The 71,706-nt window shown below is 37.3% G+C and overlaps 7 protein-coding genes across 12 annotated transcripts in view; 1 reads left to right on the top strand and 6 right to left on the bottom strand.

The window, feature by feature from the left end:
* LOC147292961 (Tetratricopeptide repeat (TPR)-like superfamily protein) overlaps positions 1–3,765 on the bottom strand; it is a 9,543-nt gene extending 5,778 nt beyond the window's left edge. For all 5 annotated transcript variants that reach the window (XR_015120365.1, XR_015120366.1, XR_015120367.1 and 2 more), the window contains exon 1: positions 763–3,765. Coding sequence is in view for 1 of the 5 variants with exons in the window: in XM_086232070.1 (XP_086088196.1) it covers positions 763–3,765 (3,003 nt within the window). In the remaining 4 variants the exon portion in view is untranslated. The remainder of the gene's footprint in view (positions 1–762) is intronic.
* Positions 3,766–13,149: 9,384 nt separating this feature from the next.
* Positions 13,150–18,230, bottom strand: LOC147292960 (biotin synthase, mitochondrial-like). Its single transcript, XM_086232883.1, has 6 exons — positions 17,895–18,230; positions 16,914–17,093; positions 15,639–15,745; positions 14,868–15,073; positions 14,207–14,346; positions 13,150–13,588 (listed from the first exon to the last, which is right to left on the bottom strand). The coding sequence occupies exons 1-6, from the start codon at positions 18,096–18,098 to the stop codon at positions 13,280–13,282; spliced, it is 1,146 nt and encodes a 381-aa protein (XP_086089009.1). The 5' UTR covers positions 18,099–18,230; the 3' UTR covers positions 13,150–13,279.
* An 8,390-nt stretch (positions 18,231–26,620) lies between these two features.
* On the bottom strand, positions 26,621–28,320 carry LOC147292959 (uncharacterized). The gene is made up of 2 exons (XM_086230979.1): positions 28,239–28,320; positions 26,621–27,672 (listed from the first exon to the last, which is right to left on the bottom strand). Exons 1-2 carry the CDS (start codon positions 28,318–28,320, stop codon positions 26,621–26,623), a joined length of 1,134 nt encoding a protein of 377 aa, XP_086087105.1.
* A 104-nt stretch (positions 28,321–28,424) lies between these two features.
* LOC147292958 (uncharacterized) lies at positions 28,425–30,041 on the bottom strand. Of its 2 annotated transcripts, none has more exons than XM_086234364.1 (3): positions 29,987–30,041; positions 28,659–29,389; positions 28,425–28,537 (listed from the first exon to the last, which is right to left on the bottom strand). In XM_086234364.1, the coding sequence occupies exons 2-3, from the start codon at positions 29,383–29,385 to the stop codon at positions 28,458–28,460; spliced, it is 807 nt and encodes a 268-aa protein (XP_086090490.1). In that variant the 5' UTR covers positions 29,386–29,389; positions 29,987–30,041; the 3' UTR covers positions 28,425–28,457. The 2 variants fall into 2 exon arrangements, with proteins under 2 accessions (XP_086090490.1, XP_086090492.1); XM_086234366.1 differs by having other exon boundaries at positions 28,453–28,569.
* Positions 30,042–32,087: 2,046 nt separating this feature from the next.
* LOC147292957 (uncharacterized) lies at positions 32,088–37,635 on the bottom strand. Its single transcript, XM_086230978.1, has 6 exons — positions 37,415–37,635; positions 37,209–37,371; positions 36,534–36,619; positions 33,875–33,930; positions 33,312–33,640; positions 32,088–32,532 (listed from the first exon to the last, which is right to left on the bottom strand). Exons 1-5 carry the CDS (start codon positions 37,515–37,517, stop codon positions 33,383–33,385), a joined length of 666 nt encoding a protein of 221 aa, XP_086087104.1. The 5' UTR covers positions 37,518–37,635; the 3' UTR covers positions 32,088–32,532; positions 33,312–33,382.
* A 14,595-nt stretch (positions 37,636–52,230) lies between these two features.
* LOC147292956 (uncharacterized) lies at positions 52,231–55,906 on the bottom strand (the record flags this gene model as incomplete). Its single annotated transcript, XM_086230977.1, has 4 exons — positions 53,613–55,906; positions 53,130–53,441; positions 52,927–53,029; positions 52,231–52,842 (listed from the first exon to the last, which is right to left on the bottom strand). Coding segments are annotated over exons 1-4 (3,273 nt in total), but the record flags the coding sequence as incomplete, so codon positions are not given.
* A 4,091-nt stretch (positions 55,907–59,997) lies between these two features.
* LOC147292955 (uncharacterized) lies at positions 59,998–62,804 on the top strand. The gene is made up of 2 exons (XM_086230976.1): positions 59,998–61,144; positions 61,705–62,804. Exons 1-2 carry the CDS (start codon positions 59,998–60,000, stop codon positions 62,754–62,756), a joined length of 2,199 nt encoding a protein of 732 aa, XP_086087102.1. The 3' UTR covers positions 62,757–62,804.
* The last annotated feature ends 8,902 nt before the right edge of the window (positions 62,805–71,706 follow it).

The raw sequence follows: 71,706 nt of genomic DNA, 5'->3' as shown, positions 1-71,706 counted from the left end.
CTTCAAATACTTGGAAGTTTGCATAAAACAAGGATAGGTTACGCTGCTAAATGAAAATAGTCTTTGAAATTTTGGTTTCATAGTTATAAATCAAAAAATGAAATTAGAATAAATAAAACATATTATCTGAGTCATTAAATAGAAAATTTGGGAGAAGAAAAAATAGTCATTAATATGTCAAAAAAAATGAATGACTTAAAGGTCCTTGCGTACGCAAAGATGCATGACCTCATAAAATTTTACATTCACATAAAGACAAGCATAGACATTTAAGTGCACTTTCAATATAAAATGTTCATGTGCTCACACAAAACACTAACATGTCACAGAAAATTCAATATTTTTACAACAAATATTAAAACTTTTAACTCAAAAGAAGTCTATGAAAGAAACAGTTCAAAACTTTTATCTATTAAAATTTTTTCAAGTAGAATTTAAAAGTTCTTTCATGCAAGATCTTTAGTTTCAGCACTAGATAAAGGTTTGTTTGGTTCAGTTTTGATGTGAAGGGCTTAGGGAAATAAAGGTTAAGGCAGAATAGGTTAGGAATAATGTGTTTCTTCATTTTCTAGGGCATATGCTGCAATCACATTCACACCTAAAGAATAGAAAGTAGATTCCCACAACAGACAAAAGGATTTGACAAGCATTGGGTGTTTGATAAATTAACATAATAAGAAACAGAGAAATTATGATGTAAGAAATAGTCAATAAGCATAATATACTAGAATATGGAAGAGAAGGGGAGTTAAAGAGACAAACCATCTGGCATATACTATCTGACAGTTGAAGAGCTTCATCCCACCTATTAATTTTAATAAGCCCTTTAATAAGATGAAAAATCGTAATCAGCTCTGGAAAACCACCCTGCCTTATCATGTCCGCAAACAGCTCCAATGCCCTATCAACCTTATTTGCATGTGATAGGCTCTCAATTAGTGAAGTATACATATTCTTGTTCACATATGTAAAAGGTGAAGATGATGAAATCTCTTCATGAAGCTCCAGGGCCACTTCCAGTCTTCCAGCCTTTACAAAATTATCAACCAAAACTCTGTATATGTGAATAATGGGGGCAGAATCACACTTACTCATCTCATCTAAAAGCCCAAGAGAGATTACGAACTCTCGGTTGTAACCTTCAATAACTTTATGGTAGCCTGCCATATGCTTTGGCCAATATGTTTGTTTCATTTCATCCAAAAGTTTATGAGCGTCATCCAAAAGGCCAGATGAACAGCAATGGTTTATCAAAACCCTGTAGGTGACAAAATTTGGAGCACAACCCTTGGAGCTCATTTCTTTAAAGAGCTCAAGACATTTGTCGATTTTACCTGCCTTCCCAAAGCCATCTATCATTGCAGTATAAGTCACCACATTTGGATAACACCCCTTTTCTTCCATCATCAGCATAAGCTTATAGGCTTCATCTGTCTTTCCAACTTTACAAAGGCCATCGATCATCTCTGTGTAGATAACAACATTTGGTGCACAAGAGTTTTCTAACATTTTCGACAAGACCTTTAAAACGAGATCCAGTCTTTTATCCTTAAACAACCTATCAATCAAAGAGCTGTAAGTATACACATTTGGACTATACCCATTCTCTGACATCTTAGCGAACACTTCTTGTGCATCATCTAGCATCCCAGACTTGCAAAATCCATCTATAAGAGCATCATACACAATATGGGTAGGTTCACAACCTTGTACCAACATAGCATCCAACAAGTCACGGGCCTCTTTAACCTTGTGGGCTTTGCATAAACCATCCACCAATGCTCCATAAGTATAAACATTAGGTTCTTCCAAACTCTGATCACCAATTCTAAAATACATATCAACATCGGGGATTTCCACATTACCTCTCATCCTTGCATAAATTAGGCAAGCCTTTTCAACTTCTCCAGCTTTACAATGGCCATCAATCAAAGCAGTATAAGTAACAACATTAGGAATGCAACCTTCAGTCAACATCATCTCAAAGAGTTGATTTGCATCAGACACCTTCCTTGCTTTAAGGTATGCATGTATAAGAGCAGTATAAGTCACCACGTTTGGGGTACAACCATTTCCTACCATTTCATTAAACCAGCTCCGTGCCTGTTCAATAAGGCCAGCTTTAGAAAAACTATCAATTAAAATTGTATAGGTATACACATCAGGAACAATACCATTTGTTTTCATTTCTTGAAACAACAAAAATGCTTGTTCTACCTTGGAGGCATTACACAAAAAGCCAATAACTTTAGAGTATGTACTAGTGTCAGGAACAAAACCCTTGCTCATCATTTCATGGATAACCTTATAGGCTTTTTCAAATTTTCCGGCACCACAAAGACACTGTGCAAAATTGCTCACATTAATCTTATTTAATACAACCCCTGCACTAAGCATCTCACCATAAGCTTTTTCAGCCAAATCTAACATATCTGAGCTAGGCAATTTCTCGTTTCCACATATACTACCAATCAAGATATTGTAAACCACATAGCCTGGTTGGCACCCACATCTTACCATTTTCTTAAGCAACTTATAAGCATAAGCGTAATCTCCTGACCTGCAATAAGCATGAACAAGAGAATTAAATATCTTAGGGCTCGGATAGCAACCTTCTGTGATCATCATACTAAGAATTCTCTTGCACCTACCAAGCTGCCTTTTTCTCAAACAACCACAAAGCAAAATCCTATAGGTCACAACGTTTGGAATGCAAGAATTACAGCGCATTCTGTTCAAGAAATCCATAGCTTCCTCAAAAAGTGAAGCTTCACACAACCCAGAAATCATCTTCGTATAAAGAACAGTATCGTGTTCAAACTCTTCCTTCTCAATCAATGTGAGCGCTTCCTTCCACCTCCCAGCTTTACAAAGGGCATGAACGAAACAACCTAGTGTATACTCATCCATCTTAAACCCCAAATCCAACATCTCCCCATGAACCAAGTGTGCTGTGTCCAACCTATCAGCTTTCAAAAACACTTGAACCAAAGCATTGTAAGTTACTTGAGATGGCTTGTACCCAAAATCCTTAAGCCTCCCTAGCTCTTCCAAAGCTACATTCCACAACCCATTTCGGCAACACTTCCTAATCAATACATTAAGCAACTTCCCTAGCACCGCGCTATCATCACCCTTAATTTCTCGCAGAAAATGTTCAGGTACTCTTTCATTATTACCACGCTCCAATAACTCTAGCAATGCATTGTACACAGGACCAGTATGACTATACCCAATTTGTCTACCTGCCCACATGAAAAACTTCACACCCAATTCAGGAATTGGTATAAGATTCAACACCTCGACCACCAGAGTTTCATTCAGTTTATCCCTGAACTGCCTAAGAAATTTCTGGGACTCGTCACCAAACGCACCATTATATTTCCTAATCGCATTCGAAATCAAAACGGCATCTTTCGAACACTTGTCGGACTCAAATTTCGGACCAGTACTGGAATCCAACACCGAATCCCTCAAAAAGGCGAACTCTTCTGCCGATATAGATTCAGGCCCCGAATTCTCCGGCATAAACAAGTCGTGGGGATCGACCAGACCATCGAGATTGTACGGCGAAGTAGTGCAGAGGAATCTGGGGAAGATGGGGTGGAGACTTTGGCAGCAAAGATTAAGATTTTCGCCGGAGAATTTGAAGGGAGAAGAGAAGGTTTGTGATGACTTTCTGGAGAGAGAAGGGTTTGATCTAAGAGAGGACCATGTTAGAGAGGAAATTGAGTGCAAGAGGAGAGTTTTCAACCGTCTGCACATTTTGAGTAATGTGAGGTTCAAGAAATATGAGTGGTTATTTCAGGGTTTATGGTGAGGTTTTATTTTCAGCAAAAGAAAAAAAAGGACAAAAATATATATTTTTTTTTAGAACTGCTATTTGCACACTTTTTTTTTTCTTTTTGCACACACTTTTTCTTACATACCTCCTACCATCTTTTAAAATTTAAAATTTCTCTTTTACACACCCCTCCCATCACCAAAATGCCTCAACTTCATTAATCTCACCAAAATTTCTCACTACACTCTCACCTAATCCAAACACTACACACCCTACCCCAAATGTGAATTTTTTAATTAAAAAAAAAACAAAGAACAAAAAAAAAAAATGTTGAAACCAGCCACCCACCCGCAAGCCTATGCCATCCCAGCCCCTCCCCCTCCCCCTCCCTCTCCCTCACCCTGACAACCTCCCTCCCTTCCCCTCCCTCACCGACCACCTCCCTCCCACTCTCCTTCCCTCACCCGACCACCTCCCTCTCTCTCTCTCCTCCCCGCAGCACCGACCCTCGTATTTCTCTCTCCTCCTCGCAGCACCACCTCCTCCCCGCAACACCAACTTAAAAAAATAATAATAATTGCAGGTTCGGCAGACCAGTGCCGAACCTGGCTATTTCGTTCAACAGGTACTCGCCGAACAATCCTCTTCTATTCGATGGATGTTTGCCGAATGAAATAGTCGAGTTCGGCACTGGTTCGCTGAACCTGTAACTTTAAAAAAAAAATATTGGTGCTGCAGGGAGAAGAGAGAGAGATGAGGGTTGGTGTTGCGGCTTGCGGGGAGGTCGACAAGCTGGGAGGATGTTGCTGCGGGGAGGGTGGTGCTGCGAGGACGTCGGCGAGCTGGGAAGGTGGTGCTGCGAGGAGGTCGGCAAGTTGGGAGGGTGGTGCTGCGGACGGCAAGCAGGGAAGATGGTGTTGCGCTGAGAGGGTGGTGTTGCGAAGAGGTCGGCGAGTTGGGAGGAGAAAGGAGCCGGAAAGGGGAGACAAGGCAAGTTGGGAGGGGAGGGAGGAGAGAGATGAGGTGTGTTGGAGGAGGGGCTTTAGGGTATTTTTACAATGGGACAAATGTGTAAAATCACTAATTAAGTGATTAGGGGTGTGCAAAAAGAAAAAAAGGGTGTGCAAATAGCAGCCCTCTTTTTTTTTTTGTGCTGTTATTTGCACACCTCTCTAAAAAAAAATGGGTTAATTACATATATATACCTCAACTATACATCACTTATCAACTGGATACCTCTGGTTCAAAAACTTTCATTCGGGTACCTCAACTTCAATATTTCGTCAACTTAGTACCTCCGTTAGTCTGACCGTTAAATGCCTACGTGGCGCTGACGCGGCACACGCGGACCCACCACTAAACGTTGATTTGTCTTTTAGAAATAGCCACATGTACAAAAATTAATAAAAAAATAAAAAACCCATTAAAATGATATTAAATAGACAAAAAAAAAAAAAAAAAAACCAGCCCCCTGCCCGACTTCACCTCCCTACCCAGTCCCCTCTCTCCCTCCCCCTTCCTCCCCTACCCATCCCCGCCACTCCCGCCACCCCACCCCACCTCACCTCACCCAGTCCTTCCCCCCCCCCAGCACTTGACCACCAAACCAGCGCTGGCGACCCACCTCCCTCCCCCCAACACCCGACCACCAAACCAGCGTCGACGACCCACCCCATCTCACCCATCCCCTCCCTTCTTCCCCGTGCTCCGACCCACCTCATCCCACCTATCCCCTCATTCCCTCCCCCCACTCCAACCCACCCCTCCTACCCATCGTTCCGACCCAGCCCCTCCCTCCCCCCCGTTCCGACCCACCCAGCTCCTCCCTCCCTCCCTTTCTCCCCCCGCTCCAACCCGTCCCCTCCCTCCCTCCTCCCACCCACCCACCCACCCACCCACCTATCCTCGCCCAATCGCACCTCCCACCCACCCAACCCAGTCCTTCCTCCTCCACCCATCCCCGCCACTAGGTTATGATTTGATTTTTGACAAAATAAAGCAGTAGTTGTTTGAGATTTGATTTTTGGATTATGATTGACGATTTTGGTTTGTTTTTGTTGGTTTTTGTTTTGAATTAGATTAATTGCTTACTGGGTTTTGGTTGTTGTGGCTGGAGAGCTGGAGGTGAGAGAGAGACGAGAGATATAAGGTTGAGGAGGGACTAGGTTGGGGTAGGTTGGGGACGGGGCTTGGTGTGAGGTGGACGGGGTGGTGGTGGGGAAGGAAGCCGAGCTCGCGGAGCAGCTAGCCGTCGTCGTCGAGGCAGGAAACCGAGCTCGCGGAGCAGCTGGAGTGAGAGGAAAAAGAGTGACAAAGAGAAAGAGAGAATGAGAGATAGAGAGATGCGGCCGGGAGAAGGTTGCCGACGCGGAGGAGGGGGTTGCTGGCCAGTGGCCGGAGAGGGGGAAGGAGGTGGGTGGGTTGGGTTAGCGATGCGACGGAGGGGGAGGGATGAGAGTTTCTATTTGCCTTTTTTTTCAAAATTCAATAATTTTTTTCTATTTTATATCATTTTTATTATTATTTTTATTATTTTTTGTCCATGTGGCTTTTTTAAAGACAAGTCAACGTTTAGTGGTGGGTCCGCGTGTGCCACGTCAGCGCCATGTAGGCATTTAACAGTCAGACTAACGGAGGTACTAAGTTGACGAAATATTGAAGTTGAGGTACCCGAATGAAAGTTTTTAAACCAGAGATACCCAGTTGATAAGTGATGTATAGTTGAGATATATATATGTAATTAACCCAATAATAACCAAAGTGAAAGGACACATACACCCCCTCTCTCTCTCATTTCCTCTCTCCCTTTATGTCTTTCTCTGCAAACACACCCCCCTCCTCCTTCCTCCCTCTTCCTCCCCCTCCTTCCCATTTCCCTGCGCCCTCCCAACCCACCAACTCAGCCCGACCCACCCCTCCTCATTCCTACCCCTCCTTCCCCTTCCCTTTCCCCTTCCCCTTCCCCTGCACCCTCCAAGACCCACCAACTTAGCCAGCCCGACCCACCCCTTCTCCTTCCTCCCCCTTCCTCCCCCTTCTTCCCCTTCCCCTACACCCTCCCAGACCAACCAACCCAGCCAGCCCGACCCACCCCTCCTTCCCTTCCCCTGCACCCTTTGTTGTAAATTTTATTTGTTTATTTTTTACTCGCAAGTATACGAGCCTTGTAGTAAGGGTCATATAATTATCGAGGTCGCACCCCTAGGAATGTTGCAAAAGAGACACACTAATTTAGAATTTTTAGTTAATTTATCTCTAACCTAGCTTAAAATTGGTTGGTGATTATTTGATGAAAGCTACAATAAAAAAGAAAATAAATGCACGAACTAAAGTGCAAAAATAAATACAAAAGAGAAAGGTGTAAGAATTTAGATAATGGTAAAAACCAAGGTCTTGGATTCACACCACTATGTGACAACCTAGAGCATTTATCTAACAATTTCCCAAATGAGAGCACCAAAGAATCAACTAGATGCTCTCTCCAAATATTTTAAAATTTTAAGCACAAAAATTACATCTTTAGGTATATTATTGTCTAGCTTAGGGATGTACAACTTCTAAGCATTCAATGTGAAACCAAACCTAAGACAAACTACAAGGAATCAAAGGGGGTTGCTTATAAAAACTATAAAATAGCATATTGTAGGAGTATGCTCTAACTACTCAATATACATGGCATAATGGGTGAAAGAAACCATTTTTTCACTTTAATGACAAATAATATTTATTAAATCTAAGTTAAGCACATAGAGGGAAAATGTTAAATAAATAACTAATAGGTCATCTCATGGTAGTGTTTCCTCCTTAATCTTGATGAGGAGGTTAGAAACTCACTATGGTGAGTTTCATCCCCATGAAATAAAATGAAAGAAATAAAATAAGGAATTACTAAACTAAAAAGAGCAAAAGAATAAAATAACTAAGGACATAAATTAAAGGGCAAATTACACAAAAGTACCTCAACTAACCACCCTATATCACTTGAGTACCCCAATTAAAAAAAGTTGCTCGTAGGTACCTCAATTACTGATTTTGCACTCCCAGGTACCTCCGTCAACTTTTCCGTCAGGCCTGCCGTTAATTGCCTACGTGGCACACTAGAAACATGCCACGTGGACAAAAAAAATTTTAAAAATAAAAAATGTTTTAAAAAATAAACTAATTATTTAAAAAAACTAAAAAAAATTAAAAACTAAAACAAAAAACAAAAAAAAAAATGGAGTTGCAGGAGCCTCCCTCCGCCTCCCACCTCTCCCTCCGAGACCCACCCAACCCAGCCATCCCCCCCTCCGACCCCAGCTACCATGCCGCCGATCCACCCACCACACCGCCGACCCACTCAACCACTCACCCCCTCTCTCCTCTCTCTGCCTCACTCTCTCTCTCTCCTCGCCCCTCTCTCTCTTAAGAAATCAGCATGGAAAAAGAACAAAATTAGAAGATGATTGTTCAAACATTATAAATTCAAAGTCTGAACATAAAATTCGTATGAGCCAATCTTTTATCTCGGTGTGGTGGGTGGATCGGCGGCATGGTAGCTGGGGTCGGAGGGGGGGATGGCTGGGTTGGGTGGGTCTCGGAGGGAGAGGTGGGAGGCGGAGGGAGGCTCCTGCAACTCCTTTTTTTTTTTGTTTTTTTAAATAATTAGTTTATTTTTTAAAACATTTTTTATTTTTAAAATTTTTTTTGTCCACGTGGCATGTTTCTAGTGTGCCACTTTGGCAATTAACGGCAGGCCTGACGGAAAAGTTGACGGAGGTACTTGAGAGTGCAAAATCAGTAATTGAGGTACCTACGAGCAACTTTTTTTAATTGAGGTACTCAAGTGATATAGGGTGGTTAGTTGAGGTATTTTTGTGTAATTTGCCCTAAATTAAATAAAAGCATAAGATAAAAATGTGCTACATTAAATTAAATAAAAGATATAAAAGATACTAAAAACTCTCATAAATCCCAGGTTGGAGATTCTCTAACTAACCTACCAATATGTAGCTAACTAAGAAAAAAAAAACAGAGAATGAAAAATAGAGCAAACTGAAGCTTCATTAAATAGAGGTGGCCTTTAGCAAAATAAGGCAACAAAGGGGGTAGGTGTTGTGAAATTAGAGGCAAGAGGAGAGAGATGAAGGCACAGAAAGCATGGCTGGAACCAACCTGTGTTGCTGGACACGTGGCGCGTGGAGAGAGGCTGCTGCAAAGAAAAGGACGGGCCGGCTTGGCTAGCTTGCTAGCTCACATGGGTAGAAGAAAAAGAAATAGAGAAGCAAATGAGGAGCGGCTCGGCTTGGCGACTGGGAGTGCGGCTTGACTCACATGAATCTCTGCAATAGAAACTTGCTACTCTTGGCATGCTAATTACCTTTAATTAAACAATTAAATCTCTAAAAATAAAGCTAGGCATGCTTAATTAATAAATAAATCCTATTTAATTAATCAAAGCATGCATCCTAAAATTAAAGCCTAAAAATAATAAATAAAACATAAATATTAAAATACTTACCCGGTTGTAGACCTCCAAAACTAGATTTCACTCCTAGGGACTCATTCTTGCACTCCTAAAACTATTAGGCTATGAGAATTTTCTTCCCCTTTGGTATATCTTTTCTTAGAGAGACTCCCAAAAAACCAAGAAGTGAGTAATTCTAACTTCACTTGGTGGTGCAAGTGAAAATGAAGAACAAAGGTCTCTATTTATAGGCACTAGAGGGTTGAAAGAAGTTCTAAATCTCCAATGTGGGACAAATTGCACTGAAAATGCACAAAAGAAGGCTAAACCACAAATTGAGTTGAGAAAACCTGGCCGGTTGACTCGTTTATAGAGAGGAAACGGATCCGAGTGGATCCGTATAGAAACATGCAGGTCGTCCTTGACCCTGATGAACAGTGACTGGTTTTTAAGGAACCAACGGTTGAGATCAACTCACTTTAATGATCTCCAGCGGCTGAGATTAAAACACGGGATCGGATCCGGTGTGATGCACTTACGCGGCTCCTCGTGAGCTCGGCTGCCAACGCTTGTGTGGTGTCGCGTCACCGCTCAGTCAACTGCGCTGGGCCAGTCGCAACGCGCCACGTGGCGTGCTGTCAGCCAGTCATCATCTCTTTTAATTTCTTTTTTCCTATTTTCCAAACTTCGTAAATTCACCAAAATAGATCGGGACTCCAAGTAATTCCCCAAAAATTCCTATGGACTCGTAGTGATTAATCCTAATTTTCTGTAACCTCAAGACAATGAATTATTCTCCAGAAAAATTATGAAAAATTCAACTCCAATAAATTTAATTCTCAAAAATTAATTCTAACTTGATAATTATTAAAATCACACTCAAAGGTACTAGAGCTCAACTTCAAACCTCTAATGGTACAAGTTAGTTATCCAAAAGATAAAGGAAACTTCATTTCCTTTAAGAAACCTAAGTTTCTAAGTACAAAAGAAATTTGAAAACATGTGTCAAGACACGATATTATTGAAAAATTCAGGGTGTTACATTGGCGACCTTGCCGGCCTCTTTTTTCGTACAGCCAGGGTGCTGGGTGAGTGAGAGAGAAAGTGAGAGGGAAGAGAAAAAGAGAGAGGGAAAAGCTAGAGAGAGAAAGGGAGGGAGGAGAGAGAAGGAAAGAGAGAGAGAGTGGGGTGAGTGTGTTTTAGAAGAGGGATATTTTGATTATGAAAGGAGTGTGCAAAAAGAAATTCCAAATTTTAGAACAGGGTAGGGGGTGTGTTAGCAGAGAAATAGAGAAAAAGGTGTACAAAAAAAAAAAAAAAGTAAGTGTGCAAATTAGCAGCACTTTTTTTTTGTTGGGACTTGGGAGAGAAATACCCTAGACTAGCTACTAGTTGGTAAAATATAGGCTTTTTTTACAAAAATATCATCCAGACTACGAGGCCGAGTTATTTACATTTACACCCTTTTAGAGTTATCGTTTTTTCATATACACCCCTTAGGGTTTCAAAAATTACACATACATCTTTTGAGGTTTCAAAACTATTGCATATAACCCCCTACAAGAGAAAACAATAAATAAACAAATAAGATATATTCGTATTGAGGTTAGACATTACACCTTGAGTAATCTTATTAGGTCATTCCACCTCTTAGTATACCTTTTTTGCATACTTTCTCATCATTTTTCGTCTCACTATAGAGGGTTATGTGCAACAGTTTTGAGGCCGAGTTACAAAAATACCATCCAGATTATGAGGCCGAGCTATTTACACTTACACTCCCTTAGATTTATCGTCTTTTCATATACACTCCCCTGGGGTTTCAAAAATTACACATACACCCTCTGAGGTTTCAAAACTATTGCATATAATCCCCTGCAAGAGAAAACAATAAGTAAACAAAGAAGAGATATATTCGTATTGAGGTTGGACCTTACACCTTGAGTAATCTTATTAGGCCATTCCACCCCTTAGTATACCTTTTTGCATATTTTCTCATCATTTTTCGTCTCATTGTAGAGGGTTATATGCAACAGTTTTGAAACCTTAGGGGGTGTATGTATAATTTTTGAAACTTCAGGGGGTGTATGTGAAAAGACGATAAACATCATGGGATGTAAGTGTAAATAACCTCTTTGAGGCCTGTACGCAAACACCATCCAAACTAAAAACTTTTCTCATTTACTTTCACGTGACAATGTACCATCTGTCGTTACATTCCATCCATTCACCCGTTAAAATTAGGGGCATTTTCGTCGATTCATATCATAGAATATTTAATAAATATATAAAATGTAATGTTTAATAAAATAAGAAAATAATTTTTTTTGGAAAAAAGACATTAAAATTTAAGAAAATACCAGATGCCCCCACCCACCCAACCGTCGCCCCAACCACCCCACTCTATCCACCCAGACGTTGGCCTTTCCCCCCTCTCTCTCTTTAGCTCTCCCCCACTCCTTCCCTATCTCTCTTTCCCTCTCCCATTTTTCCCATTAACTCTGCCCAGATTAGAGTGGCTAACTTTGAGGCTGACGAGGTCTTTGTCTTGCTTGGCGAGGTCGACACAGTCCTGCTTTGAAGACTCTGACTCTTGGGAGGATTTGATGACCCGATCCGCGAGTAGGATTGGGAGCGAGAATGGGCTTACAGTTGGTGCAAAAAGAATAAGAGAGGGAAGGAAAGAGGGAGAGAGGGAGAGGGAGAGGGAGAGGGAGAGGAATGGAAGGGAGGGGAGGGCCGATGGTTGGGTACTTGTTTGTATTTTTTATTTTTGGTATTTTTAAGTTTTCTTTTTAATTAGATTTACATAAAAAAGTTATTTAAGATTCTTTAAAATTTTACTAATGAATAAAATTGGAAGTTTGAGAAAAAAATTTCGATTTAACAGAAAATTAAATAGTAGTGCCACATTAGCTCCATTTTGAAAAGATTGGATGACAAATCGGAATTTTTTTTAATTTGGATGGTGTTTGCACTCGGGCCTCATAATTTGGATGGTATTTCTACAATAAAGCCTAAAATATATGATATCAATGTTTTTTTTTTTTTTTTTACAGTTCGGTTGAAAATAAGGTTGATAATCCAGTCCACGCGCTACATTGCGCTTCCAGCCCAACCCACTTTAATGAAACACTCGCAACACGAAACCCACCAAGCTCGGCTGTGTTTAAGTGCTCGTCAATTGCTACTGTCTAACAATGACAATAATTGTCATTGTGTAATAGTAGTTATTTGAAACTTCATAAAAATAATACTTATAGATAAACCTTAAGTATTTTTGTACACAAACATGTCCAAAACTAATTAAACCAACATAAAATATAAAAGTCAAGTTTATGGAGTCACATCTACCTGCGTTATAATGTAGAAATGACTGTTACTAGTGGCAATCTGCCTAGAAGACGGTTGGAACAAACATTGGATTGGACTGATGCACTCAGCTAATCTTAAGGATAGGCTCTAATGCAGATGAATAGTAAATAAGCATGAATATGAGCTTCGACGTAGTGTGGACACAGTGTCAACACACGAAATTGAGATGTACTACAGGCAATTGATGATATGTCTACACAATGTTGACGCCCGCATTCATGCTTATTTGATGTGCTACAGCCAATTGATGATGTGTCTACACTATGTCAACGCCCGCATTCATGCTTATTTACTAATCTAAGTCAATACTAACTTATACAAGAACTTATCAGAGCTACAAGTATATTGTATCCATTTGATTCTGATCTCAATGGTTGCTTTTATTTATTCATTTTTACTTTACTCCATGAAGTCTTAATGGGTATCAGGGTATCACAATTCTAAAAGAGACTGCGAACTGCAGGTATGAACCAGTGTTTGATTACGTCATGGAGTTCTCTGATGTGGCTTGTAGAGTATAGAGTTACCATCTCATACATCCACAGGATTAATTTTTATTATTATTATTTTTTAACTGAATTTGTTTGAGCGCCCTTCTTGCAGCTCAAAAGAGCTAAAATTAAAGCTAAAAAAGGTAGGAAATTACAGACCAACATTCACTTTGTATAGCAATTTCAGCCTGAAACGGAAACAGCATCCTCACAAGCCTCAGCCTCATATGCCTTTGCTGGTTCATCTTGCAAGCTGGGAGGTTTTGGAGTCAGACCAAGCACCTTGAACATGAGTTGATCAGCATCAAAATCATTGTTAGGAGTAGTCAACAGCTTCTCACCGGTGAATATTGAATTTGCCCCGGCAAGAAAGCACAACGCCTGCTCAGCCATTGAGAACCGAACTCTGCCAGCTGATAATCTGACCATTGCTTTTGGCATGACAATACGTGCAGTACCAATCATTCGTATCATCTCCCATATTTCAACTGGCTGAACAAAGATGTAGCAACATGAATTTTGTTAAGCTGCAGAAGTCTTGGAACATCGATAGAATTTTGTGAATGCAATTTTCATAATGATTGGTGGCTCTAGAAGTTTGGAATAAAGTGAAATTTTTGAAGCATCAAGGGACATAATTGCCATTGTTAAAGTGATGATCTAATGTGAACCTAACACTTTTTATCAATAATGTCAAGTACTGCTCAATATCAATAAAATCCATAACAGAGTGAAGTACAATTTAAAACTTCATATTGACTTTCTTCTTCTTTTGGTCAGAGGGATACTTGCACAATTCCATTGATTTTTTTCTTTTTTTGTTCTTTTTGAACAGCTATCTCCAAACTAATTATCCTTATAGTGTTCGCTATATAGGCTGTAGTTTTCGAAGGCCACTTTTCCGATTTCTGTCTCTTAGTCTTGCCTCTTTTGATTGCCTAGTTAATTATGATTTCAATATCTCAACTGGACGGGAAAAAACAAAAAAAAAGTAGCTATTCTACTATATAACATCTCAACTCTACTCAACAGAGCTCCATATTATAGCAAGTGCAATTATTTTTACAACCTATGCTTTCAAAGTTTAGAGTTGAACAAATGTAGACTAACCTTTTGATCTTGAAGAGGTGTGCCTTTCACTGAAACCAGCGCATTAATGGGAACGCTTTCTGGGTGAGTTGGGAGTGTTGCTAATGTATGCAACAAACCAACTCGATCCTCCTCTGCTTCTCCAAGCCCTATTATTCCTCCTATTAAAAAATAATAATAATAAGTCATCTATAATTTGTATGCTCGTTTATAGGATATATTTGTAAACGACGATGTTAAACATTTAACATATAGAAACATAAAATTGGCTCGAGAACACTTTTGACGGCCACACAAAAACTAATCTGCAGCATGTAAGGGAAACAATCCAAGCATCTGATTCCACTATTTGGATTGTTCATTAGCAACTAATTAACAAATAATTTAAGATATTAAGGATAAACAACACTTCTGGGAGCATAGCATGCATAAGTATGTAGTATGTAACCATATATGACGATAGAGTATAGACTAATTCTTTCCACTTTTGTTAACCTACTGGTCATTCTGCTCCAACTCAACAAGAATAAACCAGCATGAATGTCTCCCAGTTTACTCATTAAAAATGTGTTTTTACACTATTAGAGAAGAAGAAAGAATCTACCACATGAATCAGGCTAGATTACTATTGACTTGCTACAACAGATGCACATGATCATATTCAAAAGTAAAATCAGATTACCTGAACAGACATTAATTCCCGCATCCCGGACAAACTTAATGGTTTCCAAGCGCTCATCATAGGTCCTCGTGGTGATGATGTTCGAGTAGTATTCCCTTGAGGTGTCAAGATTGTGATTATAAGCTGTCAGGCCTGCTTCTTTGAGTTTTAAAGCTTGTTGCTTTTCTAGCATGCCTAAGGTGCAGCATACCTCCATTCCCATACCCCTAGAACGTGAGACATCAACATAAGTTAACCATTGTATGAAACAAAAATATGTCACAGTCAGATAATAATGTAAGATAGTCTGATCAGCAATACTCAGATGGGGCCCCCTTGGCACCAAACCACCAGAAAAATTAAAATAATAGAAGTTATCTCCACATAACCATCCTACACTTATATCATATTATTACTCTCACATGACTTTCAACTCAATGTAATGCACTTTATTTCCCTCTTCTGAAATATGTAGATGCAGTCCTGGACCGTGATATACAATTATGGAGCTTATATCACATTGCCGTAAGGACTGCAATGCATTTGACCTTCCAGCTGTTTCATTTGACAACTACAAAGTAAGAAATGCACTCATTTCATCCAAGTTTAGGTAGAAGAGAGATGAACAAACCTATGTCTCTTTCTTGGCTTCTTGATTACTTTGACTAATCAATAGATTAATTATAATCTAATGACCTTGAGATCTAATACAGAAAAAAAAAAATGATCCAAAGTCTTGTGCGTTTAATGAAATTCATGTTCTGTATTGAATAAAAAGCCTCTCCTTATTACCTTATAACTGTTACATATTCAAGGATCTGATTAAAGTTTGTCTTTCTTCCTACTGTATCCCTCCATGCAGCACCCATGCAAAAACGTGTGCTACCAGCCTCTTTTGCCTGCCAAATAATGAAATATGTTCAAAAGATTAGGACATTATTGACTTCAAAGTGTGAATGTAATTGATTCATTTGCAGGAATCATAGATAGTGCTGTTCAATTAATTTTCACAGATGTAAATTAAATAAGAGCTTGGACAACTTGAGCCAATTTTACGATATAAAATCAGTAAGGCCCAATCTTGTTTCTCTCTATAAAATGTTTGCTGCTAACAACATAGTCCTCATACAGCAGAAGTCAAGCAATTGAAATTACATGAGAGGTATCATCGTGATTTATATTTAGACCAATAAATTAAAAAGCGAGAAAATCCACTATCAAGAGTTCAAATTTATAGTAAACCACACGATAACAAGGGTGGTGTGTGAAGTGGTCATCAAAGGTATTATGAACATGCTCTGGTGCATGCAGCATAGTTGATTATTTCAAAGAGACATACAAGTTCCAAGCAGAAAACCTCTCATATAACAAGCATTATAGTTGTAGGGACATAATCTCTGTGATGCAAAGATCAGTTAATCATGTGAAATAATCAATCATCTATGAATACAAAAATATATTTAAAAGAAAGACCAAGAGATTCATGATTCAACAATAAGAAAAAAATTTGCAGTGGCATAACAAAGAGAGAATCATCACTAGAATGGGTTATTGAAACCATTTAGATCCAACCAGAGAGGGTAAACAAAACTCTCTTGTTGATTGCAACCCAAATGCAGAACTGAACTTGAATGTCTAAAATATCTCTCGTAATACGAGTTACACCAAGATTCTCTTATGAAAATGCTCTCTCACTTGATGAGGGAGGAGGAGCCAATCCATCTTTTGGCTCACTCTCTTGGCTTCCGAGGGTAGGCTGTTAGTTATCAAGGGCTATGTTATTAACAACACTCTAGAACTCACAATGAAAATTTAGTTTTATTGCACATAAAGAACCAATGTACATAACACAAAATCTAGGACCCTTGAGCACTTGCCTATATTTAACAAAGAAACATTAAGGCTAGTTATTGTAGGTTAAACAAATGCAATCTTGCAATCTTCTAGTAATGCATTTAGAACATGCATTCCCATTCAAGCATGAAAAGAGTTGTAATTTCTTATGGATACTTAATAATAATCTTAGCTCTTTAATGCATTGCAAGGTTACAAGATAAAGAAATTGACCTTTTTTGCTGCCTGTAAAACATCCTCTTTTGTCATAAGCTTCTGTGCCTTTAGTCCTGTGTCATACCTGGAGGATTGAGGACAATATGAACAATCCTCACTACACCCACCAGTCTTGATAGAGAGGAGAGTACACTGCTGCACTTCCCTAAAGTTATGAGCTTGTCTGTGAACCTGAGCCTGAAAAAGCATTGGTGATATAATGAAAGAAAAAAAGAAAACAAGACAGAATCTGAAGAAATAAAAAAAAGAATTGCTTACAATATAAATATAATTTAAAACCACTCCACACGTTGAACAGTGTAACACTGCTTCCATACGAAGGAGAGGAACTTCTCAGATTTAACAGTAATATTGCAAGCATATCAAGGACAAGAGTTTCAAAGTAAACTAGAGCAAAGGTTATGGTGACTGAAAACTTGACATGCTCACAAAGGCTAATTGAAACACAGGCTAAAGGCATTACCAAATTCGTTGAAAATTAGAGTAAGCAAAACCTATGATTTAAAACAAAAAAATTTCACAAGAGAGCAAATAATTATGTACCCATAAACTAACTCCGCATTATGAAAATGAAAAATGCATACAAGACAAAAAAAAAAAAAGCATTATCCAATCAAACAATAAATTCCACTATACCAGAAATAGTATGTGACCCAATTTGGCCACCAAGAAACTTATACCGTTTGGTCTAATCAGCTCGGTTAGACCCTGTTTATACAAATGCAAGTCTAAGTTGAGCTGAACTAGTCATATAACACTGCAAAAAGTGTACAACTTGAAATTTATTTATTTATGTTTTTTTTACTTTTCTTTCAAATTTGTTGATGACTTTCAGTTTTCTAAGCAACAAAACGTAAAAGAAAAAGCAATGGAACATCATCATGAGCATCATTTTCCGGGCAACCAAACAGTGCATAGCAAGAGTTATCCAAATGAAAGAAAAAGTAAGAAAAAAGAGAGAAAGAGGGGGGCACTGACTCCATGGAAAAGGAGATCGAGAACAGGAGAGGCATAGACTTGCTTGATCTCGTCACGGGTCCAGTCATATCGAGGACCTTCTCTGATAGTTCTCTCAGCTTGAATTGCAGCTGCAGATGATAAAGAGCTATAAAATGAAGAATGCAATACAACCACCGACGACCGCCTTGGCTTCCCACGCAAGACCGACCTAATGGGAAACATCTCTTCACTGTTTTCCCGGCAAAATCCAAAACCAAGCTTTTTCCGGGAAAATACAGAGAGAGAGAGAGAGAGAGAGAGAGAGGCTGGGCGGACAAAGAGGGACAGAGCAAGAGAGCAAGAGTGCAAGAGTGAAATGCCAACAAACTAACAAATAAAAAAAATAAAAAAGACAAAACTCAACTAATATATTAGGTATCAATAATGCTAGTTTTTTCACATTTGTATTCACTTGATGTTTTATTACTTTACTGGAAGAGTATTTCCTTTCTCTTTTTTAGGTTTTTTTTTTTAATTTTTAGTGTCCAATATATAAATACCATGTAAGATGGTATGAAATTATGGTATAAAAATGTAGTAAGTGTAGCATTACTGATTAGGTATTTAGGTGTGACTTAAAAAAAAAAAAACACTGAGAAAAAATAAATCAAAACTCAACAACCCATGCTAATATATTTTGTCATTTTGTGTGATAGCTGCAACAAAATATAAAATATAGTATACCTCACCCAAAAAACAAACTATCTATTATGTCATTATGTGTGATTTTATTTAAACCTTTTCTTAACTTAAACTTAATTTTATCCTTTAAACAACTTTTTATTTTTTATTTTTCAAAACATCTTCCTTCCTTTTTTTAGCCATTGACTCCAAAAGAAATTCTCTATTAATTCTTTTTTCGTTGAAATTTTTTCTGTATCAAACACAATATCATATAGGGGCTCAGGTGAAAATTGGATTATAGGTTATTCTGCATTGCTAGGAGTCTTTTACTTAGGGTTGGCTAGGAGTCTCGGACTTGGAAGGGTGGAGGTGGAGTCTAATTTTGGCCATGGCCTTTTGACCCTTTCCATATATACTCTTATTTCCAACTACAAGAAGATGTTAAGTTATGATTCAAATATTTCTTTGTGTCATATATATAGAGAGCAAAATTTACCAGCTGATTCTTGCTAGTCTTAGGGCCTGTTTGGCACTGCTTCTTAGAAGCACTTTTATTTAGTAGCGTTTTTATCAGAAGTGCTTATGTTAAGAAGCACAAATAAATTTTTTTTAAACTTCTAAGTTGTTCATGCAAAAGCACTTGAAAGTGCTTCTTGAGAAGGCACCTGACAGATGCTTCTCAAAAAATCTCTTAAAACCGCTTTTATAACTCAGAAGCACTTATATTTATTTTTGTCAAACGGTATTAAAAGCGCTTTTACTAATTTGAAAATGCTTTTGATAATTTTAAAAACAGTGTCAAACGGGTAATAGTTTCAATTTTAGTTTGTTGCTTCATGTTTTTAGTTCGCCCCCTCTTGCTGTTAGTAACGTTTTGTTTGAGGATCTAATTTGCCTTTCTAAGTCTACATCAATGCTAGTGTAATTGTTTGTTGGTTTTGGGCTTAATGCCGGTCAAGTTATTAAGTGTTTTGAAATTTAAGGTTAAGCGTTTTAAGTTGAGAATTTAGTATATAAAAAGATAATTAAACAAAATAGTAAAACGATATAGCTTTGGATATAATTAAACACTATAAATATCAACAGGAAAAATTTGTTCTATTTTTTTAGAAAACACGACGAAAAATTTTAGAGGGTGTAGATTCTTGTCCCCCACCCCTCTTACTCCCCCCTCTTCCTATCCCTCTTCTCTCATTTCTCTCAGACCACTTTTCCTTCTTCCTCTCATACCTTATGCCAAATCTAGCCATCATGATTTAAAAATATAAAAAAAAAATTTGAAAGTTTAAAGAAAATTGAAAAAAAAAATGATAATGAAATGAAAATTAATTAGGTTCGTTGATTTTAAGTACCAAATTTCAATGTTTTTTCATTTTAACTATAAAAAAATTTGTGTCATTTAACTTTAGATACTTAATTTCAGTTTAGGTACTAACTTTAAAAAATATGGTTCTTCCGAGCTGTGACTGTCTAATCATCACAACTTTTTGATTAATTTGTTGTTTTTTTAATATTTGCAAGGCTTAAACTTTAATGTTTAGAGATTATAGGATTTCATCCCTAAGCTTAAATAAAAAACATTAAATTTTTATAAATTTTAAACAGTCACAACTATATAATTAACCGATTTGTGACCTAATAAAAAATGTCTTGCTTTAGGTTAGTACCTAACCTAAAAAAAAATTAGTCCGTAATTTATACCACCCAATTATAGCAAAAAATTTGTTGCCGCACCCAGCCATTACCCAACAAACCAGCCGCACCCTAAACACAGCCTACCAATAGTTTAGGCTTCATAATTACTAGAATTTACATCTATGCCATTAACCAAGCCCACAGCCCACAGCCCACAGAAACCGCAACCAATCCCATAGAAACTGCAACCAAGCCCACAAATTGCCAGAAGCCCACAAACAAACCGCACCCAAGCAAGTCCACAGGACAGCTGGAAGCCCAACCCCCCCCCCCCCAGCAGCCCAACCCACATCACGAAAATATCCCACGATCTCTCACGAAAACAGTTTCAGACCCTCTCTCCCACGAACAGTTTCAGAACCCATTTCAATTTTCCCCACTCCCTCCTCCAAGATTTCTCCTTCCATTAGAAAAAATTTTGGAACCGACTCCCTCCCCCCACGAAAACAGTTTCAAAACCCATCCCCCTTCAACTTTCCCACTCCCCCCTCCAAGATTTCTCATTCCATCACTGAAAGAGTTTCAGACCCACTGCCCCCCACGAAAACAGTTTCAGAACCCATCCCCCTTCAACCTTCCCCACTTCTCCCCACCACAATTTCTCATTCCATTGCGAAATCATTTTCAGAATCCACTCCCTCTGAACTTCCCCCAACTCCCCCCCCCCACGATTTCTGATTCCATCACGAAAGCAGTTTCAGAACCCACTCCCCCCTCCGAAAACAGTTTCAGAACCCACTCACTCTTCAACTTCCGCCACTCACCCCCCACGATTTCTCATTCCGAAATCTACTCCTTCTCCTACAAACCAACACATATATTAGCTGAAGAAACCAAAATCGACAACAAACATAAAGAATTTTTGCATAAAAGGTAAGTGTACATAATTTTCTTCTCGGTATTCTGGGACATAAAAATTTGTGGGTATTATGGGTAAGTGTACTAATGTAACTATATTTGAATAGAATTTGTGTTTCTTATGCAAATTTGTAGGGTTCTAAAACTGTGACTACTTTCAGCAAGGTCACTAGTATATTCTAATAACTGTGACTACTTTCAAAATTGCAGGGTTTAAAAAATGGCAAAGGGGAAGCAAGAAACAAAACAAAACAAAGCACCGAAACATAAGGTAAAACGACAAAAAACAATTGCAACTCAATTTCTAAATAAGAACAGTTTCACTTAGTGTAGGAGGAAATAGTTTCACTTGGTGTAGGAGGAAACAGTTTCACTAAGTTGCATAATGTAATATGGTTTCGTGATTTGACTGATGTAGTTTCACCTAGTTTATGCAAGTTGCACAAATTTATGTAACTATAACCAAGTCTAGGAGGAAACAGTTTCACTTAATGTAGGAGAAAACAGTTTCACTTAGTGTAGGAGAAAACAATTTCACTTAGTGTAGGAGGAAACAGTTTCACTTAGTGTAGGAGGAAACAGTTTCACTAAGTTGCATAATGTAATATGGTTTCATCATTTGACTGAGCTAATTTCAAGCAGATAATTGTTCTTGATATAAATTCACTTGCTATAAATTCACTATAATTATCCATTTACACATAAACAGTTTCACCATAATTATCCATTTGCACATGTTTACTTTACTTTACTATAAATGCAATGTAACTGAATATGGGACTAGGAAATGTACCTGGACATGTTTCTTATGTTTGAGTATACCTTGACATGTTTCAATTCATAGCATATCCTAATAAGTGTAACTGTTTAAACATTTATAGAGTCAGAAAAAATCACCAGCGAAGGACGCTAAAAGGAATCCAGGTATACAATATCGATCTAACCTGGTGAGCTTTTTGAATATCCTCCAAAGCATCAAGCCTAGTCTACAGCAGAAGCATCTGGACAAGTTAAAACAGACTCCTTTTTGGACTTTTTTCGATGCCTGCAACAGAGGATTAATAACAAAGAAAGAGCACAGGAAATCAGACCAGCAGATCCACCAAATCCTCAGCTTGTATGACACAAGAACACACAAATTCAAAATTGGGGGAAGATTTGAAGCAATTGAAGTTGAAGATGTTGCAAAGATGTTTGGGTTGCCAAGTCATGGAAAGGAAGTACAAATCGACAACTATGGCTGCACAAGATGTGATTCAAGTTTTGTAAAGAGATATTTCAGTGAAGACATAAGAGTGACCAAAAAAGAAGCTGAAAATGCACTTACAAAAGCCCTTCAAGCAGACAGAACGGATGATGTGGTGAGGCTGATTGTTATCTTGATGTTAACTATCATCTTCTTTGCAAATTCGGGGTACACACTTGCATGGAATTTAGTCTCCCCGATAGAAAACATCAAGAAAATGAAATCGTTTGCATGGGCAAGAGCCATAAGAGATTTCTTGAGAAATAATTTGAGGAATAGTCCACAGGGCAGTTCTGTCAGTGGATGTGTTATAATGATTTTGGTACGTAATTACATTTTTCTGTTTTTTATTAACATTATTTTACAATATGTTGATATGATTGTAACTATATCTTTATTTATTGTATCTTCACAGTATTGGTTTTGTGAGAAAACTAGAGTTATAAAACCAATAGAAGGAAGAGAAAACATGAGTCCAACAATTGTAAAGTGGGACTTGTTGAAATTGATTGCAGCTTTGAGAAAGACAAAACTTGCAGATATAAAGGTAAAAATTTCTATTCTAATTAAGCTGTAATTGTATTATTAATATACTGAAACTGTTTTCTCAATGATACTAACACTAATGTAAATGTGCAGTTTGCAGAAGAAGATGTTGACAGTAGTAATGAGGATGATGATGATGATGATTTTGAAGAAGACATGTCATTAGTACAAATGGTAAGTGAAAAAAACATTATCTATACTGAATCTGAAATTATTGTATTGTAACTATTATTGCAATACCTTATATTGCAACTATGCAGATGGCAAGAAAGAACTTAAGGATCAGGCGAAGAAATACAAACCAAGAGGGTCCGTACTGGATGAGGCTGTAGAGAAAGATGAGGGAAAAAGCGATGGTGAGAAAGGAAGTGACGATGAGGAAGAACAGCAGGGTGGACACACTGAAACTGAATCTGACGAGGAGGATGAGGGAAAAAGCAATGATGAGTAAGGAAGTGAGGATGAGGAAGAAGAGCAAGGTGGAAATACTGAAACTGTACAAGAGGAAAAGAAAGATGAGGATGAACCTGTAGAAGAAGAAGATGAAAATGAAGAAGAAGGGAATGAGTCTGACAGCAGTGCAACTGAAACTGAATCTGATGCTGCAACTGAAAATGAAGATGTCGAAGGTGGAGACCAGACAGGCGGCAATGATGTTTTTCGAGACATTGTTGGCTCATTGGAAGATCATTATCTGAGAGAAATGGAAGAAAATTATAGGCAAATTAAAGTTCCACATGGAGTCGAATATCAAAGAATATCGACTCAAGAAATGCTGGCAGAAGAAATGACTGAGAATGAGGAGCTTACACGAGAAAGGAATGATCTAAAACATCAATTCAACATGCTGAAAGAGGAAGCTGACAAACTTCGTGAACAGTTACAGGAAAAAAATAGAGAAAATGAAGAACTGAAGCACATGTTGCAAATTGAAAACCAACAAAATTCTGAAGTTGAATTTCAGATGCAAATGTTGCATGCTACAAATGCATCTCTAAATGAACATGTAAATGGATTGAATGAACAAGTGAAGGGAATGAGTAATGACCTTTTGGCAATAGCGACTGAGAACTGCAGCCTAGAGCTTCAGATCAAGAACCTAGAAGACATCCAAAGTGAAATAATCCACATCAAGAACAAACTCATCAAAGACGTAGAGTTCTTGAAGGAAAAGAATACTCCTGAAACTCCCTGCCAGGCATTAAAGATATCAAATAAGCATTTCATCCAAAACCTGTCAACAATATTACGGATGAAACAAAGAAAGAGGAAGAAGTTGGAGTACCCTGAATTCGATTATGACTGTGGAAAGAAAAAGACAAGGACCACCATCAAAACTGCCGAAGTTGCAATGCCAATTTCACAAGTGGGTCCTGATGATGTTGAGGAACTCGACAACACTCAAACCACTGAAACTGTTGAAACCACTGCAACTGTTGATTCAGCAGTAGTAGATCAAAAGAGGAGAAAAATCCCATGGGGCAGATGTGCAGTGTACAAGATGATGGAACCTGAATTGAAAGCACAAATCATATATTACTGGAAAGAAGCTGAATTTGAGTAAGTCAAATAAACTCCATCTTTTTACATATGAAGTTTCAGTGCAATACTAGACTGAAACTGAATCTTCACACTGCAATTGAATTTGTACTGTAACTGAAATTGTTTTCTTTATCAAACAGTGAATTCTTTTGGTGTGGTAAACCTGGATGGACAGTATCACGCGAGGATGTGGACCAGTTGATCAAAGAGCATGATGTGGCAAATACTGTAAGATAAAAGCATGAAAGTAACACATGCTCAATTTCATTCTTCTATACTTCTTCTACCTTAAAATACTAATTTCTAACATTGAAATTCATCACAAAACATAGGTTGTCGACTCATATAATCACATATTGCAAGAAGAGCTACAAGAAAGTGGTACATTCATTTTCAGTACTTATGCCTGGGTATGAACTGAAACTGCATTATTTATTTCTACTATTAATTCTAAATGTGTATATGTATGCTTTATCAAATTCAAATCTATTTTTCTTGAGAACATCAGAGATTTTTGGAAGAGAAAAACGACAATGGCATCGTTGGATTCCTTTTGAAAGAATTGTTGCAACGCTTGCCAAAATATGACAAATTCCTGTTTCCTATGCTATCTACAAAAAAGAGCCACTTCACACTACTTATGCTTGACTTGAAGAATAGAAAGTGGACGCATTTCAATTCCCTCAAATCAAGTAATGTGAACGGAAGTGATGTATGCTTTGAAAATGCAAAGTATTTGGTAAGAAACAAACAAAATGTATATTAACATTAAATTACACTAACATATGATTCATTCGATCAGTTACACTGACATATGTTGTCTTAAACATGCAGAAAGATTACGTGGATCAATTCCTCACAGAATCCAAAAAGAATGCTGCACAAGATTTAGCTAAAGGGACAAGGAGGCAGAATCTAGTGAAACAAATAGGTCCAATTTCCCTAAACCAGGCAAATCAACAGAAACTAGATGACTTATATCAAGTGCAACTGAATGAGGATGAGAAAGTAACATTGACTTGGCTGTTGGAACACAACATTGAAATGCCAATTGAAGATGACAACAACTGTCCCCAGCAAAAATCGGGAACGTAAGTATTATTACATATTTTAAAAAGTGCAAATATATATTTCAGAATAAAGGAATGACTGTAACTGTAAGTTTGACTGTAATTGTAACTTGTCTATTGCAGAAATGATTGTGGATTCCTAGTCATGTACTACACAGAGCAAATTCAAAGGGAAGCTCCATTTAAGAACCCTTTCACAAAGACAGATGTGCAGAAATTCAAAATACAAGTCCTGAAGAAGTTCATGGATCATCCACTTAGCTGGTTGAACATATTGGGCAAAAAAGTTAAGAGACCAGAAGCCAACAACAAGTTTGATCATATCATGGCGAAATTCAAACATTGATAAAATGTCGAGACTTTTATATTTATAACTTGTATATAAGTAGTTGGTTTATTTCTGTAATTTTTGGCTAAATTCAAACATTGATCTAATTTCTTTAATTTATAACTTGTATATAAATAATTCTTTTATTTCTGTAATTTTTGTAATGTCTAAACAATTTCACTTAAAAAAAAAAAAAAACTTCTTGGTCATTAAGTTAGTGTAACTGTTAAACAATAACTAAAATTGGACACTAAAAGTAACTGAAACTGTATTTAAATGTTGTCAACTTTGCTTGTAGGACCAAAAAAACTCGCAATAACACCAACGCACTTGTCAACTTTTACAAAACAGTTTCTCTTGAAAAACAATTTCACTTGCAAAACAGTTTCACTTACAAAACAGTTTTACTTAAAAAACAGTTTCAGTTGCCATGTTCAAAGAAAGAGGCGTACGTCTTTTCAGTTTCAAGAGAATGAACAATCTCATTGTTAATAAGCTATCAACTGGAATATAATAATTGTATCATAAGTCAGATAATAACATTCAACTGCAATCATAAACCAAAATCCCTAATAATACAAAATATTCAACTGAAACTATATCAAAACAGTTTCACCTTCGAAAATAATACTAAAAACAAGAAAACCAAACAGATTCCATTTGAAAATTCCAAAATCCAAGAATACAAGACTACATATCAAAATTTCGAGAATCATCAATCTAATTCAATGTAATAATTCCAAGAAATCCTTAAATTCAATTTCATAAACTGAACCTAACTACAAAAACAAAGAAATCAATTCCTCAAAGGAGCAGTACATGTTTTCTTATTGTGGCCATCAACTTTACCACATCTACCACATTTAATAGATCTTGAACTGGCTCCAATAGACTTATACCTCGTTGATCTTGGTCTTCCAGGAGGCCTCTTTGTAAAAGGAGGAATAACAAAATCAGAAGCATTATAAGCAGATATCTCAATATCAGGAATGGGAAGAATTGCAGCTGCATAGGAATTCCTATAGTAACCAGATTTAAATTCGTCTTCAATGTAATCATAGACATTTTTACCCTCTCTTTGAATTGCTACAAGAGCATGAGCACAAGGGAACCCTTCAATTTTCCATCTACGACAAGTACAAAAGTTGGAGTTCAAATCAACTAAAACAGAATATGGACCGAACACCTCATAAACAGAATCATATGATCGGGCAATCTTCCAATTCCTACCCACTTCCATATACTTCCTCAACATCTCATCCATTTTAGGACAAAGAACATTATGCCAACTACTAGCCTCAGTCCTTCTTTTGTCCATAGTTTCCATTATTTGAACTCTAATACCATCAACCATTTCAAATATGGGCAATGAACGAAACTTTAGGATCCAAAAATTAAAAGACTCAGATAAGCCATTTGCCATAACCTCATACCGATTACCTTTAAAAAAAGCACACGCCCAATGTTCAAACGGAATGCTCTCTAAGAATTTCTTAGCATTGTCATGCTCTTCTTTTTCCAAATCAGCCAAATGTTTGTAAAAAATCTCAACCGTTGGCGCATATGCACATTTCATGAATAAATTCAGAACACGTTCTCTCAAATATTTACCAACTACTTTCACAGGAAACTTATTTTTCAAATTTCCTACCAAATGAAAATAACAATATGCATGAGGTGAGGAAGGAAAAATACGGTTAACACCTTCTAACAAGCCAGGATTACGATCTGAAATGAATGTAACTGTACGACCTTGGGGTGCCAAAACTTGATACAAATTTTCAAAAAACCAAGTCCAATTGTCTTCAGACTCAGAATCCACAATAGCATAAGCAAGATGAAATATACCTACAGAAAAATAAATAAAACAAACAAAGAAAAAGCCGAAGTGTAACTAATAAAGCAAAAGAATAAAATATGATAATTTACGAACTGTAACTGAATTTGACTAAGATAAATTACTGGACTAAAGATAAATTTTACTAAGTCAAATAAACTCAATCTTTCTATTTTTTAACTTTCACTGCCATATTAGACTGAAACTGAATTTCCACAGAATTGGTACACTGAAACTGAACTACCAAAAAATTCGTACACTGAACTGAATTAATCTCTTTAGAGCCATATATAATTAAGTCAATTAAAAGTTTCAATATTACAAATACCTGGTTTGTCGGCATTTATGTTAGGGTTTAGCTACGGGATTTTGGGCTCCGCCCAAAATCCCGTAGCTAAACCCTAACATAATGCCTCCACCAAGCCCATTCTATACCCTAGGAGGAGATTGGATCAAAAATAGGGATTTACCCTTAAAAATCGAGGAAGGAAGCAACGGCAAATAAAAAAAAAAAAAAGAGTTGAAAGGTAAATGAACGAAATCAATAAACAACTGCAACTAAAAAAAGAAGACGTACCTTTATCACCATCCCTTCCATTTGCAGCAAGCAAATGACCCAAATACTTCCCTTTCAAAAAAGTTCCATCAACATGAACCATGGGAAGACACCATCTATATCCTTGAATACATGCATAATATGAAATGAAAAATCTCAAAAACCGACCACTTGACTCATCCAACTGTAAAACACAATGTGTGCCTGGATTTGAAATCTTCACAGCTTCAACGTACCAAGCTAACTTTTGAAAAGAGGCCTCCTCATCACCATGAACAAGAAGCTTTGCCATCTCTTTACCTTTCCATGCATTTTGATAACTGATATCCAAACCATAGTTCAGTTTCAGTTCCTGCACAATGTCAATAGGTCTCAAAGATGGCTTCAAACGAAGCTCATCTTTCACAATTGATGATACAATTCGTGAACTCATCATCTTACCTTTAGTCTCACGAACAACTCCACGGCATGTATGCTGATTATTCATAGTACGAATATAGCAAAATCCATTTGCTCTACATAACACTGCATACACACGCCATTTACAACCATGTGAATTCTTCTCAAAACATTCAGCTATAATCCGATCTTTGTCATTCTTCGCATATACAAATTTGAATCCCATCTGAACAGCATATTTCACCAATTTCAAACGAAATTCAGCTACACCGCCCTCAAATTTTTGTCCAACATGATCAATATAACCTTCCCACTCTTTCGATAGATAACTTTTAGTTTCAGCAGTTCCAAAATCACCTAAATACTGATTCGGATCAATCAAACTCTCAAAGTCTTCAGAAGATGAACAACTTGCACCTTTCTTTCTTGTATAAGAGACTTCACTAGCACTTGTATCTTTAGATGATGTACTAGGAGCACTACAAGCAACATACTCAACAAGAACACCATCGTGATTCACAAGTATATCAACATATGAAAGTTTAAACAACGGCAAAGAAGCTAACATCAAGTGAACATCCATATCACATTCCAATTTGCAACTTTCAAGATCCGGTAAAGAGTAAGATAACCTAAATTGCCCTGCCTTCAAATGATTGAATCTCTTTATTACTTCACTACAAATCCATTCATAGGTAACACCGGAAAACAATGACAAAAGAACTGACTTACTGTCACAAGTAACTCTTGAAATCACACCAACATCCATTAAGCTGCATGATAAGAAAACATAAAACAAAAAAGTAAGTAAACACTGACTAACAAAATAAAATCAATTGAAACTGTTAAAACAGAACAACATAATCAGTATTGCAATTCAATTTCTTAATAAGTTTAGGAAATATCAGTTTCAATTTGTGACTTAAAATAAAACAAACAAAGAAAAAACACAAGTGTAACTGAAACTGAATTTCCACAGAATTGCTACACTGAAATTGAATTTCAATATAATTGCTACAGTGAAACTGAATTTCAACAAAATTCCTACAGTGAAACTGAATTGCAACAGAATTGGTACATTGAAACTGAATTTCAACATAATTCCTACAGTGAAACTGAATTTCAACATAATTGGTACACTGAAACTGAATTATTCTCTTTAAGGTTTTGAAACAGAATTGGTACTCCCAGAAATTGTTACTAAATCACTCAAACAAATTGTAACTAAATCACACACAGAAATTGTAAATCAATTGAAATTTATCCTAAATTCAACATAATCAACACACAAATTTATCCTAAATTCAACATAATCAACACACAAATTTAAAATCACTTAGTCAATTGAAACTCAATTTTCAAGAACTCACAGTAATCAAATTTGGTCTACTAAGCTCCGATGAAAACCTCCCGATCACAATCCGAAGAATCCGATAACAAGCTCGCGTAGGTTCAATTACTCCAAAATCCGATAAAGACCTCGCCCGAGAACAGAAAACACCCCGACGAATCCGATCCCAAGCTCACGAATATTCAAATCCTCACGAAGAGAATCGCATTTGAAGATGAAGAACTCACGATGAAGATTCAAGCTCACGATGATGAAGATTCAAGCTCACGATGAACATCGCAAGCGCGAGAACAGGGCTAACTAAAAAAACGGTACGGTCATTAAACCTGTTGATGTAGGAAAACAAAACAGGGGTAAAACTGGAATATTAAAAAAATATGGGTCAAACTATTAGTTGACTAGGGGGTTTTGGGAGAGATTAAATGTCCAATAGGGGGTTGGGAAATAGTTTTATTAAGGGTGGAGGTTTATAAATAACCATGTTCAAACTTGGGGGTTTTAATTAGTTTACATAAAAAAATTAGTATATTACTACTTTATTGAAAAACTATTGATATTTAGTATTTAATCTTAATTTTCTAAAATTAATTTCCAACCCTTGGTGGCAATAAGAAAGGAATGCACCTCACGCGCTTGAGAACTTGTGGCCTAAAGGAGTTTTTGTAAAACTAGCAAATCTTTACTTCATCGTTAAAAATAGAAATTTTTCTAAAACTTTTTAAAAGTAGAAAAAAATAAATTAGGGTTCATATGTAGGTTCTATGTACCCCATTTTTTTGCCCTTCTTGAAAAATGTGTTATTTTTTAAAAGAGGGATTAAACTTTTGTTAGTTTTATAGAAATTCATAATAGACTCTTGTTACAATCCTTTCTTGGCTATTTCTCTCTTCTTTTTTCCTTTTAAAATCTTAAGCATGGTGGGAAAATAGAAGCTCACTCACTTGGAAGTTAAATTTGTCAAGAAGGTAAGAGTTAAGATGAACCCATATTTTTTGTATGAAGGAACCAAATAGAATACAATGAATGGTTAGCAATGCCCTATATTGACAAAGTTATTTTATAACCATCATATCCTAGGTTTTATAAAAATTTTAAAACATATTTTCTGCTAGGCAATATTTTACCAACAATTCTTTCTTGGAGTTAAATTATTCTGTAAAACTTTACCAGACGGGCCCTTATTTTCCACCACATTAGTTCTTACAATGAAATATCATATTTTCTTAAGTTGTATCTCAAAATTCAAAATTAATATTTAAATTAAATAAATATTTTTTAAAGGAAAACCAACATTACTTAATCAGCATAAACAGACAATAAACAATGAGAATGTGAGCCTTAGTATGAGGATCATCCCTAATAATCCAACCCGACGAGTACAATGGGTCTACTCACTATGAACCTTCTTGAGAAGGGGTTTGCAACACCAATGAAATTAAGAATGAAAAGCATGAGCACTCATCCTAACTAACCATCATAGTAATAGATGGATTTGTGATTGGGCTCTTATAAGCCTTGCCACTAGAAAACTGTAAGAGCATACCACTCTAATTATGGTTTGAAAATGATCAATCTCACCCCTTAGTAATGGATATTTCCAAATTACAGATGAAAAATGTGAATTCCATTTCTATAAATTCTCTCAAACTTAATCTCCGAACTCCAACATTGATGCCCAAAATCAAAGCTCCAAGCCCTGACCTAGATGTTGAGCCCTAAACACCTACTAAGCCTCTAAGCCTTGTCCCAAACTCCAAACCCAGATTCTTGGACACCAAACTCAGCTCCAAACTTTAATCCTTGTGCCTTAACTCCCAACCTTGAGTCCTGAAACTTGGTTCTCTATAAACATTTGATGATAGTGCAAATAGGGAGTTAATGAACATGAAAATGCGTATGTAATTTCGGCCAAATTTAGGGGGATCAACCATCAGAGGAAATCAAACACAAAGGTTTAAAAATTGTTCAGGCCACATTTATAGATTGTAGGTGCTCAACACCACATGGCATCAGCCATATGCAGATTTACCTCTGGGTCAGGACTATGTCCACTATCGTGACCCCATAGCAAGTTTGCATAAAATTCAAGTGCAATAGGGCAAACACACTAGAAATGCCAAAGCATACTACTATCTTGGCTCTTTCTCCTTCAAGCCCAGAAAGAAAGAAGAACATGAAGACAATTTTGCACTCCTAAGAAAATGAAAAAGAACACCCAGGTGACGATTACGTCTGCTAACTGTGCCACATCCATTCAAAGAAAAAATCCACCCAAACCTATGCAAACATAATTTCTAAAACGCCTCTTTCACAAATTGAATTCATTGTACAGGAAGGCGGGAACTTGACTGCCAAGGCAATCAGTAATCCAGATTAAGCTATAAATTTATTGAAGCAAGGTTCATGTACATTTAACAGACTTGATGCGGCCAAGCAGACTGGGATCTTTAAAGAAACTGAAGTTGTAACCTACAAAACAAATTTACACTTAAGTACCCAGTATTGCATCATTTCATTCAGAACACATTCCCATTCCGACTCTTGTTGCTACTGCAAATTTGACACCTGAAAAAGCATATTACAGTAATGAATGTAGTTTTAATGGTGGTTGACAACAAAATAATTTAAAATCAAATTTGTCATGCTTACTGTTGCATGACATACATTATGACTTATGGAGGGGTAACACAAAATATATGAATAGAAGAAAAAATAAAAATACAGTGATATTTATCAATGCAATGGCATAATAGATAATTTTCTGAAATGAAGCCTCTCAAGGTAGCAGGACTATATATGACTTCAGGGGCAACATTACAAGAAATCAATAACATCATGCGATGAAAAGATTTATTTTTTCTCATGCACAATATCATTCCCGACATGTTCAAAATTTATCTCTCTCTCTCTCTCTCTCTCTCTCTCTCTCTCTCTCTCTCTCAGATCAAAACAGTACTTTATTACATCAAATAAATTGTCCATTAAATTCACATAGCAGTATGAAATATACACCTTTATGTAAAAATTACATGAACAAACAAATCTAAACTTGACAAAAAACAAATCTAAACTGGAAACAACAATACTGGAAAAGAAGTAAAATAAATATATATAACATATCCTTGGTCTATGAGTTAAAAAGATGAAAATGAAACAAAATCTAAGAATTTGGTTAAAATTATATGTAAAACAACTTTCCCATGCATTCCGTGGGACAACCTAAGCTACAATAGTACCTCTTTTCACCGAAGCCTTGATGCTTTGGAAATTCAAGACCCCTCTCCCATTCTTATACTTATTTAGAAGAGGAGGAAGAGGGGAGAGAGAGAGAGAGAGCATCACACCTCTGGTTTTGCAACATTTGACACAATCAACAGTGTGTTAAATCATCTGTGCAGCTGTCAGTTGGAGAGGCTCAGTCAATGCTTTCTTCCTTGATTGCAACTTTACTTCCATTTTCCCTTTGAGCAGCTCTTCTTTTGGCTTGAATTTGGCGTACATATTCTGCTACTATGACATGGAACTTTGGAGCAAGCTTACTTGATGAGGACACATTAAGGCCTGCTTTCTTCAAGGCCCTTGTGACATGCTTCTGAGCCTTTTGGAAGTGGACAGTACAAAGGGAAGGAACATTGGATCTCAGTATTGGCTTCCCACAGGTTATCGGTCCTGCCTGAGCAGTAGATATATAAAGCTAATCAATAAACAAAACTGTAAGTTTGAAAAATCAATCTCTGCTATTCATTGACAAAAAAAATAAATAAATAAATATAACTCTTACAGAAAATATACACAAAATTGACAAAAAATAAAAAATAAAACATTGGAAAACTAACGAATGGTGCATTAACCCATAATGAACATTACTAAATGAAATGAAATATTATGAGAGCTACAGAGAGTTCACTGTATTTTTTAGAACAAAATTATCCAGTAATAGCAAAGATCCCTGTACTCCAAATGCTACAGAGAACCATTTGTAGCTAGATGAAACATTATGCTAATGCACAGAACCCTTTGTAGCATTTTAGCAAAGATCCCCTCTCTGCTTTTACTAGTTTAAAATATTATGATAATGCTACAATTCCAGCGCACATGAACTTTTACACATTTAATAGCATGATTACTCTCCTATAAAAAATAAAAATGGCACAAGTAGTCACCCCCTCCCTGCTAACCCAGAAGAGATACAGAAGGTAACCAAAAATAAATAAACTTTTCTCCCAGGGACGAGTTTTTTTTTAACCTAATTCATCAACACTTTTTTTCGGATAAGAACAAAACTTTTAATTATTGAAAAAAAAAACCTACAAAGGCAGACAAGATGACCATAAAAAAACAGGAGAGAAACTTGTGTGTAATGGGGGTATAGCCCCTTACACTAAAAAAAGTAGTCACATGACAAGATTTTTTGGGTATAGCCCCCGTTACACCAGTTTTTCTCAAAAACAGGCCTAACTCCCACTCACAGGGAAACCAGAAATCTAATTCTATCTCAAAGTAAATCCCTATCCTCTTTGCATGCACCTTTTGTCACATTTACAGCATTTGATTATTTCTCCACAATTATGGATTAGAAATAATCAACAGTATATGCTACTAGCTTCCATATTTTGTTTGTGTACAACAAATGATATGAAAATACTACAATAAGGTCCATGACTATAAAGCATTTTTCAATTATATGTTTGGAATTGTACCCTTTTACAGGGAACAAAAATTTCATTAAAAGAGAGAACATACAAGAGAATATAGACAAGAAGTCCATATGAGAAAAACCTAGAACAAAGCTCAACAAACACTAAGAAACAATCAGCACAAAGTTCCCATCCAGTCAACCTGAAGTACAGTAAAGAGGATATCCCTAAAATGCTTAGACAAAGATGTTTTAGAACTGTAACTGATACAGGGATTACTAGAAATGTGAAAACAATTATCATAAGCACAGGAGAGATTCTTCTTCTGACAATTACACCAATAAAGTGTGCAATTTCTATCCTTATTGAAAGTCTAACAATAACGGATGGTAAGAAAATTGACAATTCATAAAAAAAGGGAATCCTTCATATTAGGTATGGTTGTCCCCTAAAGATTTGACACTTTTCCTTTAACGCTTGCAGGTAATTAGGGAAAAAAAAGAGGATGCACAAACCACATAACTAACATGAAACATGAATACTTGCACCTAGATTACTAAATGCAACGTACTATGAATAACATAATCTATATTAATGAAAATTCTCTCATGAGTTCTCTCACTTCGATATAAACATCAATGTCAAAAATATCAGAAATAGTGATGTACGCAAGAAAATATATTTTTATTTTAGACGTAGGTAGAAGTTAAGACATTTGGTTTATTTTATTTATTATCATTAGAATTTGGAGGTTAATTACTTATTTTGCTTTTACTAATTACTCGGATTTCCCATATATTGGGCATTTTAGGGATTTTATTATGTGATCTCCCTACTTTATCTTTATTTCTCCCCCTTCTCCTACATCAATTAATATTAGAACAATTTTTGCCCTAGATCAATTGGAGTATTAGAGCCTAAATTGGAACCCACACACTCAATTGTTCCAATTGTGTCGACAGTTCTACTTTCTCTACAACCAGATTCCAAAAGCTATCTAATCAAGGGTTACCACCCAATGGAAGTCCTAAATATTTCATACCCCAAAAGCCAAATTCACAACCCAAAGAAAAATGATTTCCCTTGGCCTCTTTATGCACCAAATTTCAGCCCCTTGGCCTCTCATTGATCATTCTTGAAAACTTTAGACTTTAAACAACCACAAATCCATTTCCTCCATCTATCCCCAAACCCTTTTCTCCCCAAATTATTGTCTGAAAAGTCCCACTCCACATGATAACATGCCTTTTCAAAACATGGTTGCATCTCAAAAAATTCTGTTTTTCATTTTTCTAGAATAGTGAGATCTTACTATCTATGAATGCAAAAGATTAAGGATAGTTCTAACTATGCCACATTATGTATCTCTTGGATATTACCAACATGCATTATGATGCATAGTAGGCACCATTCAGAAATATCCCTGCTTCCATATTGTGCTTACTTGATATCAAAAGCGTAATATATTAATTCATCATCGTAATGGATTGGATACAACTCATTTGGATTGTGTAAACATTTGATAAATCATGCCCATACTCTATTTTCAACAAAAATTTCTTTCAATAAAGTATTTTCAACTTAATCACTGGAGTGCACACCTCATATTTTCTTTCCAGAAACGAGATAATTAGTTGTTAGGTCTATTCTTTTTTGAAACTTAAAAGATCAACCACCTAAGTTCAAACAACTATCCACAAAACAAAGAATGACTGAAAATAAAGGTAAAAAACAAAAATCACATAAGAAAAATATAAATGTCAGACCAAAAAAGGTAGAATTTCTAATTTTCTTTGGACACTTCATAGCTAAACAAGTAAATCATTCCCCATAAATGCAGAAAACTATGCAGAAAACAACAATGACTACACTCATTGATACCAAGATTCGAACTCGGGAGCTTGTGACTAAGTGGTGCAAGTACTTAACCACAAGGCTGGATGGGAAGTCGGTAGAAAACAAGAATGACTGAAAACTCCGGTAGCACATCCAAGATAGCGATGGATTTTTTGCCCCTGCGAGGGTGGAGCGACAGAGGTTTTGAGAATTCAAGAGAAGATCACGGTGGGATTAAGATAAAACTAATACTATGATAGCCAACACTCAAGTACAAAGTAAATGACAGCTAATTCTTTCTTTCTTAATTAATTACATTGTTCTAAGAAACTACTTGTCAGAAACAAAGAAACCTATGAGAAAATGGAAAAGGAAAGAAAAAATTAAATTTGTAAATTAGCAGGCACAAGCTACGTTTGCAAGCCTGAACATAACATATTCTTACACACGAATTTAAGATTATTTCACCAACATATCACAAAAACAGACGCACTCTCATAGAGTAAGAAATACCTATAAAACAATTAAGCCATAAAACAACTCAAAGTAAATTCATTAAAAGAATAACTTAGTAATACTAATAAAGAACAAGACAAAAAACTAATGAAAGTTAAAAATAAATATCATAAACTATGATTCTAATGCACAATTACCAATCTATTTAATCAATTTGTGACATAATTCATAAGCATTCTCACAAATTAACAAATACCCGTGAAAGAAGAAACCGACAAAACCAAAATTTAAAACAAAAAAAAAGCAAATTACCTCTTGATAACATAATTGCAAGCCTTGTAGAGCCTCTGCTTCGAGTCTGAAAGAATATGGAGGTGACAAAAGATCGTCAATGCCATAGCCTTCAACTTACACCCAACAGAAGCGCAGCGTCTGATTGTTTTTTGCATCGAAGTCGCTCTGAGTAATTGCAGTACTAATATCATTGTTGGTGATGTTGTTATTGTTCTCGTCAGTGCCTTCAACAACCCCTGTGTCTCTGTCATTCTTGTGCTCTTCCTTAAAGGGGCTAATACCGTACTTCCAGTAGTACTCCCTATACCGGATCTTGAGTTCCTCCATGAGAGCCCAATAGTGGTCTCTGTAGCATTTGGCGAGCTGCTTGAGGTGGTGGGAACGACGGTGGAGGACCTCTTGGCACGTGAGATGGGAGGCATGTGAGAGGACAATGTCTTTTTTGGGGGGGGGGGGGGGGGGTGTGAAAGAGTTAATTAGACTTACACTTTCTGAGGTTTATTATTTTTTCACATATACTCATGAGGTTTTAATAATTATACATACATCCCCTGAGGTTTCAAAACTGTTACATATAATCCCTATATGAGATGAAAAATGATGAGAAATTATACAAAAAAACATGCTAAGGCATGAAATGGCCTAATAAAATTACTCAAGGTGTAAGGTCCAACCTCAATACAAATATTTTATTTTTTATTTATTTATTTTTTTCTCTTGTAAGAGGTTATATGTAATAGTTTTGAAACCTCAGGGGGTGTATGTGTAATGTTTGAAACCCCAGGAGTATATGTGAAAAGACGATAAACCTCATGGGGTATAAGTGTAATTAACTCTATCTGAAACTACCTCGTATTCCACTAATTATACAATATCTGAAAATCAAAATCTGTTTCAAAATTGAAGTCTGAACCAAGATCAAAATCCAAATTACAGAAGGAACAACGAATTTGAAGCAAAAAAAAAAAAATCCTGTGAAAGGGACTGAGGGAGAGAGAATTAGGAGTATAAAATACGCTAAAAGAAAAAAGAAAATAGAGTATAACCCTAAAGTAGGCGTACAGTATTTTTTTTTTTTTTTTTGTTTTGGCGCGTAAGGCTACGTTTGATCGACCATAATGCTAGAATGTAATATAATTTGTATTCATTTTTTGTCTATCTTGGAATCGTAACGGTTCTGAGATTTTCATTCAAGCTTTTGGTACAAAAATGGAATTGAGGCCCAAAAGTGGTTTTGTATCCTGATTCTGGTGTTTGGTAACTTTCAGAATAAAATAAAAATATAATATATTTTTCAAAATCTTTATTTTTTTAACGTAATAAAAATTTATAATAATATTGATATTCTAAAATCAATCAAATGCATAAATCAATACCTAAACTTAAACAATGATAACAATTTGATAGAACATTTTAGCATGACATCAGCGTATATGCATGTTTCAAATAAATATACTATTTTCAGATGGACTCAAACGAGAACTTTAACATTCATTTTGACTCAGAGGAGGATAGGTCGTCAATTTTGTGCTCAGGTCCGTCAAATATTGACCACATGTCATGCACATAATATTTTTTGTGGGGGCATATTGGTCTTTTTGCATAGCTATTAAATAAAATCCCACCTCCCCAGCCTCCTCCACTCGATCTCCCACCATCCTAGCCAATTTTCCTACCAATTTTTAGACCAGTTAATTTCCTCCTCTGTCTGATCACAAATAAACCTTATTTCTTTCAGACCCATGCTATAGAAGTTCAACGGTGAGAGTGTTTGAGAGCATACCTTGACAAACATTAGCGTCAATGGAATCGGCGGCACTGTTGTACTATTACTGTTTATACCAAAATGGGTTATATATGGCCCACATGGATATTTTTTGAATTCAAAGAAGACTTGTAGTCCTTGATTGAAGAGAAAAGGGATTATACATATATATATGTATGTGTATATATATACACATTTTCAATAAGTGTTGTAGAATGCGTGAGAGACATCCTGACGTGTCTTCTAAATGGGCCCACACTCCATCAACTTTTGTCCATAGAATAAGAGGAAAAAAAAAAGAAGCATGGGAATGAATTGATGAAACCCACGGCGAAATTGCTTAATCCAAGCCTCTCGGCTGAACATCTTGCTTTATCTCAAAAGTGGCTTAGCTCATCTCATCATTCTTATCCTTTTGGACAGCTGTCCCACTATTCAAAAAATTGTCAACAACTGTCTAGAACAATTCATTTCAAGCCACACAAGTGGCTACCAAGACTTGGGTACAAATGAAATGCTTAATATAAAAAGGGAAGTTGTAGACAATTGAAAAGGACAACAATCAACCCCCTAAAAATCTCAGGCAATGTGAAATTAATTCTCAGCAATCTCTTTGCTCACCAAATCAGCCCAGTGGCTTTTGTTTCTCAAATCAATTTTTATTTTCATCTGTCTAGATTTTCAAGCTTCTTTTAGTTGTATTTCTTTATGTTTAGTCCAATTTCCTTGTATTTGGGTATTTCAAGAACACCTCTTATTCTTTGCATTTATTTTAATGGCATTTCTCAATGAGCTCTTTTTCAGATTCATGTAGCCCTTTTATTTATTTTTGGTTGTTCATTCTCAAAATCCTAGGCTATCTAGGCAAGAAAAGAACTTTGATAAATTTTTCCTGTTCATTTTCTATCGCTCAATCGTTTGTTAGAAGTTGGATATTTAATTTGGCGCATTTACATTTTATTTTTCCCATTTATACTTTTTATTTTTCTAAGCCGATTAGTGGCACGCCAGCACCCACACCAAAGGTCGAAAACACTGCCGTCGCATAACGACGCGGCGTATTGTGGTCCATCCCGGCCCTCCACATGGCCGGAGTAAATTTTAGGCCTCAACAGATTGGCACGCCTTGTGGGATCTATATGAACAACCAATGACAATATTCTTACAATTCCTACAAGCCAATTTACACTTATCCTAGCTTCAATGACAACCAAAATTATTTTGGTATTCATTATGGGCTAGACGACACGGTCAAGGATGATTCCCTAGGCTACAATGAGAACCCATATGTTTATGATGACTATTATGAGGATGGCAACATGGCCAAGGAGCAATACGCCCACGTGGAACCCCACGATCCACATCATAATTATGCTCCTCCATATAGCTATAATGACACACTTGGGGGGCAACACGTCGAACCCCACGGCCAACCTCATGGCTATTTAGCCAATTTTCACCCAAATAGCCATATTGACACACAGGGGGGGCAATATAATTTTATTCAGCCTCAGTGTCAATATTCTCCCACTACTGCAAAATCCTTCATCAGGCACACCCACCAAACCATGCCAATTGGTCTCAAAGGGCACAGTTTGCAGTGCCTATTGATCATTTAGTCACGGATTGGGGAGTGGTGCGATTGGGAGGCGTATCCATTGTCACACTGTCACGGTTTACCTAACCGTGAGTCCATTTACAACGGGTCCCACCCCATTCGGCATTAGCATACTTCAGCCAAGCTCATATACTTGAGCCAAGCTTGAGCCGGCTTAAAGTGGATTGGTGGACGATGCACTTAGCTTTAAGTCTCATGGTTGTATAACCGTGAATCACAAAATAATATTAAAATATACCATACTGTGACATGAAAAACATGTACGAACAATTCATGTATTTTGAGTTAAATGACCTTTGCCTTTCACCTTCGGGTATCCGTGCCATACTTTCATTAAATGGAGAAAACTAATATATATACAATTGCTCATATACCCTTTCATATACAATAATATCAAATAATATATATACTTATACTAATAAGTATGTATTGAACAATTAGTTATTAATAAACCATAATTGTAGCCATTAAAAAATTAAAAATTGCCACTTTAAGCCATGGATTCAACTTTCAGACATTTGCTTCACAATACTGATGAGTCTATAATTACATTAGTTTGTTCAACAAAATAACTTGCCTATTTACATCCAAAATATACCCAATCTAAGTTCACTGATATGATTCCAACCCCTTCCTTACAAGCAATTCACAATCTAACTGAAATGAAAGGGTTGGCATGCTCAAGGAATCAGCTGCCACATATCAATGCCAAAATAAAATTTTTACCCAACAGCTAAGCCAGTCAGTTCCTAAACCCATCATATCACTATGTTCTAGCCAGTCAGTTCCTACACCCATCATATCACTATGTTCTATCAATATAATCTATACTTAAGTCCCCACCATCATTTTCACAAAAGGGGCTAGAATTCACCTGTCTAAACCAAAATGCTACCAACACTTATCCAAAAATTTTTGTACATACTTGGATCCAATCATGGGCTGCGAAACTCATCATTTGCTGTGTTCGCATTGTCCACGGCCATATCAGAGACATCGGAACCTATCATCAACATCGGATTGGCACCAACTGGTGGGGTTGCTTGAGCTTCTTTGGTGGCTGAAGCTTTTGACAACATCTGTATCAAAGCCTGCACATCCAGCCCTTGGAGTGCTTGTACCCCTGCACCTGAAATAGCAGCAACTAAAGGATTGTTCAAACGGGCTTCAAATTCAGCCATCTTGTTTCTAAAATATTCATCTCTCTCTCTTGCTTCTTGTTCCTTCCTAGCTGCATCAACTTTGAATCTTTCAACTTCTGCACGCGCTTCTTCTGCTGCTTGACGGGCTTCTTCTGCAGCAATTCGTTGGAGATCACATTGAGCTTGTAACACTTCGACTTGTCGTGACAATCCCCTTCTCTGTGTAACAATTCCAGGTACATCTTTCCATTCAACTCCAACCCCGAAGCCGCGGACAGTATTGCGTTTTTCAGGCCCAAATTGCTCTGCATACAACTCATCACGAACATCAGGCGTAATTTCCCGTCCCGCCTCCTGCTCCCTCTGCTCAAGTGCAGTCAACTCATCCTGCATTAAAACAAAAAAGACAACACCACATGCTCAGCTTAGTAGTATTGACATGTGTATATACTATAATCTAATTACTAAGGCACTTACAAAATGTTTAGCGACTTCTTCATTAACCGGCTTGAGTTGATTTTTCACTTTGCGGCTGTAGATGAGTTTGAAGAATGTTATACGGTCAAGCACTTCACCAGGGTGCTCACGTTTCTGCACAAAATCAGACAGAACACACATGTTCCAAGTACTTAATTAATAATGAAAACATGCACCTAATAGATAAAGGCAAATTATTTTTCTACCAATATCTGCCAATGTAATTAGAAATTGCAAAATTATACAAAGCATCACCACAAAATAAACAAGAAATATACTCAATTTACTGGTATCAATGTACTTCTTTAGCATTTCTTAGTGGTGAATCAATAGTCTAAATTTATGAATTTACTGGTATGCAGAAGGGGCCGAAAAGTGAGAGGTCAGAACAAATTTTGAGATGTAATGTGATTTGATGAGGGATTGGGAGGAGGAAGAGAGAAGAAAATAAGAGAGAATGAGGAGAAGAGGAGCAACGCGCGCAGAGGAGAAAGAAAAGGGCACGGGACACGAGGCCCGCAGGACAGAAAGAGGGAAAAAAAATGAAAAAAAATGACGGGATATTTTGGTGAAAAAATAAAATGCCCTAAGGAGGACCGGTTCTCAAAATAGAGGTCCGGTTCTCAAAATACAACTGAGGAATTGTATTGCCTCTGGATGACCGGACCTGTTAAGAGAGGTCCGGTACTCCAATTTGTTTTTTACATTCAAATGAATTTTGTGTCCTCCAAAAGCAGTTCCGATTCTTCAACAAATTAGAAGCACATTGCTGAAGCATTGCCCCTGGAGGTCCGGTTCTCAAAAATTTATACTGAAACCGGTTCTCAATATACAAGCATTACCTCCTTTGTGAATCAAAAAGGCTAAATTTATCTCATCTTTATCATAATTGTAATGATTATGTAGATAAAGGCTAACATGACCAGTGGCTAGCTCAAAGCATAAGCAATCTCAGGATAATTACTTAATATGTAAATGTGTGTGATTCTTCTTTTGAGGCCATATAATTTTGCCTTTCTACACTATTATGGATTTCAAGCATCAAATAAGCATGATCATGAAAAAATACACCACTACTTTGGTCTATGCATTTGTACTATACTTATTAAGCAAGCATCACTAAAGTAAAATATCCTATATGAAGTGGAACAAATAATAGGTAATGCCAAAACTAGCATAAATTAATCTTACACTGTGCAACATTGTCATCCCCATACATAATTGGCTGATCAATCTAACTGAAAGATAAATTGACAAATTCTTTCCCACTAACCCTCAACATTAGGTAATGTATTGAAAACTCACCCATGCATGTCGCTTTTGGGCAAAGGTTTGTGTACCAGTGGTGTGATGCAGCCTCAATTGCCTTCGATTCCTCTTATTTATCCTTGAGTATTTCTATGTACAAAAATCCAAATGACACTGTCAATTTTTTCCACCTACATGAGAATGCCGAAAATAAGAATTCGAGGAATTATGGCTTAATTTACCTCTTTCTCTATGTCCCAATCAGCCACCAACAAGCGCCATTGGTTAATGTTAACACGATTATCATTGCAAATCCACCTATCAGCTGTACCGACATTTGGGTAGTACCATTCCACCTTAAGATCATGCTTAAATTTCTTCCAACGGTCATTCAACTTTGCCTTTGTTATCTTTTCAATTGCTGCCTCCTTAGCTAATGTATCCGGATCTGACCAGTCAAGAGCTTCCTTCATAATGTGTTTGTACATACGCATCATACATTAGCACATGAATAAATTAATAATGCTTGATATACTGAAACAATTGGCGTGGTGAAAGAGATCTTTACCTTCACATCCTTCCATGCTTTCTCCACTCTGGTTCCCTTTTTAAACAATCTGAACGACTTCACATTGATTGGAAAGTAAGAGGCATCTGTTGCTATTATCCCCACAAATTTTGAAAACTTTGCACATAGGTCAGCTGGTTCAACTGCCTGCCCATGTTCATTGAATACCAACTTCTCTAGTTTCGTTACAGCAAATTTTCTCTTATTTTTTCCTCTTCCTAATCTCTTGCGCTTACCTAGTTGCGAATCAGTGCCCGTTTCATTCCCCACATCATTTGTTGGCCTCGATGATTCACCATTTTGTCCCAAAAGTTCATTTGGTTGGCAAGTTGAGAAACCCACTGCATTGCTCGTTCCATTGGTTTGATTTTGAGTTTGGACAACTATCTCATTCTCAGTTTCATTAACGTTGTGTGTGGTATCATCATTCACACCTCTAAGCAATGTGTACATAATGTCATCGCTTTGTCTTAAATCAAAGCCATTCAGTGGAGGTTGGGTCTCGTGGTCTTGTGCTAGGTTAGTGAACAAAGGTCCAGTATGGGGTACGTAGTGATTAAGCATCTGTACACTAATTAAGAACATTAAAAATCAATTAAATTGCAAAGATGCAAACATACATAAGTCATGGAAATTCACCATAGATGAAGCTAGATATAAGGGCGATTGATAACTAAATTCACCATTTTGGTGTGATGAACTAATAGTAATTAATGAAAATGTAGAGAAGTAGTCAAATAAGGCTGAAAGTTCATTAATCCGAAAAATTGAAAAGGTTAAAGTTGGTGAGACACCCAGAAAAGAAAAAAAGCAATGAGGAAGTGCATAGTGGGGACTGTGGATAAATATTCAAATAGACATGTCTCTGTTCTATATTGACTCTAATTTGCTACCTTACTCTGTTCTCAATCTGCCTCCCTTCACCATCCTCCTGTGTTGTCAAGGCTAGCTGGTATTCTCTAATCTCTCTCTCTCTCTCTCTCTCTCTCTCTCTCTCTCTCTCTCTTTCTCACAAATATGTAAATGATAGTTAAATAATATGTTAAGGTTTAAGTTTGAAACATATTGCAGCTGACATGATCTAACAACAGATTTCAAATTGGGTATGGATTCTCTTATAAGTATAACTAATCCTAACCAGAAGTCAGAAGTTTGGTTACCAAAGTTTTCCAGTTCTTGAAAATATTTTGAACTGAAAATGTGAGTGTCTAATTAAGTTGTTGTACCGCAGAAGCCCTATTCTTCAAATGTATACTTAGTGGCTGATTAATGAGTTAAATAAGAACAGAAAACAAAGCCAGAGTGACCATGAAGCTGCGCTCAAACAACAACACCAATGGAGAATATTCAATATAAGCAATCATATATGCCAAATCAAATATATTTCAAGGACCCAAACATACAGAACTCATGAAAATGACCCATATCTGAAGCTATACAGGGCGAATGATATATTTACAGAGATAGACAGAGCTACCGACATGGGGTTATTCAGAGAGAGCGAAAGAGATTGTGAGAGAGTATTATCTACCTTCAAGAATGGCAACCAATCAGGCACACCCACTTTGCCACTGAATATTTAAGCTCCAACGGACCAAGAATCTCGCAGACTATGGCGCCGATCAACAAGAACGCATCCCCTGATTCATCAGGTGGAACTGAACAGGGACCATTGGAGGACCGGTCTGTATCGACTGGGTGGTCTGAACGAAGGTGGTGGGTTTATAATGGGTCCTAAAAGCAAAGTTGGCTTAAAATAGGCAAAAAAAACCCTAATTCCCATGTAATTTTAAAATAAAATATTTGCACCCATTATTTAATAATAAAACTTTCCAAAATATCTGAATAATTGGAGGGAAACCACTTGTACCTAATGGATGGATAATGATTTGTAGAGCTCTTAAAAATATAGCGGCAGTTTTAAAAACCTTCATTTTGGAATAGTTAAAATATATCACACTGCTATTATTAAAAAGTTAAATCCTTGCACTTTATTTTCCATATTTCACAGTTTTCCAATATGTGTCATAATGCATTCAAAAACTCACACGGGTGTAAAATTAGGCGCCAACCATTCAGTATAGCAATTCATTCCTATTGTTTCCCTCCAACCATTCTGAGTTGCCTCCTTCAGTTTCATCCCTCAAACATTAATGAATATTTTTGCTTTATGTATTGCAATGGCTGGGGTTAGATTTGTTCTTTGCTTACTATATTCCAATGTATGGGGTTGGATGGAAGAAGAGTATGGGTTGTTGTGCGGCATGTATGTATGGCTTGTCCTACATCAGACTACTAGGCAAAATATATAGCATAAAATAAAACATAATACATACACTTTTTCTGCAGTCTTAATAATACATCTACATAAAACCAGTCATTGCTACTAATATGGTCACAAGTAGCAAACATATATTACATTCATGGATATATGCATGATATAGGTAACACAGTCAAGTCAGCAACTTTGTTGGGCAGTGGCAAACTTCATGCTCGTGAGCTATTTTCCTGACTCCAATCCGTAGGTCTCCCTCAGATATTCAGCGTAATCACTGTCAGTATCAGATAAGTTGTTTTCTGGCTGAGTGATCCTCGCCCTGTTTGCTCTTTTCTTCAGTCGAACCTTGCGAGGTTCCGGATTCGGATTAACAGCTCCATCTTCATGTTGCTTGTGCTTCCTAATATGCAATGGGAAAGGACAATCTAATGTAAGCTGTGAGTGAACTGTTAATAAATTTTGACATCAAGTGAAGACAGCAAAAAATTCATAAGCAAATCTTTAATTAAGTTTCCATTTACTTGATCAATTAATAAACAAACATCCCCATGTGATAAAACACCAAACTCATTTAAAACAATTCTAGGATCTTAAAGATCACTTTTTAAAACCTTTTAAAAGTTTGCCAGCAAGTGTAATCGTCACTGAAAGTCCGGTCTCAAATTGGGAGAATCGGTCCTCAGAGCAACTCTAAATAGAGAACCGGTCTTCAAAGGAAAGGACCGGTCCTCTAGCCAATAAAATCAGAGCCACGCTTACTGGAGATCCGGTTCTCAATGGACAGATCCGGTCCTCAAGGCCGGAAATCCAGAATAACACGTACTGGAGGTCCGGTCCTCATGAGAAAGGACCTGTCCTCTAGCTCATAAATTCTGCGCCACGCTTACTGGAAGACCGGTCCTCAATGTGAATGGTCCGGTTCTGAAGCCCAGAAAATGAGAGGAACACTTACTGGAGGTCCGGTCCTGAATAGAGAGTACCGGTCCTCTAGCCCATAAATTCATCGCCAGGCATACTGGAAGACCGGTCTTCACTGTGAATTGTCCGGACCTGAGGCCCAGTAATTCAGAGTAACATTTACTGAAGGTCCGGTTCTCAATATGTTAGAACCGGACCTCTCGCCCAACAATTCATCACTACGCACACTGGAAGACCGGTCCTCAATAGAGAGAACCGGTCCTCAACCCCTGAAATTTCTAATCGACTTACTGGAGGTCTGGTCGTCACATGGTGAGGTCCAGTCCTCAAGCCTTAAACACAAACACGAGTACACTTACAAATCTCCCCCTTCCACGTTTCCTAGACAACACCGCTTATAGATACAGATACAAGACACAAGACACAATTTAAACACATAAACCTGTACTAAGTGTTGCACCTGCAAATAATAGAAATTACAAACCAACACAACCTGTGGAAAGCAAGGGAAATAACAGGAAACCAAAATAGAAAGGATTCAATGTGCATTAAGAATTGAAGCACAACAAAATATTACAACCATTGAATCAGTTCAATAAGATCCCAAAGTTAACTGAAAACACTACATCTCCCGCTTTTTGGCTAGGAAAAACCAAAGGCCTATTACAAGAAGCACTAAGGATAAAAATCAGGTAAGCGATCCTTTAGTTCGCTTAGGGTCGAGTGGATGTCGTGCAGATCCCCAGTATACCGCTGCTGAAATGCATCCATGCGGTTATCAAAAGCATCCAGGCGAGAGTTAACTGCTGAGAATCCAAGGTCAAGCCGCTCCATGATGGAGACAAAGTCCGGTGCAGCAGGAACTCCAGAAGAAGACGGCTCAGAGGGAGCAGTAGGAGCTGGAGGAATTGCCTCGGGAACTTGAGCCACCACAGACCGGGAGTTAGCATCACTTTTGCGCAAAACCCATCCGTCAATCGGACCATCCGGATCCCATAGTGGATCATCATCCATCACAGGAATGTCAGAACGTTCGGCAAGGCGAGTGATGAGACAAGGAAATGAAAGTTGAGAATTCACATTTTTTACCGTGCGACCACATTCCACAAGATGAGTGCAAATGATGTCCTCCAAAGGAACAGGAACATCAGGGGTATTCAAGGCAATCATCAACCTACACGCTTCATCAGAGATGCGGGATTTTTGACTCGTGGGATAAACATTGCATCGAACAAACATAAATAGCATACGGAATAGTTGTGTGCAATTTCCAGAGATGACGCGATGAGAGGCAGGGGGAACGAATGTTGGTGCATCATAAAGGGTGGTGATAATGTGTTCCCGTGATAAGGAAGACGTGAACTTAAGAAACTTTTTATAATCAGTTTTGCCAGAGGAGGGTAGTTTACAAACACTACGAATGTCATCACGAGTAATCATACATTTGTGCTCCCGAAGAAACACATGTGAATCCTTGGTTACTTTGAAATCGGGAGGAAAGTTGGCATAAAACTCACCAACAAGATTGATATTGTATTTAGGGAAGGATTCGACATATGGTCGCAGACCACGTGCCGCTAAAATATTCACGAAGTCAGCACTCATCTCTCGAATGACAATTGGACGCTCAGATATAAAACCTCTATCTTCTATCACCTCCCAACGGGCTTCACAGTCCGCATTGCGAAACCGTCTATACTGACTTGAGTCATCCCTAGGAATAGGAGTCTCTTCCTGAGGTTCGGAAGAACTCGCTTGAGATTTCCGTTTCTTGGCAATGGGCTGCTGAGAGGATGCTTTCTTAGGGGCCATTAAACTAGTCACCTAAAAATTACAAGATGCCATACCATCAAGGGAAGATGATGAATAAGACCAACAACCCAAGGACAATTAACAAAATGCAAAAACACATATAATCCCAACAATTCCAGTATTCATTAGCCACAAATAATCCCAACAAATTACACAAGGGAACACAACCCAGCAAACAAACCCATGGTCCCAATCAAGTTTAGATAAACATAAATTGTATGTTTCGAGAAAGAGGACACATACCGGAGAGGACAAGCCATACCATCCATTTCGAACATTTTCAGAAAATAAGTGGAACCATGAAGAAACAAGCAACAAAGAAGACAAAGCAAGTTAGAAAACATCAAAAATATATTAACATACTGTGGGTAAGGAGAAGGAAGGTCCGGTCGAAAATTAGAGGAATACCTTGGTGAAGAACACAAAATATACCAACACAAATCAGTGGGTAATCTTCAGAAGGGGCCGAAAAGTGAGAGGTCAGAACAAATTTTGAGATGTAATGTGATTTGATGAGGGATTGGGAGGAGGAAGAGAGAAGAAAATAAGAGAGAGTGAAGAGAAGAGGAGCAACGCGCGCAGAGTAGAAAGAGGGGGCATGGGACACGAGCCACGCAGGAAAGAAAGAGTGAAAAAAAATGAAAAAAAATGACGGAATATTTTGGTGAAAAAATACAATGACCTAAGGAGGTCCGGTTCTCAAAAAGGAGGTCCGGTTTTCAATTCAAGCAGAAATGATGGATCGCCACTGGAGGACCGGTCTTCTGAAGAGAGGTCCGGTTCTTACTTCAAGCAGAAATGATGGATCCCCTCTGGAGGACCGGTTCTTCTCAAGAGAGGTCCGGTTCCAATTCAAGCAGAAATGATGGATCGCCTCTGGAAGACCGATCTTCCCAAGAGAGGTCCGGTTCTCAATTCAAGCAGAAATGATGGATCGCCACTGGAAGACCGGTCTTCTCAAGAGAGGTCCGGTTCTTCCTTCAAGCAGAAATGATGGTTCGCCTCTGGAGGACCGGTCTTCTCAAGAGAGGTCCGGTTCTCTGTTGCTTATATTTTTTTTTTTTTTTTTTGGGTTTTTTTTAATACGAAGTTTGTGCAACCGCACCTAATAACCACATAAATACATGCCCTTTAACGTTTTTTTTATTTAGTATACAATAAACAAGCATAATGAAATGCATGAAGTCCAATTCAAGGAAGCACATTTTGGTGCATGCTTGACAATAAAACCAATGATTTAACAAGCAAGACATTAACATAATCAAAATATTAGAACACGCAATAATTAATCCTTACAGAACCTTAGGTTTTACTAATATAAGTTACTAATAAAAGCCTCTTTGGGTGTAGGAGAAAAAGGACCTATGCTTACAATTTCTTTTTCAACATGGTGCATTACGTACTGTTTTGTTCGTACGCTTAGTATATCCATAATCGAATTGGACATTTTTTTCAGCAATTTGATTACCTTTGTTAGCATGAACTAACCTGTCATTTGCAGATCGCTGGCCAGGAATTGGTTCTCCAAAGAAGTTGGTGTCACCTCGGCCGTTTCGGTGAGGAAGAACGTGTCGAGTTGCTGGCACCCAATTCGCCAACACAGAATTTTGGAAATCCCTCATTTCATGAGGATTCTCACTTGAATCAGTTTGCGAGCACGCATCCGAGGGTGGTGTATCATAACTTGAGTCTTCAAACCATAACTCCCGATAAACATTAAGGTTAATTGGGGTTCTAACTTTCTTAGGCATGATTATGTTTTATATATGTCAAGTGTGGCAGAGTGAGAGCATTGAATGGTTTATGGTGCATATATAGTAGAAATAAATGACAATCAACACTACACTCCATGCACATGCTTGCTTATCATACGAATGTTGACTATTTGTCATTGAAATGAATAAAGTTCCTGCACTTAGCAGTTTTCAGGTGCATGCAGTGGGAATCTCTGGTGCATGCAGTGGGAATCTCTGGTGCAGTAGCTCCTCACCACTCTCTTACCAAGTTAGTAATTTGAATAATGTTTGCATCGTTATGCACACATGTATTATTGGTCTGTACTCAATCAAACATCAGGGGTATAATCCACTATTTGCCTTGTGTGTTATGACATAAAGCTGTCAACCAATTGTCCATTTCACAATAATGAACTCCATACCAAGCTATTTTGTCTAGCCTCATCAGTGTTTCAATTATTTTTCTAGACAACAATGTTTCAATAGTTACGACTCTATAAATATGTAATATCTACATAGAGTGATAGAAAAGCATATGGGTTGCTGCATTTGCTTTTAAAATAAACAATCATGAGGCAAGGTAGTAGCGCATCCAGTAAATCCAATCGTCCCTTAGAAAATGGAGAGTCACCATGTGCTCATCCTCATCCACTGCATTCAGAAGCGAATCCTTCTCATCAAATTGTTGGACATACAGTGGATTTCAATAATTTTAAGGAAGACCTAGTTGCATTTGAGCTCCCGAAGGGTATAGAGGCGCCAACACCATGCTCACCACTCGATGAGGGCCAGAATGTTACGAGTCTTAGTCCTTCTAGGAGCATTTCTAGTTCCCCAAGAGGTATGCCAATTGGTCCTCAATGGTCACCATTGGTGGAACCTCCTACACCTTACATGGAGGTTAGAGAGGTATATAACCACAACACAGAACCAAAAAATAGTGGATCAAAGAGCCCTGTGAGGGATCCAAAAATAGCGTACCCGATCTACAATTGCATTAAATACTTTAAATACTAGCCTTGTTTCATATATTGTCCAGTGCCCTGTTATTTTGTTGATCATCTTAAGGTTACCAAATGAATCCATGTAGATCTTCAAAATTATCGGGTTATTCATATTTGCACATAATATATAATATCCATATGCTATGGAAGCAAATTCGATTACAAAACAACCATCTTATGGTGATGAAAAGAAAGTAAGCACAGTAAGAACTATGAGTATAAAGTTCCGTATTGCATGCCTGAAAATACAACATGTGAATCTAATCTACTTGTTTTCTGGATATTGCAAGTGACTTATCTAAGTTCAGATCAGCAGGAACACAAATTGCAAACACCAAAGTAAAATATGTTCACATGTTCATTCGAGGGATATAATTAGTCATGGGCGAAAAACCAAATCACCTCCTCATGATGTTTGCCATAAAGTGTGATATTCAAAATAAGATTTACCTGGCTGTCCATTTAAGTCACCAAAACATCTTCCACATCTGTTCGGACCTCTACTTCGTCGACCACATTAGTGGCATCATCCAAGTTTTGAGGTGCAGAAATATCATGGGTTGTTACTATGCCCATGTCAAAATAATCTCTAGGCCTTGTTTTCACGGCAACATGCCAAACTGGTTGATTTAGATCTTGCACATAAAACACCTGATGTGCTTGTGACCCTAAAATAAATGTGTCCTGTGGGGGCATCAATCGACTGAAGTTCACTAATGTAAACCCATATTCATCTATTTTAATACCACTTTGGCGGCCTTGCCCATTTATCCAGTCACAATCAAATAACACCACATGTCGGTCATTATGATAGTCTAAATCAATAATGTCATTCAGTACACCATAATAGTCAACCATGGATGAGCTCGGATTAGTATCTTCAACTATAGCATAATTCTCATTCTCACCTTGTACAAATACTCCACTATTTTGTGACTGGCCAGCCTCATCAACAGATTTCACATGGAACCGATAACCATTCATTATGTATTTTTTCCAACGACCAGCTCGCCGACTCGGTCCACTAGCCAATGCACACAAGTCGTCACTAATGTTGCAAACCCCACGATCTATTTGGTCATCGATCTGCATAAATGACCAAATATTATACACTATTCCGAAATATATCAACATCATTCTAAATATATCAATTACTAGCAGGATACTAACATGTATTCGAAACCACTCCGGAAATGACAAGTGCGCTAATTGTATAGATGCTGCTTCACTTATGCGTGGTCCTCGATTTGCCCTCTCACGAGCAACGTGGTCCCTAATAAATGAAATAAATGATAAGATGGTTTGACAATTATTTGAAAAAAATGAAACCATCCAGTATTATCAAATTCACATCAACATCTTATGTATTGCACCTTATATAAGGTTGGACTTCGGGGCAGTTGAGCAACACATGCAAGTGTGCTCTTTCCCATTTTGATTGGTCTAGGTTGAATAATTCAACTCTCCCAAGAGATCTTCCAGGTGCTGAAAATATTACTAGTCCGTCACGTGCACCACTCCCTACCGCATCAACATTTCGACCAGGCCTATTTCGACGTGTAACAGTTTCGTCCCCAAGATACATAGAGCAAAAAGTTAAACACTCTTCAACAATATACCCTTCGGCGATGCTGCCCTCGGGACGATATTTGTTACGAACATATTTCTTGAGTGTTTGCAGGTATCTGCATAAAATAATTAACGTGGTGATGAGCATAAGTAAAAGAAAACTAACCCAAAGTGTAAAATATATATATATATATATAACTTGTGCATGTTTGATTCATGTAACAGAGGAGAATAAAGCAAATAATAAATAAAATATATTTATACATTACATACTGCGTTTTTAATACCTCTCGATTGGGTACATCCACCTGTATTGTACAGGACCAGCTATTGCTGCTTCATCAGCAAGGTGAATAGGCAAGTGAACCATTGAGTCAAAAAATGCCGGCGGCAATAACTTTTCTAATTCACATAATGTAATTGCGATTCTTCGAGACAAAACTTGAAAGTGACCAGTAGTACCAACCTTAGAACAGAGGTTTCGAAAAAATGAACTAAGCTCGAGTAGCACACGAATCACATTTCTTGGTAAGATCCCACGAATTGCAATAGGAATCAAGTACTGCATAAGTATATGGCAATCATGGCTCTTTAGACCTATTAATTTCTTCTCTTCAACTTTAACACATCTGGCTATGTTGGAGGCAAACCCATCAGGAACCTTGACTGATGCAAGGACTGTGCACATTGACGTTTTTTCTTCATTTGATAAGGTGAAAGGGCTCGGGGGTAGTTTTGTTCTTCCCCCTTCAAGTATGGGATGTAGTTTTTTTTTCAGTCTTAGATCCACCAAATCCAAGCGAGCCTTGTATGTGTCTTTGTTTTTCCCATCAATACATAACAACGTCCCCAAAACACTATCTGTGACGTTTTTTTCAATATGCATCACATCCAGATTATGTCGAATAAGAAGATCCTTCCAATATGGTAGATCGAAAAAAATGCTTTTTTTCTTCCATGGACCATCGTACTTGGCAGCATCATGTTTGCGCTTGCGAGTTAAAGATTTCTTTTTACCCTTACCGAATTGAAAGGTTAACCCACTTAATGAAGCCAGACACTCTGCACCTGTCATAGGAATTGGTGGTAAACCATGCTCTTGGGATCCGTTAAATGAATGAGTCAATCTTCGAAACCGATGATTGATAGGCAACCATCGACGATGACCAAGATAACATTCTTTTTGACTTACATTCAACCTTAGAGAATATGTCCCATATGCACATTGTGGACATGCCTTCTTCCCTTTAGTGCTCCAACCTGAAAGCATCGCATATGCTGGAAAATCATTAATTGTCCATAAAACGGCAGCACGCATGATGAAAGTCTCTTTTTTCACTGCATCAAATGTTGGTAACCCATGTTCCCAAAGAGTCTTCAACTCCTCCACTAAAGGTTGAAGATAAATATCTATATCATTTCCAGGACTCTTAGGACCGGGAATAAGCAAAGAAAGCATTAAGTACGGTTGTTTCATGCATAGCCACGGTGGAAGATTATAAACTGAAATGATCACCGGCCAAGTACTGTGGGATAAGCTCATCATACCGAAAGGATTAAATCCATCACTAGCCAACCCTAAGCGCACATTACGTGGCTCTGAACCAAAGGATGGATCCAAACTATCTAATTTTTCCCACGCTGGGGAGTCTGCAGGATGCCTAAGCACACCATCCACCTGTCTGCGTTCGGCATGCCATACCATAGAATCAGCGGTATGATGTGACATATAAAGACGTTGGAGTCGTGGTCCCAAAGGAAAGTAACGTAACACCTTATTAGCAACTTTAGTACGAGTGACATGTCCGGCCTCTATGTTTTCCTTGTAACGTGGTTTGCCACACACATGGCATGATGTATTGTTGGCATGCTCCTTCCAATATAACATGCAATCTTTTGGGCATGCATCAATTTTTTCATAACTCAAACCCAAGTCAGTAATGAACTTCTTCGTCTTATAAAAACTGGGTGGCAAATTCACCCCTTTCGGAAACCAATCCTTTAGCAAAGTCAACAATTCTGTAAAAGATGTGTTGGTCCAAGAATGCAAGCACTTGATCTGATATAATCTCACCAAGAAGGAAAGCTTAGTTCTACCACAGCCTGGGTACAACTCTACTTTAGCATCCTCCATCACATGGAAAAAGCTTTCAGCAGCAGAAGTGGGCCCAGAGGGCGGGGAGGTATCATCATTAGTTCCAGCAGTATATTCAAACCCATGCATTCCAAAGGCATCATGCAACATACCAGTCATATCTTCATTCTGAACATGGGTTGCTTCGGTGTTAGGCCTAGGCAACTGCTCCCCATGCGATGTCCATGGTGCATTAACATAATCTTCGTCCATACCATCAACAAAAATGTGTTCTTCAACTTCTATAGGTGACTTCCAATACCGATTACAACATTGACTACACGGGCACTTAATGTGCCCATCAAATGCGGATACTCTTAATGCATGGGCGATGAATGCACGTAGCCTTGTCAAATATTCGTCACTCATACGATCCAAAAATACCCAATCTTTATCCATTGAGAAGTCACTATCTGCCTAGTAATTAGAAGAAAACTAAGTCAATTTGCAGAAAAAATCCAAAAAATAATAGCAGACGAAGCCCATAAAGATGTTCAACAAAAAAGTGGATGTACGAACAGTAGGAAATATGCTTGGATGCAGTTTCCCAATACATCCTTATGACAATTGATGGATATATTCAAGAATTAATTTTAATTTCTACTGTAACCACCTGCTCCATGTTCATTTGCTTATACCCAAAACTGCCAAGGCCAATACAGAGAGAGAATAATAAAAACATGGGTTGGGAGGAAGAAGGATAACTAAATGGGATCAGAAAATTGAGTCATTTTTTCACTACCTTTGTTGATAACAATTATATCTACATGTAAATAGAAATTGAGACAACAACAAACTTGATTTCAATTGTGAAAGCGCACAGACCAAGCTTCAAGTGTTCTTCTTTGTTCTGTATTTAGAATCTTAAAAAAAAAACTGCAGGAATATAGGTCAGCTCAAATATACAAGTAGGTATTGTAATATTGAAAATGCAATACTAAAAATTAAATGCTTGCTAAATTAAAATGTCAAACAAAATACATACGTATGGGGATTATTCATCACGCAAGTGTGACAAACCAAATGCATACTCATATGATATATTCATAACATATATTATAAAGTCATGAACCTCAAAAACTGGGAATTCCTAAATTGCAATCAAACCCAATATTTCTATTGTTCTAAATCAATCAGATGTAGAGCAAATAATAGGTAAGTCTAACATGTAATAATTCAAGTTCAGATTGCCAGGTTCTCCTTGTCAATTCCTCATCTCATTAATCTAATCCGGTCTCGTGGTCGTTGTTCAACTTCATAGCCAACAACTCAGAATGGGGATGAAGTATAAGAAGACTACCATTACATACTTAATTAGGCAAATTTGGGATATGAGTATACTAAATAAACCCATACCTGGCCTTAGTTGATCCGTGAGCGCAGAAAAATCTCTCAATCAAAGGGGGGAAGAGAAGTGGGTTTCGCTCCTGCGCGCGGTGGGTACTGCTAATATCATTTATTTCGCGTGATAAATTGGAGAGGGAAGGAGGAGGGTTAATCCTTCATATCGCATATGCCATATCAGTGTGGTCATGGCACAGTATGTAAACCGTGACTAATAGATAAAATCTGACAGTAATGATGGATCGCCTCTGGATGACCGGTCATCTCAAGAGAGGTCCGGTTCTTAATTCAAACAGAAATGATGGATCGCCTCTGGAGGACCGGTCTCCTCAAGAGAGATCCGATTCTTAATTCAAGCAGAAATGATCAAGCGCCTCCGGAGGACCGGTCTTCTCAAGAGAGGTCCGGTTCTCTGTTGCTTATAATTTCAGGATTTAGGGTAAACCGTGACAGTGGCAATAGTAATATTGATCATGGCACAGTATGTAAACCGTGACTGAAAGATAAAATATTACTTTAGGAATAGGCACTGCATGAAAACAGTGACTAATAGTTTAAATATACACAATTTATTCAAAACCGTGAGACTTTGGATAACCAGCAAACTTGTACACAATCCGAACAGTACTTAGTACATGGCACGGTTTGGACTACTGTGAATTACTACATGTCACAGTTTGGTCATCTGTGACTTAGTAAATGCGAATGTTGTACTCATTCATTTATCGGCTCCGTTCCAGCGGCTCCACGTAGCCGAAGCCGCTGAATTTTAAAAATCCTCACAGTTACCAGTGCCCATTATTAAATTACTCACGGTTATACCGTGAATACTAAGTTTGAGTCACTGATTGCTCAAAACCATGTTTGGAAATGCTGTAATCTCATTCGCCTCATAACTGTGAGTCATTATTCGTGCCTACTGTCCATTTTTCCAGTAGTGTCCACCTATGGAGGTTTCTAAAAAAGTAGAAGAAGCTAGGAGGCCAGCTGCTGACTAGGCATATGACGAAGAAGGCTCTAGAAACCTTGAGGAAATGTTGAAGAAGCTCGAGGGGAGTGATCAAAGGCAGCAAGAAAAAATCTTGGGATTAGCCATATGCTCAGCAGAGCATTGTGAGAACAAATTAAACAACCTTCTTGGAACATGTGCTTAACTATGTTGAACATGGTTCCCCGCCTCCACTTGTGAAAAAAGAAGAAAAAATAGCTTTGGTGGGCCAAGGAGAGAAGGATAAGGAAGAATGGAAGATACTAAAAACGAGCTTATTTTCAATAAGTCTTTACTTGATGAAGCGATCTTCTCGCCCAGCTTTTTGTTGTTGATACACTTAGGGGGCAATCTGTTGAGGGAGATAAAAAAGACTTGGTTGAAGAAAAAGGGGTTGTTTCTACTCCAATATGTGGCAAAGCCTTGGCATAAATCCATGAGGAAAAGAGTCCTTACCTTTCTCACATAAAGAGAAAGAAGAAATATTGGAGGAAGTAAAGAAAAAGCTTCAATGGGCCAAGAAGAACTCACTGAGAAAGTGGTTTGTGCCCAAAAAGTCACCTCTCCTAAAGCCAACATTAATGTTGGGCCAATCTCTAAGGTTGACAATTCAATATTTGGGAGTCGAGAGGAAAATGTTTTAGCCCCAACAAAAATAGAGCCAACAAAAGCTCTTTTTTTTCATGAAAATGAAAAAAATTTGGTTGTGCAAAATGAGGTGGGTCAACCGTGAAATTTGACATGGTGATCGGAAACAAAGCCAATTTGGAAAACTCATGGTCAATTAAATTTACAAAATTTCATTTGAAGATCGTAATTGGTGAATTTATGACACACGAGGGGCAATATTTTTCGGCTTATCTAGAGGCCGAAAAATATAGTTTTTAAAACAAAAATGGTCTCAATTCATCAACTCACAATCTGCAACAATTTGGCAATCAACCCAAGAATACAGAGAGATCATGACTTGGAATAAAACAGGGTTGGCCACCTTCTTAAGTTTGTTATACCTATATATGTATATATATGTATAATAAAAGGAGAAGCTGTTGGCACTGGGGCATAGTATAACTTGTTGGTGAATTTGGATGGATTTATATTAGTTAACTATTTAAAACCCCCAAGTTTGAACATGGTTATTTATAAACCTCCACCCTTAATAAAACTATTTTCCAACCCCCTATTGGACATTTAATCTCTCCCAAAACCCCCTAGTCAACTAATAGTTTGACCCATATTTTTTTCATATTCCAGTTTTACCCCTGTTTTGTTTTCCTACATCAACAGGGTCATTACAACAGGTTTAATGACCGTACCGTTTTTTTAGTTAGCCCTGTTCTCGCGCTTGCGATGTTCATCGTGAGCTTGAATCTTCATTGAGCTTGAATCTTCATCATCGTGAGCTGAATCTTCATCGTGAGTTCTTCATCTTCAAATGCGATTCTCTTCGTGAGCTTGGGATCGGATTCGTCGGGGTGTTTTCTGTTCTTGGGCGAGGTCTTCATCGGATTTTGGAGTAATTGAACCTGCGCGAGCTTGTTATCGGATTCTTCGGATTGTGATCGGGAGGTTTTCATCGGAGCTTAGTAGACCAAATTTGATTACTGTGAGTTCTTGAAAATTGAGTTTCAATTGACTAAGTGATTTTAAATTTGTGTGTTGATTATGTTGAATTTAGGATAAATTTGTGTGTTGATTATGTTGAATTTAGGATAAATTTCAATTGATTTACAATTTCTGTGTGTGATTTAGTTACAATTTGTTTGAGTGATTTAGTAACAATTTCTGGGAGTACCAATTCTGTTTCAAAACCTTAAAGAGAATAATTCAGTTTCAGTGTACCAATTCTGTTGAAATTCAGTTTCACTGTAGGAATTTTGTTGAAATTCAGTTTCAGTGACCAATTCTGTTGCAATTCAGTTTCACTGTAGGAATTTTGTTGAAATTCAGTTTCACTGTAGCAATTATATTGAAATTCAGTTTCAATGTAGCAATTCTGTGGAAATTCAGTTTCAGTTACACTTGTGTTTTTTATTTGTTTGTTTTATTTTAAGTCACAAATTGAAACTGATATTTCCTAAACTTATTAAGAAATTGAATTGCAATACTGATTATGTTGTTCTGTTTTAACAGTTTCAATTGATTTTATTTTGTTAGTCAGTGTTTACTTACTTTTTTGTTTTATGTTTTCTTATCATGTAGCTTAATGGATGTTGGTGTGATTTCAAGAGTTACTTGTGACAGTAAGTCAGTTCTTTTGTCATTGTTTTCCGGTGTTACCTATGAATGGATTTGTAGTGAAGTAATAAAGAGATTCAATCATTTGAAGGCAGGGCAATTTACGTTATCTTACTCTTTACCGGATGTTGAAAGTTGCAAATTGGAATGTGATATGGATGTTCACTTGATGTTAGCTTCTTTGCCGTTGTTTAAACTTTCATATGTTGATATACTTGTGAATCACGATGGTGTTCTTGTTGAGTATGTTGCTTGTAGTGCTCCTAGTACATCATCTAAAGATACAAGTGCTAGTGAAGTCTCTTATACAAGAAAGAAAGGTGCAAGTTGTTCATCTTCTGAAGACTTTGAGAGTCTGATTGATCCGAATCAGTATTTAGGTGATTTTGGAACTGCTGAAACTAAAAGTTATCTATCGAAAGAGTGGGAAGGTTATATTGATCATGTTGGACAAAAATTTGAGGGCGGTGTAGCTGAATTTCGTTTGAAATTGGTGAAATATACTGTTCAGATGGGATTCAAATTTGTATATGCGAAGAATGACAAAGATCGGATTATAGCTGAATGTTTTGAGAAGAATTCACACGGTTGTAAATGGCGTGTGTATGCAGTGTTATGTAGAGCAAATGGATTTTGCTATATTCGTACTATGAATAATCAGCATACATGCCGTGGAGTTGTTCGTGAGACTAAAGGTAAGATGATGAGTTCACGAATTGTATCATCAATTGTGAAAGATGAGCTTCGTTTGAAGCCATCTTTGAGACCTATTGACATTGTGCAGGAACTGAAACTGAACTATGGTTTGGATATCAGTTATCAAAATGCATGGAAAGGTAAAGAGATGGCAAAGCTTCTTGTTCATGGTGATGAGGAGGCCTCTTTTCAAAAGTTAGCTTGGTACGTTGAAGCTGTGAAGATTTCAAATCCAGGCACACATTGTGTTTTACAGTTGGATGAGTCAAGTGGTCGGTTTCAGAGATTTTTCATTTCATATTCTGCATGTATTCAAGGATATAGATGGTGTCTTCCCATGGTTCATGTTGATGGAACTTTTTTGAAAGGGAAGTATTTGGGTCATTTGCTTGCTGCAAATGGAAGGGATGGTGATAAAGGTACGTCTTTTTTTTTTTAGTTGCAGTTGTTTATTGATTTCGTTCATTTACCTTTCAACTCTTTTTTTTTTTTGCCGTTGCTTCCTTCCTCGATTTTTAAGGGTAAATTCCTATTTTTGATCCAATCTCCTCCTAGGGTATAGGATGGGCTTGGTGGAGGCATTATGTTAGGGTTTAGCTACGGGATTTTGGGCGGAGCCCAAAATCTCGTAGCTAAACCCTAACATAAATGCCGACAAACCAGGTATTTGTAATATTGAAACTTTTAATTGACTTAATTATATATGGCTCTAAAGAGATTAATTCAGTTCAGTGTAGGAATTTTTTGGTAGATCAGTTTCAGTGTACCAATTCTGTGGAAATTCAGTTTCAGTCTAATATGGCAGTGAAAGTTAAAAAATAGAAAGATTGAGTTTATTTGACTTAGTAAAATTTATCTTCAGTCCAGTAATTTATCTTAGTCAAATTCAGTTACAGTTCGTAAATTATCATATTTATTCTTTTGCTTTATTAGTTACACTTCGGCTTTTTCTTTGTTTGTTTTATTTATTTTTCTGTAGGTATATTTCCTCTTGCTTATGCTATTGTGGATTCTGAGTCTGAAGACAATTGGACTTGGTTTTTTGAAAATTTGTATCAAGTTTTGGCACCCCAAGGTCGTACAGTTACATTCATTTCAGATCGTAATCCTGGCTTGTTAGAAGGTGTTAACCGTATTTTTCCTTCCTCACCTCATGCATATTGTTATTTTCATTTGGTAGGAAATTTGAAAAATAAGTTTCCTGTGAAAGTAGTTGGTAAATATTTGAGAGAACGTGTTCTGAATTTATTCATGAAATGTGCATATGCGCCAACGGTTGAGATTTTTTACAAACATTTGGCTGATTTGGAAAAAGAAGGGCATGACAATGCTAAGAAATTCTTAGAGAGCATTCCGTTTGAACATTGGGCGTGTGCTTTTTTTAAAGGTAATCGGTATGGGGTTATGGCAAATGGCTTATCTGAGTCTTTTAATTTTTGGATCCTCAAGTTTCGTTCATTGCCCATATTTGAAATGGTTGATGGTATTAGAGTTCAAATAATGGAAACTATGGACAAAAGAAGGACTGAGGCTAGTAGTTGGCATAATGTTCTTTGTCCTAAAATGGATGAGATGTTGAGGAAGTATATGGAAGTGGGTAGGCATTGGAAGATTGCCCGATCATATGATTCTGTTTATGAGGTGTTCGGTCCACATTCTGTTTTAGTTGATTTGAACTCCAACTTTTGTACTTGTCGTAGATGGAAAATTGAAGGGTTCCCTTGTGCTCATGCTCTTGTAGCAATTCAAAGAGAGGGTAAAAATGTCTATGATTACATTGAAGACGAATTTAAATCTGGTTACTATAGGAATTCCTATGCAGCTGCAATTCTTCCCATTCCTGATATTGAGATATCTGCTTATGATGCTTCTGATTTTGTTATTCCTCCTTTTACAAAGAGGCCTCCTGGAAGACCAAGATCAACGAGGTATAAGTCTATTGGAGCCAGTTCAAGATCTATTAAATGTGGTAGATGTGGTAAAGTTGATGGCCACAATAAGAAAACATGTACTGCTCCTTTGAGGAATTGATTTCTTTGTTTTTGTAGTTTAGTTTCAGTTTATGAAATTGAATTTAAGGATTTCTTGGAATTATTACATTGAATTAGATTGATGATTCTCGAAATTTTGATTATGTAGTCCTGTATTCTTGGATTTTGGAATTTTCAAATGGAATCTGTTTGGTTTTCTTGTTTTTAGTATTATTTTCGAAGGTGAAACTGTTTTGATATAGTTTCAGTTGAATATTTTGTATTATTAGGGATTTTGGTTTATGATTGCAGTTGAATGTTATTATCTGACTTATGATACAATTATTATATTCCAGTTGATAGCTTATTAACAATGAGACTGTTCATTCTCTTGAAACTGAAAAGACGTAACCTCTTTCTTTGAACATGGCAACTGAAACTGTTTTTTAAGTGAAACTGTTTTCTAAATGAAACTGTTTTGCAAGTGAAATTGTTTTTCAAGAGAAACTGTTTTGTAAAAGTTGACAAGTGCGTTGGTGTTATTGCGAGTTTTTTTGGTCCTACAAGCAAAGTTGACAACATTTAAATACAGTTTCAGTTACTTTTAGTGTCCAATTTTAGTTATTGTTTAACAGTTACACTAACTTAATGACCAAGAAGTTTTTTTTTTTTAAAGTGAAATTGTTTAGACATTACAAAAATTACAGAAATAAAAGAACTATTTATATACAAGTAATAAATTAAAGAAATTAGATCAATGTTTGAATTTAGCCAAAAATTACAGAAATAAACCAACTACTTATATACAAGTTATAAATATAAAAGTCTCGACATTTTATCAATGTTTGAATTTCGCCATGATATGATCAAACTTGTTGTTGGCTTCTGGTCTCTTAACTTTTTTGCCCAATATGTTCAACCAGTTAAGTGGATGATCCATGAACTTCTTCAGGACTTGTATTTTGAATTTCTGCACATCTGTCTTTGTGAAAGGGTTCTTAAATGGAGCTCCCCTTTGAATTTGCTCTGTGTAGTACATGACTAGGAATCCACAATCATTTCTGCAATAAACAAGTTACAATTACAGTCAAACTTACAGTTACAGTCATTCCTTTATTCTGAAATATATATTTGCACTTTTTAAAATATGTAATAATACTTACGTTCCCGATTTTTGCTGGGGACAGTTGTTGTCATCTTCAATTGGCATTTCAATGTTGTGTTCCAACAGCCAAGTCAATGTTACTTTCTCATCCTCATTCAGTTGCACTTGATATAAGTCATCTAGTTTCTGTTGATTTGCCTGGTTTAGGGAAATTGGACCTATTTGTTTCACTAGATTCTGCCTCCTTGTCCCTTTAGCTAAATCTTGTGCAGCATTTTTTTTGGATTCTGTGAGGAATTGATCCACGTAATCTTTCTGCATGTTTAAGACAACATATGTCAGTGTAACTGAATGAATCATATGTTAGTGTAATTTAATGTTAATATACATTTTGTTTGTTTCTTACCAAATACTTTGCATTTTCAAAGCATACATCACTTCCGTTCACAATCCTTGATCTGAGGGAATTGAAATGCGTCCACTTTCTATTCTTCAAGTCAAGCATAAGTAGTGTGAAGTGGCTCTTTTTTGTAGATAGCATAGGAAACAGGAATTTGTCATATTTTGGCAAGCGTTGCAACAATTCTTTCAAAAGGAATCCAACGATGCCATTGTCGTTTTTCTCTTCCAAAAATCTCTGATGTTCTCAAGAAAAATAGATTTGAATTTGATAAAGCATACATATACACATTTAGAATTAATAGTAGAAATAAATAATGCAGTTTCAGTTCTTACCCAGGCATAAGTACTGAAAATGAATGTACCACTTTCTTGTAGCTCTTCTTGCAATATGTGATTATATGAGTCGACAACCTATGTTTTGTGATGAATTTCAATGTTAGAAATTAGTATTTTAAGGTATAAGAAGTATAGAAGAATGAAATTGAGCATGTGTTACTTTCATGCTTTTATCTTACAGTATTTGCCACATCATGCTCTTTGATCAACTGGTCCACATCCTCGCGTGATACTGTCCATCCTGGTTTACCACACCAAAAGAATTCACTGTTTGATAAAGAAAACAATTTCAGTTACAGTATAAATTCAATTGCAGTGTGAAGATTCAGTTTCAGTCTAGTATTGCAGTGAAACTTCATATGTAAAACGATGGAGTTTATTTGACTTACTCAAATTCAGCTTCTTTCCAGTAATATATGATTTGTGCTTTCAATTCAGGTTCCATCATCTTGTACACTGCACATCTGCCCCATGGGATTTTTCTCCTCTTTTGATCTACTACTGCTGAATCAACAGTTGCAGTGGTTTCAACAGTTTCAGTGGTTTGAGTGTTGTCGAGTTCCTCAACATCATCAGGACCCACTTGTGAAATTGGCATTGCAACTTCGGCAGTTTTGATGGTGGTCCTTGTCTTTTTCTTTCCACAGTCATAATCGAATTCAGGGTACTCCAACTTCTTCCTCTTTCTTTGTTTCATCCGTAATATTGCTGACAGGTTTTGGATGAAATGCTTATTTGATATCTTTAATGCCTGGCAGGGAGTTTCAGGAGTATTCTTTTCCTTCAAGAACTCTACCTCTTTGATGAGTTCGTTCTTGATGTGGATTATTTCACTTTGGATGTCTTCTAGGTTCTTGATCTGAAGCTCTAGGCTGCAGTTCTCAGTCGCTATTGCCAAAAGGTCATTACTCATTCCCTTCAGTTGTTCATTCAATCCATTTACATGTTCATTTAGAGATGCATTTGTAGCATGCAACATTTGCATCTGAAATTCAACTTCAGAATTTTGTTGTTTTTCAATTTGCAACATGTGCTTCAGTTCTTCATTTTCTCTATTTTTTTCCTGTAACTGTTCACGAAGTTTGTCAGCTTCCTCTTTCAGCATGTTGAATTGATGTTTTAGATCATTCCTTTCTCGTGTAAGCTCCTCATTCTCAGTCATTTCTTCTGCCAGCATTTCTTGAGTCGATATTCTTTGATATTCGACTCCATGTGGAACTTTAATTTGCCTATAATTTTCTTCCCTTTCTCTCAGATAATGATCTTCCAATGAGCCAACAATGTCTCGAAAAACATCATTGCCGCCTGTCTGGTCTCCACCTTCGACATCTTCATTTTCAGTTGCAGCATCAGATTCAGTTTCAGTTGCACTGCTGTCAGACTCATTCCCTTCTTCTTCATTTTCATCTTCTTCTTCTACAGGTTCATCCTCATCTTTCTTTTCCTCTTGTACAGTTTCAGTATTTCCACCTTGCTCTTCTTCCTCATCCTCACTTCCTTCCTCATCATTGCTTTTTCCCTCATCCTCCTCGTCAGATTCAGTTTCAGTGTGTCCACCCTGCTGTTCTTCCTCATCGTCACTTCCTTCCTCACCATCGCTTTTTCCCTCATCTTTCTCTGCAGCCTCATCCAGTACTTTGTGTTTCTTTTTTGGACCCTCTTGGTTTGTATTTCTTCGCCTGATCCTTAAGTTCTTTCTTGCCATCTGCATAGTTGCAATATAAGGTATTGCAATAATAGTTACAATACAATAATTTCAGATTCAGTATAGATAATGTTTTTTTCACTTACCATTTGTACTAATGACATGTCTTCTTCAAAATCATCATCATCATCATCCTCATTACTACTGTCAACATCTTCTTCTGCAAACTGCACATTTACATTAGTGTTAGTATCATTGAGAAAACAGTTTCAGTATATTAATAATACAATTACAGCTTAATTAGAATAGAAATTTTTACCTTTATATCTGCAAGTTTTGTCTTTCTCAAAGCTGCAATCAATTTCAACAAGTCCCACTTTACAATTGTTGGACTCATGTTTTCTCTTCCTTCTATTGGTTTTATAACTCTAGTTTTCTCACAAAACCAATACTGTGAAGATACAATAAATAAAGATATAGTTACAATCATATCAACATATTGTAAAATAATGTTAATAAAAAACAGAAAAATGTAATTACGTACCAAAATCATTATAACACATCCACTGACAGAACTGCCCTGTGGACTATTCCTCAAATTATTTCTCAAGAAATCTCTTATGCCTCTTGCCCATGCAAACGATTTCATTTTCTTGATGTTTTCTATCAGGGAGACTAAATTCCATGCAAGTGTGTACCCCGAATTTGCAAAGAAGATGATAGTTAACATCAAGATTACAATCAGCCTCACCACATCATCCGTTCTGTCCGCTTGAAGGGCTTTTGTAAGTGCATTTTCAGCTTCTTTTTTGGTCACTCTTATGTCTTCACTGAAATATCTCTTTACAAAACTTGAATCACATCTTGTGCAGCCATAGTTGTCGATTTGTACTTCCTTTCCATGACTTGGCAACCCAAACATCTTTGCAACATCTTCAACCTCAATTGCTTCAAATCTTCCCCCAATTTTGAATTTGTGTGTTCTTGTGTCATACAAGCTGAGGATTTGGTGGATCTGCTGGTCTGATTTCCTGTGCTCTTTCTTTGTTATTAATCCTCTGTTGCAGGCATCGAAAAAAGTCCAAAAAGGAGTCTGTTTTAACTTGTCCAGATGCTTCTGCTGTAGACTGGGCTTAATGCTTTGGAGGATATTCAAAAAGCTCACCAGGTTAGATCGATATTGTATACCTTGATTCCTTTTAGCGTCCTTCGCTGGTGATTTTTTCTGACTCTATAAATGTTTAAACAGTTACACTTATTAGGATATGCTATGAATTGAAACCTGTCAAGGTATACTCAAACATAAGAAACATGTCCAGGTACATTTCCTAGTCCCATATTCAGTTACATTGCATTTATAGTAAAGTAAAGTAAACATGTGCAAATGGATAATTATGGTGAAACTGTTTATGTGTAAATGGATAATTATAGTGAATTTATAGCAAGTGAATTTATATCAAGAACAATTATGTGCTTGAAATTAGCTCAGTCAAATGATGAAACCATATTACATTATGCAACTTAGTGAAATTGTTTCCTCCTACACTAAGTGAAACTGTTTCCTCCTACACGAAGTGAAACTGTTTTCTCCTACACTAAGTGAAACTGTTTCCTCCTAGACTAAGTGAAACTGTTTCCTCCTAGACTTGGTTATAGTTACATAAATTTGTGCAACTTGCATAAACTAGGTGAAACTACATCAGTCAAATCACGAAACCATATTACATTATGCAACTTAGTGAAACTGTTTCCTCCTACACCAAGTGAAACTATTTCCTCCTACACTAAGTGAAACTGTTCTTATTTAGAAATTGAGTTGCAATTGTTTTTTGTCGTTTTACCTTATGTTTCGGTGCTTTGTTTTGTTTTGTTGCTTGCTTCCCCTTTGCCATTTTTTAAACCCTGCAATTTTGAAAGTAGTCACAGTTATTAGAATATACTAGTGACCTTGCTGAAAGTAGTCACAGTTTTAGAACCCTACAAATTTGCATAAGAAACACAAATTCAATTCAAATATAGTTACATTAGTACACTTACCCAGAATACCCACAAATTTTTATGTCCCAGAATACCGAGAAGAAAATTATGTACACTTACCTTTTCTGCAAAAATTCTTTATGTTTGTTGTCGATTTTGGTTTCTTCAGCTAATATATGTGTTGGTTTGTAGGAGAAGGAGTAGATTTCGGAATGAGAAATCGTGGGGGGTGAGTGGCGGAAGTTGAAGAGTGAGTGGGTTCTGAAACTGTTTTCGGAGGGGGGAGTGGGTTCTGAAACTGCTTTCGTGATGGAATCAGAAATCGTGGGGGGGGGGGAGTTGGGGGAAGTTCAGAGGGAGTGGATTCTGAAACTGATTTCGCAATGGAATGAGAAATCGTGGTGGGGAGAAGTGGGGAAGGTTGAAGGGGGATGGGTTCTGAAACTGTTTTCGTGGGGGGCAGTGGGTCTGAAACTCTTTCAGTGATGGAATGAGAAATCTTGGAGGGGGGAGTGGGAAAGTTGAAGGGGGATGGGTTCTGAAACTGTTTTCGTGGGGGGGGGGGGGGGGAGTCGGTTCCAAAAAATTTTCTAATGGAAGGAGAAATCTTGGAGGAGGGAGTATGGAAAATTGAAATGGGTTCTGAAACTGTTCGTGGGAGAGAGGGTCTGAAACTGTTTTCGTGAGAGATCGTGGGATATTTTCGTGAGGTGGGTTGGGCTGCTGGGAGGGGTTGGGCTTCCAGCTGTCCTGTGGACTTGCTTGGGTGCGGTTTGTTTGTGGGCTTCTGGCAATTTGTGGGCTTGGTTGCAGTTTCTATGGGATTGGTTGCGGTTTCTGTGGGCTGTGGGCTGTGGGCTTGGTTAATGGCATAGACGTAAATTCTAGTAATTATGAAGCCTAAACTATTGGTAGGCTGTGTTTAGGGTGCGGCTGGTTTGTTGGGTAATGGCTGGGTGCGGCAACAAATTTTTTGCTATAATTGGGTGGTATAAATTACGGACTAGATTTATATTTTATCTCGTGGGATCGTACTAATTTTGGGTGGAGTTTTGATTATAGAGAAGTGGGGGGTTTTGGGAATTAGAATTAGGAAAAAAAAATTGACGTGAAATTTAGAAGTTAAGTCAAGCTAGGTTAAATGGGCTCTTATCTTGCCTAATTTCACTGACCTCTCTGCAACATTACCGATACCTCGGTGAAACTGTCGATCCCTCGGTGGGTGAAGGATTCTTGCGGCTGTCCTTCAATTTTATTTTCGACCAAAAAACCACTTCCAATTCTGGTTGAGATATATATATATATATATATATATACAGGCTCCTTCTGTTGAGGTATACCTCAACTTATTTATGTTGAGGTATACCCTGTTGGGGCCCACACGAGTCGTTTTGTGTCAATCCGAACCGTTCAATTTTTACATCTCCATAGATAGATCATTCTTGCAAAAAATTAGCCAAATCGGAAATCATTTGCCTATCTAACTTTTATCAAATAAATGGACGAACCAAGTATTTTCGATGAAACCGTCCATTTGTTTTATCAAAGTTAGATAGGCAAATGGTTTCCGATTTGGCTAATTTTTTGCAAGGATGATCTATCAATGAAGATGATCCTTGCGAACGGTTCGGATCGACACAAAACGACTCGTGTGGGCCCCAACAAGTTCATACCTCAACATAAATAAGTTGAGGTATACCTCAACAGAAGGAGCCTGTATATATATATCTATATATATATATATAGAGGCCCTTCTAATAAGGGATTCCTCATTTAGTGTTAAATGAGGGATCACTTTATGGGGCTCACACGAGTCATTTTGTGTTAATCTGAATCGTCCATTTTTTACATCTCCATTGATAAATCATCTCTGCAAAAAATCAGCTAAATCGGAAATCGTTTACCCGTTCGACTAAGCGGTCAAAACTTAGGTGTTTATAGAAGAATTTGTTGTTCGTCCATTTGTTTTAAACTTTGACCGCTTAAACGAACGGGTAAACGATTTCCAATTTGACTGATTTTTTTGAAGGGATGATCTATCAATAGAGATGTAAAAAATGGACGGTTCAGATTAACACAGAACGACCCGTGTGGGCCACACATGGTGATCTCTCATTTAACACTAAACGAGGGATCCCTTATTGGAAGGCCCTCTATATATATATAAATATAAACCGCAAAGCTGAGACAGTATTCTGGCTGGGCATCATTGAACCTCGCAGCTACAAGAAGAAAGAAAGAGCATCATTAAGCCCAGATCGAAACTCACGGCCGAGACCAATGGCAAGGCTCTTGGCTGCAAATTCTAGGATTCACGGTCGGAAAGCTGAAGGCTCTTGGGTCATCCATACTTGCAGTGTGCAAGGCTTCGGCGGAGAAGCTTCACGGCTGAGACAATGGCAGGTCTCTCGGCCGAAAGTTCTAAATTTCCACGATCCAAGATCTTTTGAGCAATCTGCAATCCTGCAACCCACAAGAACTTCACGGTCGAGAACAATGGGAGGCATGCCGAGCAGTCGAGCCATCTTGGGCCGAGGCTCGTCCATGAACTCATCAAACCAACATTTGCACCGCTACGAGCCTTTTGGCATTGTTCTAAGCCATCCTGTGGGAATCACTTATGTGAAGGACGCAGTCATGCAGTAGCCAGAGGAAATAGTAAAGTATTTGTGCGGCTTCGTTTTTGGCAAATATTGGAAGTTGAAAAGAACGAGTTGAGAGTATTGGAAGCTGCCAACGAAAAGAAAAGGAAAGCTTAAAGCTTTGTGGGTGAGGCTATGTGTTGATGCTTGTTGATAAAAAAAAAAAAAGGTTTATTTACACCATTGCCCCCTGTAAGATACACTTTTTTTCACTTTGCCTCCTGAAACTTAAATCCTCTCAGTTTGCCACCTGAACTTCACAAAGTTATTGCAAAAGACCCTATGCCGTTAACTCTGTCAATTTTTCCATTAAAATAGCTGACGTGACACCTATATGGCATGAGTGAGACCCTTTTTTAGTTATGTAAAATCCATGTGGACAAAAATAATAATTTTTAAACTAAAAATAATAAGATCTATGTCAATTTTTTATAATTTTGCTTGTCTACATGGATCTTATATAACTAAAAAAGGGTCTCACTCATGCCATATAGGTGCCATGTCAGCTATTTTAACGGAAAAATTGACAGAGTTAACGGCATAGGGTCTTTTGCAACAACTTTGTGAAGTTCAAGTGGCAAATTGAGAGGATTTAAGTTTCAGGGGGCAAAGTGAAAAAAAAGTGTATCTTACAGGAGGTAATGGTGTGAATAAGCCAAAAAAAAAGGTGTAAGCTGACAGCAAAATTAAGAGATGAATGATGAGATGTTTAATTCTGATGAAGACCGGCCCATGAAGTAGTGGTTGTGATAAATAAAGATGGAAGATGCCAAGCAAAGAAGAATCAAAGTTTGTTTGCTACCAATTAACGTGATGGTTTTGTTGGATTTTGGAGGTGGGCCATGTTCTCCATTATCAATTGATTGATTGCTGGCTTGTACTGTTGTTGGAAGAAAAGCAACCG

This window comes from Dryas octopetala, chromosome 2 (genome assembly GCF_963921425.1).
Source record: "Dryas octopetala chromosome 2, drDryOcto1.1, whole genome shotgun sequence".
Classification (NCBI taxonomy): Eukaryota; Viridiplantae; Streptophyta; class Magnoliopsida; order Rosales; family Rosaceae; genus Dryas; species Dryas octopetala.
The sequence above is the reverse complement of the archived record's forward strand: the minus strand, read 5'-3'. Positions and strand labels throughout refer to the sequence as shown.

Coding starts and splice junctions, on each gene's coding strand:
- LOC147292960 (XM_086232883.1), bottom strand. CDS start 18,098: ATGTTTCCCATTAGGTCGGTCTTGCGTGGGAAGCCAAGGCGGTCGTCG. Junction 15,746..16,913: donor TTTTACAGGCAGCAAAAAAG/GTCAATTTCTTT, acceptor ATTATTTGGCAG/GCAAAAGAGGCTGGTAGCAC. Junction 15,074..15,638: donor GAATATGTAACAGTTATAAG/GTAATAAGGAGA, acceptor CTCACGTTCTAG/GGGTATGGGAATGGAGGTAT.
- LOC147292959 (XM_086230979.1), bottom strand. CDS start 28,320: ATGGTTCATGTTGATGGAACTTTTTTGAAAGGGAAGTATTTGGGTCAT. Junction 27,673..28,238: donor TGGAAGGGATGGTGATAAAG/GTACGTCTTCTT, acceptor ATTTTTCTGTAG/GTATATTTCATCTTGCTTAT.
- LOC147292958 (XM_086234364.1), bottom strand. CDS start 29,385: ATGGATGTTGGTGTGATTTCAAGAGTTACTTGTGACAGTAAGTCAGTT. Junction 28,538..28,658: donor AGTTGTTCGTGAGACTAAAG/GTAAGATGATGA, acceptor TTTGGATATCAG/TTATCAAAATGCATGGAAAG.
- LOC147292957 (XM_086230978.1), bottom strand. CDS start 37,517: ATGGAGGAACTCAAGATCCGGTATAGGGAGTACTACTGGAAGTACGGT. Junction 36,620..37,208: donor TGCAATTATGTTATCAAGAG/GTAATTTGCTTT, acceptor CCACCCTCGCAG/GGGCAAAAAATCCATCGCTA. Junction 33,931..36,533: donor ACTTCCCATCCAGCCTTGTG/GTTAAGTACTTG, acceptor GGTTCTCTGTAG/CATTTGGAGTACAGGGATCT.
- LOC147292955 (XM_086230976.1), top strand. CDS start 59,998: ATGGATGTTGGTGTGATTTCAAGAGTTACTTGTGACAGTAAGTCAGTT. Junction 61,145..61,704: donor TGGAAGGGATGGTGATAAAG/GTACGTCTTTTT, acceptor ATTTTTCTGTAG/GTATATTTCCTCTTGCTTAT.